This window comes from Chelon labrosus (assembly GCF_963514085.1).
Source record: "Chelon labrosus genome assembly, chromosome: 16".
Classification (NCBI taxonomy): domain Eukaryota; kingdom Metazoa; phylum Chordata; class Actinopteri; order Mugiliformes; family Mugilidae; genus Chelon; species Chelon labrosus.
In genome coordinates, this window is record NC_140349.1 from 12,866,863 (window position 1) to 12,938,951 (window position 72,089).

General features: G+C 42.9%; 2 protein-coding genes across 3 annotated transcripts; one reads left to right on the forward strand and one right to left on the reverse strand.

Annotated features, from left to right (window-relative positions):
• Positions 1–3,536: 3,536 nt before the first annotated feature.
• Positions 3,537–22,217, reverse strand: tpd52 (tumor protein D52). The gene is made up of 6 exons (XM_084562759.1): positions 21,936–22,217; positions 10,374–10,501; positions 9,575–9,723; positions 9,048–9,149; positions 6,188–6,236; positions 3,537–5,316 (listed from the first exon to the last, which is right to left on the reverse strand). Exons 1-6 carry the CDS (start codon positions 21,952–21,954, stop codon positions 5,197–5,199), a joined length of 567 nt encoding a protein of 188 aa, XP_084418885.1. The 5' UTR covers positions 21,955–22,217; the 3' UTR covers positions 3,537–5,196.
• Positions 22,218–24,082: 1,865 nt separating this feature from the next.
• On the forward strand, positions 24,083–44,949 carry zbtb10 (zinc finger and BTB domain containing 10). Of its 2 annotated transcripts, XM_084563149.1 has the most exons (5): positions 24,083–24,971; positions 31,664–32,687; positions 37,179–37,244; positions 39,478–39,653; positions 41,498–44,949. In XM_084563149.1, exons 1-5 carry the CDS (start codon positions 24,303–24,305, stop codon positions 41,777–41,779), a joined length of 2,217 nt encoding a protein of 738 aa, XP_084419275.1. In that variant the 5' UTR covers positions 24,083–24,302; the 3' UTR covers positions 41,780–44,949. The 2 variants fall into 2 exon arrangements, with proteins under 2 accessions (XP_084419275.1, XP_084419276.1); XM_084563150.1 differs by lacking the exon at positions 37,179–37,244.
• The last annotated feature ends 27,140 nt before the right edge of the window (positions 44,950–72,089 follow it).

The window sequence follows — 72,089 nt, forward strand, 5'->3', positions numbered from 1 at the left end:
TCCAAATTGGCTCTCTTCTTTGCCAATCCGCCTTTCAAGCCACTGCAACATTCATATCAGTCTGCATCGGATATCAAGCGTGATTCATTAGGAAATAATATGCAACTAAACATCTCCGCTTTGTCACCCCGTCTTCTTTCACTGCACTCATGCGTGCGCTGATGTTGCCGGACCTTTCAGCACATACACTAACACATCATGAGTGAAAGAGGTGTGAAAGCTGACCGTGTTAGATGGTGTCGGCGGGGCAATATGTGCCCTTGCTGCTCAGCATATGTCCCTGTGGCTTCGGGTCTCATCCTGCGATGATGTGAGCCGCTCACTGATGGAAGCACGTCCAGAAAGGAGTTTTTAGCATCAATGTGTGTGTGTGTCTTTGCAGTGAACGATGATGGCGTGTGTTTCCAATGACCGCCCGAGGTATGTCCCATCTGCTCAATGTAGCATTTACACCTCCTCCTGGTTGTCTGTGTGTTAGTGTTGGGAAAGTGAACACACCATCTTGGTGTATGTGTGTGGGTGTGTGCACACCTCTACTCTCTACAAAGCCTGATCAAGCCATTCCTGCAGCCATAAATGCACATTTCAGTGTGCAACCTGTCATACCTCAAGCATTATTAACTAGGAACATTGACATAGCATTATAAACCCCCCTCCTCGTCTCCTGCTGCTTTTCACGCCGGCCAAAAAGCATGTGTGATTCATTATCATAAACACTGGCATCTGCAGCATCGCCCTCCGTCAGATCAACAGAATGATCCGTAAACTAAAGTTTATGACGCTAAACATAAGGTCAAGTAGCCTCTGCTGTGAGCCCGGTGACATTTTACACAATGACTGTTGCTGTAGAGGCTCTGAGAAAGGAAGCGCTAGGGCAGCAGGTTGAGTTGCAGAGGAATCAAGGCCTCAGTGAGTCACAGAAGATGTTTGGCACATTAGCGGGAGCTGCTTATGTGTACGGGTGTGCTTGTCCAGGCCTTTGAATACTTGATGAGGACGGTGAGTCTCGCACACGTACACAGGCTCCATCTGTGACCTCAGTTGATAACGCTCGACGCTGTCCGTGAAATCGGTAGCTTCCCGTTGCTGCGAGGGCGCAGGAGGTTCAAAGCAAGAGGGGGAGGGCAGGGTAAGAAGGGAGAGACGCATACGGATCAGTTTTACACAAGCAATGCGGCTCACCTGAAAACTCGACACAAAGAGATTTCTTTAGCTGCGATTCTGCATGTTCGCATCGGAGTAGAAATGTCTCCGTGCTAGTGGTCACCAGGTTTTTCCACAAGGTCCACGAGAAGAACTGATCGTGGTAAAATGCACTGTTGCATGATCCTTGTTTTTATAGTAGAAGACAATGGACTCGTCTGCTGAGTTTAATTGTTCAGTGTTCTACACTATTCACTCCTTTTCAGAGAGACAGGCGAGAAGATTAATACCACTAACTATGAAGCTACAGTAGCCGGTTAGTTTAGCTTAGCATAAATAACCAGAAGGAAACAGTTAAAACAGTTACCCCCATTTGAAGATGACAAACAAGGTCTGTTTGCATCTCTAAACGTGTTTAATTTTGTTGATGAGAGTTGGCTGAAAAGAAATATAAGAACACTCATGTTTTAAGCTACATATATTAGCCAGTTAGCTCAATGTAGCATTTTACAGTGAAAATCATAGTAAATTTGGAGACAATGCAATGTAAACAAATGTCAAATTAATAGGCCTGCCACTAGGCTAAAAGATTTCTCTTGACATTTTTTTTTTCTTTTTGAGTTAGCTTTGTTTGCTGGTTAGCCTAGCCTCGCCTAAAAATGGGGAACTGGGACCAGCAGCTAGCACTCTCTGTAAATATGCTAGCAGGTTAGCTTAGCAAAAAAAGACGTTAGTAGCTTCAACCACAAGGAGTCTGGCACATCAGCCCTATCAACAACTATTGTTTGTACGGTTTGAGTTAAAGAGGAGCTTGTGGAACGGAGACAAACTCTTTTTTTGACAGTTTACACTCATATGCTAAGCTAGCTAGCTCCAAGTTTTACTGTACAGATATGATTGTGGTATCAGTCTTCTCATCAATTCTCAAATCTATGAGTATTTTCCAAAATATCACAGTATTTATCCCAAATTGTCATTTTAGGGTCTTTAAAGTTTTCTTTTTCTTTTTTGCCTGTTGGACCTTAACACACACCAAGCCATGTCTGAACTGAATGTTCTCTTTCTGCACATTTAAAAACAGCCTGCTTCTCCATATTACACACACAAGCAGCCGTCTATATGGGACTTTTTATCAACACAACCCACCACACAAAGCACTCGCAATATGTATCTGCTCTATCACAAAGCGTATACCTGCACCAGTGATGTTTTCTTGTATTTCTTTTTTTTTTTTCCACGATGCGATGAAATGAATTCTATCAATATATGGTGATTCTCCTCAGACGAGGTGAATCGATGCACACCGACTGTTAACTCCTGTACCATTTATTTACACTTTTTTTTATCTCCTTGTGTAGAAACTGCCATTGTTCTTGTTGTAAATGGTGTTTACTGACAAATTGCGTTCTGGTGCTGTTGTTGTTTGACAGTTGTGTACAGCTGAGACCCTCTGCAGAGTGATCTGTGTGACTGGAAGACTCTGCAGACGTCTGGTTATAACTAAATAAAGATTTTTGGCAGCTGTTTGTAAGCTGATGTCAGTGTCTTTTTTTTTTTTTTTTTTTTCCATCTGTGCTCAGTTGAAGCCGAACATAATATATTTTATGTATACATGTTATATTTATTTGACAGCTGTATGAAACAAGTTGAGCCAAAATGCATCAGTGTTAGCAATCCATTATTACAATAAACTCTAAATTTGTGCTTCTAGCTTTGCCACCATTTAAAATTTGGGCTCATACCTGCATTATTTTGTATTTTTAGAAGTATTTTTCTATCATAACTATATATGACTAAATGAGGAACAACCAAACAGCTGCCTGGCAATGTAAGACTCATCAGCTGGTTTAAATCCTGACTGGTGCACCTTAGACCAGCATGACCAGTCAGTTGTTGGTAAAAATGTTTATTTAAGGTCCCTGTTGCTCATCGTACATTTTTGGGACTTTTGTCCGTTTTGGCTTATAGAGCTTTATTTAACATAACAGCTACTGGTTATGACTGTGAGTCAGTCCAGCAGCAGCAGCAGAAGTCAGACTTGGCTCCAGGCAGTCTGGTCTGGACTGAGAAAAATAAAGCAATACGGTGGAGATTCTGTTCTTGGCTGCCCTCTTGTGTTCAACGGAGGTACTGCATCTGAAATGGGAGCTTAAGTTAAATAACAGCCACACAGTGTTCTTTGGTATTTTATATTTAATTTAATGTATATATTCTCTACTATCTTCCTTTTATCTGGCACAAGCCACAAGACACGTTTCTTCTCTTTTAATTTTCTGAACTGTATGACAATAATCTTGAACCAAATTCAAAACTAGACATCTGAGAAGTGTTTCTTCACACACATCATGCACATGCTCGACGCACTCCTGCCACATAAACCCAACTACGCAGGATACTTCAAAAGTATTTTAATTCGAGTACAATTCTCTTCCGTGTGTTGAATGTATGACGACTACAAGTATAATCCTGGCATAAAAGGCTGTAAAGACTTCTCTGAGTCAAGTGGGTCATGGCCACAAAGAAATGTAACACGAGGACATGAGATACTGTAAAAAAAAAAAATAATAATAATAATAATAATAATATCCAGCAACATTCATGTTTGTCATCCACCAGCAGGGGAAGATGTGTACCAGGCTGGTACGGTATCCTCCACTTAATTTTGTTTGTTAAACTTGGGTGTCATAGAAGACCTTGGCTGTGATCAGATTGGCTCCGTTTGTCCTTCAGATGTTATTTAAATTCCATGAGCGGCCTTTTGAGTCAATTAGAAAAGTGGTGCGAGCCCTGCAATCCATCTATCGCTTATCAAGGGAAAGATGGTGATCCCACCTCGGTCAAACACTCAGAAAACATGTTTTTATGTGAAAGCAGCATTTTCAGAAAACACTGTAGTTTGCTAAGATGATCAAAACAAACATTTAGCGCAACTTCCTAAAACGTCTCAGAGAAAAAAGGCAGTTACGTTTTATTATATTATTATTACCCTGTACCCTCCAGTGTATTCTCTTCCCATGCTTTTTTTTTTTTCCTATTACACACAGCCAGTGTGGAGAGACTAGGTGTTACCTCCCTTCTCGAAACAATGGACAAGTGTTTAAATATTGACTCTGGCTCTGGAAGAGACACATTTATTTCAATCTCACCTCGGGTCAAGGCTGAACCTTGACGCACTGTTTGCTCTGTCTCTGTTCTGCTGATCCTGGATGTTTTCCTCCAACTATCTGAGCGTGGAGATCATTTTCTGACAGGCTGTCTGGGGGCTGCATTCGTGACACACTGTATAAATTAACCCGCAGCACTGAGCCGGGGACACAAAGTGCTGTAACTCTATGACACGAAAAGGCATACATTCATTCTTTCAGACTGCGTGGTGTACTAAAATTAAAATGATGAAGCAAACAGGAATTAGATTGGCCCCAAAAAATGTAACTCACAGTAAACCAAGAACGGCCTCAAAACGAAGGCAGAACAAACAAGTGTTTATAATAATACCAACTCTAACATATAACTAGGGCCACGCAGAAGCTACACGCCAGCAACTGCCTGGTTCAAATACAAATGAAGTGTTAATTCTTCTCTAATCAAGTGTAAGTTTTCTGCATTTGTGCAATATACTCTCAAATAAACATTAAAGTGTTAAGTTCATAAACTGGAGTATGTTTGGCAACTGAACTTCGCCAGTTAGACAAAGGCAGGGAGACGAGGAGTGCGGGAGGAAAAGGAAAGACGCACAGCAGGAAGGGTTTCTCCCACAGAGAGCCTGAACAGACTCTGAAATATATATATATATCTATATATACGATCGGCACAAGACCACATGCCTGCACCCGTCCCAAGCTTTCCACGCAAGTTAACAAGCGAGAGCACGTGTCAGGAGAAAAGATCACACAATTAGATCACAGGGGTAGGTTAATTTTTTTTTTTTTTTCTTTTTCCAATAAAGGGAGACTGGCACACACAAGAGTTTGGGGAGGGGGTTGAGAGTGCTGATGGCCCCGGGGTCAAGTGAGAAGAGGCGGTGTGGAGAGGTCAGGAGGGGTCGGGCTGGGCTTATTTCATCGGTGTCTCCTGGGTGGGCGAGTCCTCTGGCGGTGAAGGCTCAGCGTCCAGAGTGCTGCTGTTGTCCTGGCTGACAGGTTCGCTGGTGGAGCCTGCGGGAGTCATCTTGGTCTGAGGAAGTGGGAGGGGGGGGGGAAGAAAAAGAACAAAGGTATGAGAAGATTTATACACCTGAAAAATGTGACAAATAAGAGATGATCTCAAACATGCGCACACTACAAGATTTAAAAACAGACACAGAATATTGTTGTGATTATCATGCATCGTTGTTCTCATTGCCATTAAGCTACTGCTCCACACTCCAGTCCAATAGGTGGCAGTAATGCACCTGCAGCTGGTTTGCCAAATGCCAGTCAAACCAAGGGAAGTGGAACATTAAATGAGTGTGGGTACTGGGACATAGTCAACACAGGGTGTCTAGAGTAAAATAAAATCTGTAATATTTGTCTGGAGAATTTTACTGCTTCATCTTTGGTCTGGTATAACCAATATTTTATAATAGCTAACTTCAGCTGTGCTTGCTATATATCTGCAGGACTTTAGGTATAAAACTACAAAGGAAAAATCCAATATGGCGTCTGTAATCAATGATCGTGGCCTACATTAGGAGATAAAGTTACATTCTCTCACTTTAAAAGAAGCAACTTAAGGTGAATCCCTCTTTTAACTAACACTGAAAAAATGTCGAACTCCGCGCGACCTCGGGGTGCCTTCAATTAAGTTATGAAAACTAATATGACACACTGATTGAAAGGGTGATGTACACAATTGAGTGAAACTCGGAGCCATCTGACCACGTCAGCAGATTTACTGAAGGCCGACGTCAGTGGAAAGAACACAGAGTGAAAGAACATCTGTGGGCTTCTTTCTTGTACGGAATAACAGTGCGCGTTGAGTCATAACGGTTATACATTCAGGGTCACAGGCACGTTTGTTACACTATCTAGAGAGGCGCACGCACGAGTGTTGGCAGCGATCTTACCTTCAGCGTCTCTACTTTCTCCTCGAATGACTTGAAAGTCGGCGCGTTCCTGTTAAAGGAAATAAAGGACAAGAGTCTGTGACGAGATCACAGATGAGGCTACGCTAATTCAATTTATCTGACTTGATCACGCACTGAAATGTTTACAAATGTTTTGGAAAGCAGACATAAAGACCACATGTCTCCCCTTCGAAAGGGAGAAAACAAGGAGCGGTACCTCCATGTCCCTTTAGAGGTCACGTTATCTGATACTCAGTACGCACAATGCAGGATTTTCTAAAGTGACCCCATTCTATTCTCTGAAAAAGGTGCAAAGAGGTGTTGTTTTTCGTGAAAGCAAAATCCAGTGAAAATACAGAATGAAAAGGAGAGAACACAGTAGCATAATCCCTATAAAGAGCCTCTTAAACTTTGATATTTTCCAGTTTTCTAATTTTCTAGGACTGTAAAATTAGATTAGATAGACATTTAGATTCCAAAATATTATTTCTTTTCGCAAGACTAATTCCACACAACCAGTTTCATAAAGCTGATGAGAAACTGAGCACAAAATGTGGTCACAAGTGAATCTAGAAACAGCTGTCGCACACACACACACACACACACACTGTAAAGCAGTTGTGTATTAAGGGCAGGACTTTCTTCTCGTAGCAGAAACCTGACGCAGTGGAGCGGTTTCTAAAGCTGGGTGTTTCCCAACGCGCGGTCCAATCGATGCCGCCGCGGCTTTTATCTCTACATTTCTGACACGATTTCTGCCAGGCCTGTGTGATCTTGACGAAATGGCAGCCCTGCCCAAGAGAGATTATTAGCGCCACAGCTTCACTGACAGCTGATAAAGAGGCTTTCAGCAGCGGCCGATCTTGGTCTCCACACTGTAATCTGTAACACGCTGCAGCTCTTTTCTAATGTCGCAGAAAAAACATTGTGCGGCCTTTACCTCTTTTATGTTTAGTTGGGTTCCCTTACCTCATGACAGGCATACTAGCAGAGTGATGTAATGAGTGTATGCTATCCGACAGCATTAAGGAGAAGAAAGGGGGCGTTAGTGGTCGTCTTAGCAGAGTAGCATAGCACACAGTTTAACACAGACAGAACAAGGGGACAATAAAAGAAAGACGGGCTTACATATGCAGGCACAACATACAGCACAATACAGACCCTCGTTTATTCCACCAAGTGAATAAATCCTATAAATCCTGCTTTATGTCATTAAGATCGATTGTGTATTAACACACTGGGTTTGTGCTAATCCCTCGCATTATGGGAGAATATCTCGTCATCAAACAACGCCCGCAAAGCACACACACGCGAGCGCCCACGAGCACGCACGCAGCCCCTCTGACCCCTGTCAGGTCGCTCTTCAATACCCCACCCCGCCCCCCAGACCGACCCCGAGTTCAGGCTCATCTGTGAGGCTGCATTTCTCAGCACGCTGCGGCTTTGAGGGGGCTAATAATCTTGTTTGCAGCTCAGTAATCCAGAGAGAAGAGGGATGACAAAGGAGAAGACGGATTAGGACCTGGGGGGGGGGATCAACAAGAGATAGATCTCAAATGGAACAATCTGCTGTTGGTTTATTACTGAAGCCATGATTAATTAGGAAATATCAAGAAAGTAGTGACTGGCCCTTTGAAAGCAGAATGTTGACCTTTTTCTTTTTTGCAAAGATAATCTAAACTATTAGATATAAAACTAGTACCATAATGAATCCCTTGGGACAAGGTGGAATACAGCTGGTAGCTGGGAACATTAATGTAATTAGAAACAGGGCTGGGTTAAAACTAAATAAATAAATGCATTTTTCGATTCAAAACGATTTTCATTTGAAAGATTCAATATCAATTCTTCAGAATCAGTTTGTAAATATATGCCACTTCCTGCATCCTCTCGTTGGAAACCTCCGCAGTCGCCGTATGCGACGGTTTCGCGAGACTAGTCTTGCGTGATGAGATTAGTTCACGTGTGAGGGAGGTCCAAAACATGCAGAAACTGAGAGCAACCATCGGGCCTGAAAGCTGAGGCGTGGCAACATTTTGGATTTGAAAAGGATGACGGCGGAAGAGTTGAACAAAAGTATGAAAAAATAATTCTGTCGTAACTAAGCAAAATTGTTTTGAAACCAAAATACCTCTAAATGAACGGATATTGAATTAAATTAAATTGGGGAATCTGAAATATTCAACTGATGCACAAACCAGAGCAGGCAGACATTTAGAGGAACAGTTAAGAAAAAACAACGAAAAAAAAAAACATTCTCTGCCAAAAGGGTTTAACAGCTCCTCAGTACAGGCTAAATGTTTTTACTGTCCTACCCAAACATGCAAGAGAGAGAGACTGCTACCTTCAAAAGCTGACTGTTTGTCATCTAAATGTATTCTCATTTGTTTAACACATACGAAAGGAGTTATGAAGTCCCTACTCCGGTTTTTAAACAAATGAGATATGTTAATCAGGGAGTTTCATAAGGCTTCTGTGGGTTTTGAACAGAATCCACAGAAGCCCTTAGCCTTAGCTTAGCCTACAGACTGGGAGCAGTCTGTAGGCTAAGCTAACTGAACTTCATGAGTGTATTTCCCAAAGTTTTAACTTAAACATCTTATTAGCACCGTTTATTGTTAGCAAATAAGAACTAAGTTGAACATTTTACTAGGAACAGTGAACATACATTTCAAGATCTCCCAACTAGACCTAAAAAGATCCCCAAGAACAGATTTAAGGGACATAACAACACCAGGGTGCTTTCCAGGTTAGCAGCACATTGATTGACAGGTACAGAACAGTTTTAAAGATTTCCCAAAATATAATTTGCTGTTAAAGCTACTAGATACGTGGTCACATCTCCCCTCTCACGCCTCACCTCACATCCTCAAGCTTCCGGCTGATTGCTGAGCCCATGTTGGAGAAAGCTGCTGTGGCCTTCAGACCTGCCTGAGACAGAGTTTCAGATGTCCTTCTGTAGCTAAAACAGAGAGAAAGACACCAGTAGAGGAGTGGCAGTCAGCAAAGAGAGTGTGATAAAACTCTCAGTGCCTTTCATTTTTTAAAAAAGCGTGCGAGCATCAGAATGCTGCTCATTTCCTGTAATATAAAACCAATCAAACCATTTCACACAGGCCACAGGCGGCCTGTCAAAAACACTGATATCTTTTTCTTCATTCAGCGGAGAAAGAACATTTTCTCAACAGTTCTGACAGTTAACCACTTTTCCAGGACATTCAGTTAGAGCAAAAGAACAGAGCCATGCTGCATATGGTAAAGAAAGTATCATAAAACCTTTGCATGTGTCTGCAAATACTACAGATGTAAAGTGACAAAATAAATGTGCAACTGGCAAAAATCAGGTCGGGTCAAACACCTGCGTACTGCGGCAGGTGAGTTACTTACGCTGTGGAGGTAGTGACCTCCTGCCAGGTTTTGGTGAGGTTCTGCTTCAGCTCATTGAGAGGTGTGATGCCCAGCTTCCTCTTTATGTCCGCCATCTCCTTCTCTTTGGCTGCCAGCACCTGGGACAGAGTCTGGATCTCATCTTCAACCTGAGCGTGCACACAAACACAAATGTATTTCCATAGTTATCGTCCTTAACTCTACATTGAAATGAATTTTGTTAAACGTTTTTTTTATCTATTAGATGGAGAACCACATCTGAACGTCTGAACTTTGTGCTTAATGTTTAAATTTAATGTCAGCTTCTTGTTGTCTTAGTTAAAATACATGTCTGGTCATATGTAATGGTTTTATTATGAAAAGACCAGATTCTACTATACACAGCGCTGCTTTTCTGTATCCGTATGTAGCCGTTTCCCTGTGCCATAAATATCCACTGTTGAGAGACACAGGAAGTGAAAATTGGTAAATAATAGACTAACACCAGTCTAACGACATTTTATATTTCCCACTTGAAACGATCACAGCAAAAGAACTGATGGAAATATTGTCTGTCATATGAATTATAAATCCAAACCCTGTACTAACTTAAAGAAACTCAAAGACTACATTCCACATAGTTGAAGTAGAGCCACGAAGAAAGAAGTGTGATTTAATAATAACGAAAAGCAGGCACACATAATCTGTCCCAGCCGTTCTCTGCCATTTTAAAGGACCTCTGTCTTTAACGTGGCCGTGTCCGACACCTGATCTTGACTCCCCCGAACCACAGCCTCTCTAATCCCCGATCCCTCCTGACCTTGGCCAGTTCCTCTTGCAGCTCCTGACGCTCTTCCTCCGTCATGGCGGGTGGCGCTGGAGTGGGACTGACAGACGTCACGGCATCTTCTCCCACCTCTGGGCCGAAGTCAAGATGTTCCTGGGGACCTTGGAGGCAAAGAAAAGAAAATACATGAGAGTGCCTGACAGAAAACTGACAGAAGGGATATCTGTTTTTGAAGACGTGAAGATGTCCATGTTTGCTGTGTGACAGTGAACCGTTCCAACGATTAAAAGCTGCTGCTGGTTTCTCTTGAGGATAAGAGAGGATGAAGAGAAGAAGAGGGAAAGGTGGCGAACGAATATGTAAAAGATATTAAAGAATTAAAGATGCTAACAATGCTGTTTAATGAATTTTACAAGCTAAGAGGGAGAAGCATTCCACTATCAAACACACAAGTTTGAATCCCTACAGAAGCACAACACCCTCTCTCATTCACACACACACACACACACACTCCTATTTCAATTCCACTCAAATACAGCGTACAGTGATGTCTTTGATGTTACAGTCTCCGGCAGAGGAGCAGCAGCGCATCAATAATACAAAGAAATTTCTAGATGGAGACATCCTGGGCTCAGACAGTGTGATAGAACACAAGAGGCAGGGGCTGTAGGATCTGTGACTTATAAGAAGAGGTTGCTTTCAGACAGAAAGGAGACACAAATCTGTCACTGAGGTCATTTTTTCGTCGTATCTGGTCTTTTCAGTTATTCCAAGGAAGTAAAAAATACAGATACAATGACCAAAATAGGACAGTGGTAATAAAAGAGGAAACCTGAGAGATGAATAAATCTGTGCGAGGGGAAGAGGACAAAAAGGAACTGCCGGGAGATTACGTGTACTGTTCCATCAGCGGGAAAGGGACGGGTTTATTATATAAATTAAGAAAAGTAACACTCCTGTCATGGTTTATTCATCTGGCATGGCCCTAATCAGTTAACTGGCTAAACATGCATAAAATAAAGAAAGAATATTGTGTACAGCGTTTGATTGGTAGTTGTCACTATTAAAAACAAGAATTCAGCCGGCAGCCAATAACGTTAGCATTAAGATTTTAAACAATGGGCAACAGGTAGCCTAAAGCCAGCCAAAGACAATTAGTCAAAGTGTAAAAACTGTGAGGCTGCCTGGCAACGAGAGGAGACAGGAGTCACTGCCCCTGCCAAAAATAAAATAGGGAAAAACCCTCTACAGACAAGACACAACACGTTATAATTACTGAGCTTCAGCGGTGCTAGATTTCTTCAAAACAAGCTATGCTAGGTGTGTCTTTTTTTTTTAGTGTTTATGCTAAGCTAGGCTAATTTTGCTAAAAAAAAATTTTAAAAAATGTGACCATGAACTTCCTACAAAATGTGTTTGTACTGTTTATACTATATGTACAAAACTGTGGCTTCACAGGTTCCTATTAGTGGCACTTCTTCTAACAGACTTTCACATTTGTTGGACCTGGAACAACAGCTGCCGGGCAAACAAGTAACGGACGGAGCAGACATATCTAAACACCAGTGTGTTCTCGTTTGCACCTGTAACTACACCTGATATTGATGTTTATGATGTACCGACACCCTGCAGTACAATTCAACCTGCAGAAAAAAAAAAATAGGCAAAGTACAAACGGAGGTCTACAAAAAAACATCGAGACTGATAAATGAGGAAAGACGTAATACATCGTGCCACAAAGACTGCAGTTTCCTATATAACTGTCAGGAGAGCTGTTAACACCTTATTATAATAAGCTGAGAGCTGGTCTGGGCCATTACTTGTTTTTTTTTTGCCCCCCTACATTTAATTAACACCAAGGGAATAAGAAGAGCTGAACGGACATCTCTCAAGTGCAAATATTTATATGTCAAAACATGCAAGAAGCGGAAATCAGTGCCTAATCGTTTTCGCAGAGGAAACAGAGGCGGGCACTGCAGTAATTATGTCGGACAGAAACACAGAGGAAACTGTCTTTCAGCCTTCAGTGACCACCGGTCCTCTGAAGTGTTGCTCTTTTCATCTGTCCACAAACCCCTTCCCACTCATATCTCTCTATCTCGCTCTAATGTGTTGCAGTTAACCTTTCTTTCTATAAAGTGTCACACAAAATACACAGATTACACACCTGCTTAAAAAGACAGCATTGTGTAACAGACACTTCCCCTTAAAATGGCTATGCTCCAGCCACTACAGCGACATGCGCCTTACTCTGTTCTGTGATAACCTACACGGTGCCGCTCAAGAACTAGATCTGTTCTTTTTTTTTTCCTGGTCTGGTCTGGTAGCTCTGCATGAGTGAAAATATGCCTTGGAGTTGCGTCTTCATCCGTGCGGAGAAAGAAAAAAAAAACAAGGGAGAGATAAATGGAGAAGTTTGCGACGCGAGTGTAGGCAGAAGTTTGGCTCGCTACAGCGAACTGCATACCCACCCACATCGCTGCCCAGCCCCTCTGGCTGAGCTCATTTCCTCCTGACGAGCTCTGCCTTATGACCACCTAACCCTGTGTGGCTGTCAAATCTGTAACGACTCATTAGAAAACCACGGCTATAAACTGACGTGTGCCTGAAAAGAGCAACATTTTAACAGACCTGCCAGACTGCAAGCATGTAATTATCTATTTTTTTTGTGTGTGTGTGTGTGTGATAACTAGCCAAAATAAAACCAGTGCTAATGTAGCCTAATCATTCGATAACTGCATCCTTGTTCTCTTTTAAGACGGCGCTCCACACAAACAGAAAGTGACACTGGAATTTTTTATGAGATCAAACTCTGCTGATGATAGTAAGCGTGATTGTTACTTCCCAGTAACTATGACGACACACTGTGCCGTTTCTTCATTGTCCTATTCAACAGTTACAATTGCTAAATTTCCACAAAACTCAAAGAAGTCACGCTGAAACACAGAACACGAGTCATTTGAACAACACACCTCTATATGTGGACGTAAAATAGCTAAACCACTCAGACGTGGATGGTCAAAACTCAAGTTTGAACACCTCAACGAAGTGTTGAGGGAATGAAGCAAGACTCAACAATAACAAACGTATATAGAAGTCTGAATTCTCTGGTTTCTTAAATGTGTCTGAAAAGTTAAAGGGAAATTGTGAAAGGCTGCTGTCACACACACACACACACACACACACACACACACACCACCAACAATTAGCATTTGTTCCCTCCCCCTTCCAGTTTGCGTTCCCCCAAATACTTCCCGTTCAGTGAACCAAACCCATGTTTCATCTATGTGCCCACCACACACAGACACACACACACACACACACTCTCCACTCGGCCTCCCCCTTTACTCCTTGTGTACCTCTGTCCTTGACAGCCGGTGAGCTGGGTGGTGTGTCGCCGTAGGCTGGGGAGAGGTACAGGTAGCTGGCATTGACTCCTTGTTCAAAGTCGAACGGAGAGTGGTACTCCTCCAGAGGTTCCATATTTACAGCTTGTAGCGTGTTCTTGCTCTCAGCGACGACTACCACCACCTCCTCGCCGCCACCGCTACCTAAGCAGAGCCAGCCAAGTGCTGATTGTCTGCATGTGATCCGGGCGCGTGCTGGTTGTCTGTGTCTCCTTGTTCACAGCGCCCTGGACGCTTGTGGTGTACGTGGTGGAGGGAGACACTCGCTGTGTACAAGTCTATGTAGAAGGGCGAAGGTTTCCCAGTGACTTTAAGGTAGTCAGTGGGTCACTATAGATATGTGAGATGTTCATTTTCCCATTTCTACGGCATTCCAAGTTTAAGTGAATGCTCCGCTCCTTTCTCGCTGTTAATAAGTTACCTGTGCCCTCAAGCAGCTGTTGCAGCAGGCACACACACACTCTGCACACACGTGCCCTCCTGCTTCCTCTCCACGATAATCCCAAAGGTCAACTCTCAGTCCATCCTTGAAACATCCTTTTGCGCAATCAGCCTGGTGTTTTTAGATGCTAGCCTCTGCTAGCACACGGCACGACTGCATGACACCCTGGTTTCAACACTCTCCTGCCTCTCTGCCAGTTCCCTTCCTCCATCCACCCTGTCATCCAAGGAGGGAAATAAGAGAGGTCCCATTTGTGCGGGCTGGTCATGTGACGTGTGTGTGTGTGTGTGTGTGTAGGGGCGCATTAGATGAAAAGCATAATCTGCAGTGTCCCAGATTACGAGCGAAGCGCTAATCCGTGGTGGCCGGTCCGGCTTGAAGCAGCAGTAATGCCAGTCGGCTACAAAAGAGAGGAGAGGGGGCCCGAGGCTACACTGGGTATTGTGTGTGTGTACTTAAAGGAAAGTGCTCCGTGTGGGGAAGGGGACGCACGCCACCGTCAGTGTTTTCATTTCAAGACAGTACACTCATCACTGCGGGGGTCACGCGGACGTTTTCCCCGAACTAGCTTCCGTAATGTGAAACACTCATCATATAAAACTATCCTTTCAATGAAATAGCTTTTCTTAAATCCAGTAAACGCCATCTTTGTCAGACCCAAAAAAAAAGATCAAAGCTATTTTATGAGGCAAGAACTGCTCAGCGTAGTTCATGTCATATTTAATTCAGACACATTAACAGAATGACAACAGACAGCAATGTAATCATACACCTACCTGAGATAAGACTGTAATATCATGGAAAAGCAATCGAGCATCCTAAGCTGCAGCCAGAATCATGAATAAGAGTAGTAAGGACATAAAAACCATCAAATGTAATAATGGCACAGATATATAAAATATAAAACGAATAAACACATCTGTGAAGAAATGTTTGAGGAGCGACCTGGCTTCTTCATGAGGAGCCAGATGGGAATGTTTGAACGATCAGCTCCAGGAAATACCTCGCGTTAAGCCAGAAAGGCTGGTACTTTCCTGGAGGTATTGAAGTTGGGGGGACAAATTCCAATTAGCTATGTCAAAGTGGAAAAAAAACCTTTTGACTTAAAGGAACCGTATGTAGGATTGTGGCCAAAACTGGTACTGCAATCACTTTCAAAATACTGTAGAACGGTGTATCCCCTCAGCCTCCCCCCTGACTCCAGGTTGCCAGCTAAGCTGCAGGATCCAGCAGGAACGTAGGCTGCTACAAGGAGCTTCCAACGGCAAGTGACGAGTCCTACACAGTAAGTTTTTTTTTCTGTTAATAAAGTTTATGCGTCATGAGAGATGTTTTGCGAAGTAATTATGTATCGCAAAAATTTACTAATGGCGATTGGCCAAATATTTCGTAAAGATGTACTGTAATACCACATTTCAGTCGGAACATAGATTGTTTTCATACCCTGCTAGTGGTGCGATATAAAGCTTTTTATGAACGCATTTAGCACGGGCGACCATGGAAAATCCACTGTCTATATGTACGGAAGCACGGGGCTTTTAGCCTATACCAACAAACATGGTAGAATATAGCATCCAAAAGGGTCAATTGACCTTTGGCTAAGCCCCGCCCCCCTTAGTTACTGTTGCTACGTCCGACATTCTCTTCTGGGCTGTGGTTTTCTGGTTATCTATAAGGCTCTGGTATCAATATCAAGGAGCAACACTGTTCATGCAAAGCTGGGTACGTCTCTATTCACTTCTATAATCGTTATTACGAAGCAAACGGACTAACGTTACGCACGTATAACGTTGTATTTCTTCAGCGTGTGCTAGCGTATCAACAACTATGCAACTTAAGCTGTAACGGTGATGTTTTGGTTAGCTCCACAGGGTTTTGCGCGGACATCATTGGGCTTATCCATACCCTGGATGCTGGATATATACCGACAGTATAGCCTGCCGAGACCGAAAATATGAGACGCCTGCGTTAAAGTCAATGGAGCGCTGTGAAAAAGTGTCGGACCCCTGTGGGAGCTCTCTTGGCTGTGATTGGTCAATCTACATTCTAGGGCGGGGCTTAGCCAAAGGTCAATTCCACGCCATTCCGGACTTTGTCACGACGTATTTCGGATTCATAACGAGGTCTTTTAGCTTTAGCAACGTTATACATGTTTTATCCGACACGTTCGTAGCTGTAGCTGTGGTAACTAGAGCAGAGCTGGCAACCCGGAAGACGAAACTCTACTGACGTCGTGATTGGTAGATAGGTGGAGGGTGGCGCCTCAGACCAAAACACAACATGACAACATCAACATCAGTTGAGGGCTGCAACTCTCACTTTTAAATGACAATATCCTGGCCGGACCACTGTTGTCACTGATATAAGTATTTGAAATGAACATGATTTCTTCATGTCTAGTGACATATCAGGGCCATTTTATGATTAATTGAAATACATTTCTTACATACTGTTCCTTTAAGCGGGACAAAAAAAAAAGTCCTGAACCCCTTTTATTTAAACTGTTACACATACTTGACTCTGTAATAATGAATTAAAATACACTAAATCAGCTGGACTGTCCTGTATTTCCACTGGAGGAAAACACCTGACTATGTTATTACTTTTTAGTTTTAATGTATGAGACAAAACTGAGCAAGGCCCACAACACAACAGTAGACAGGAAAGACAGGAGGACACATTTCTCATGCGTGACAGGCTCGTACAGTGAACATTAGAGGCTGTGGGTCATACAAGGATAACTAATGTAACTGTGCCGTTCCCTGATCGGAGTCAGGCTCCACTGCACCGCTGTTCCACTCAGCAAGGTCAGTCCAGAAGTGACACGCGCTTATAGTACGGTCAGTCATCACAAGCTATCAAGTGTCAACATGCACCGTAATAATCCCATGTCAAGGGCAGTGAATCCTTGACAGCAACATTTGTCCTCTTGCTCCTCAGATGTTTGGTCTTTTAACCGAGACTTAAACCAATATTATTGATACTGAGAGCATAATACTATGACTGAGCATCTTCAGAGCAAAAGGGATAAAACTGTTTGTCTTACTAGAGCCATCTATCACAAACATTTTTTAATGCCGAGATAAATTAAATGTCGGTTTTTAACAACTTAGTTAGCATTTAGACTGGCCTGCCCCCCTTCTCCCCCCCTCACAGGATGACTTCCACAATACTTCCCCCTCTGCTGCCCTCCTGACCAGTGGAGCCACTGATTCATGAGGCGCTTCATGTGACACTTGTTAAGAAAATGACTATCATCCTCGAATTGGATTAATTATAAAACGTTACGAAAATCAAAGTCACAAATCCGACAATTTCGGAAAACAATTTCAGTGTCCTTAGATTGGACTGTCTGATACGTGATATTTGATTTATAAACTAAACAGACGGAAATACAAAAAAACAGATACCACCCCCTCCCCCTCCCCTTCGACTGTAAACGAGAACAAACGGCCATCTTTTAGCGGCTAACGCAGCACGGCATGAGATCAATTACCTTACTATTCAAGGCATAGCCCGTCACATGATTAGCCTAAAACGAGAATCATGAGACATGGATGGCTGTGGACGCATCGACCGGGCCCCAAAGCTCTCATGAGATGTTCATCATGGGAAAACAGTAAGAAGAGCAGGGTGTGGTTTCACCTCAGATGGAGCGCAGATACCGCACATGTGTATCCTAACCGGGAGCTCAGCAGCATTATTACAGATAAACATCTTGATAAAGCCGTTTGCAGTAGTAGTTTTGGAAATGCTCCTTTATTGCCAGGGCTACTCGAGCCTGTAGATAAGATGCAAAGCTACCTCTGGGAACAAGTGGTAAATGCTAGTCGGGGCGCCTCGGAAGCTAACAACAAATTACTGCCACGACCTCTAAAGTTCGCAAATCAACAAAATGTAATGTGTCTGTCTAATTCTAGGCTAGTCTGCAGTTAGTTTTCTACTATATCTATCATGTAGACGTGCAGAGTGTTATTCATCTCATCATCTAAAGCTCAAACAAATGTTTAACCATTTATTTACAACACACTCCATTTTGTTTAATTTCCCACATCTGACTCTGTTTTGCCTGTAAACACGGAGCATATGCTGCAGAGTTTAGCGGCACAGTAACAAACACTGTCTGCCATTTTAACACCTCAGGCCCTGCTTTGTTTTATTTCCAGTCAGTCAAGTTCAAGACACTGAAACCAGATATTATTATTTCATAAAAATTTCCAAGCACCCAGTTTACCCAGTTCTGTTCAAAACTGGAACAACAGAGTTAATAGAGAAATAGGAAATAGTTCACAAGACGAGAAGTTCTGTACAATAACAATAGAGAGGTGCCGAATACAGGTCCAGAAATTCAAGTTTCTCTGGAATCAGTGACGAGGCACAAATACAAGTCTGTCACAGTGTTTCTGGGTCTCATTTATCATTTTAGAGCTTCTCTTAAAAAGCTGAGAATTTTCAAAATGAGACTGAATAACATAATAAACATTAGACTATTTAAGACTAATCATTTCTACGCACGCTGTTCTCCATTTGACAGCACAACCCGAAGTTTTTCTCAACAGTGTCACGTTGGAAGATAACTCTGTGTGATGCCAGAGGCACCAGACAGGTGAGAGCACTGCTTGGCCAAATCTCACAGGTTAATGCAAAATTCTTTATAATGCTGCACTGAAAGCAGAGCTATTGAAGGGACAAGCTTTGTAGCAAAGACTACATTTTAAGGTTGCATTTTCGTGCAGTATCAAGCAATTACAAAAACATTAAACATGTTGTACTACTGTGCATATTCAAATTAACAGAGTAGCCTGAACTAGTCACAGATGCTGGGATTTCTATGACTCTCTGACAATGCTCTGCAGCAAACGGAGCAGAATATCCAGAGGGTCCTATCCATCGTATCAAATTCAATCATATAGCACATTTGCAAACTTTCATGCAGCTACCGCCTCAAAGAAAAAACTTTTCAAATGCACAGCAGGGGCTCCCTTTAATCTGCGAGATGAAACGATGAAACGTGCACATCGGCGGAGGCCAGTGTTTGAAGCTGCAGGTTTTTTCAAAAAGGCTAAAGATTGTGGGTAGTGTGCTTTTAGTTAAATAATAGCTGCTGACATCAAGCTCATTTTAAAGCTAACTAACTGCTGACGTGCATTTGTAGGAGAAGACATTTGCAGGTAGATGTTTGCCTAGCGGTACATGTGCAGCAAACATCACAGAAATGATAATTACCAAATGAAACTGGATGTTGCCTTTCATTTACATTTTCTTATTTTGACAGGATTATGGCAAAATTCTCGTGTTATCACATTCAATCTTACCCAAATCTGCCATGAAATCTTTAATACACAAGAACGTATTTTAAAAGTATCCTTTTGTTCTACTGAATAAAATTTCTAGCTTGAGCAAATCAGCTGTACATCGCCGGGAGGATGTTTTCTGTCAGAGACTTCCTTTGACAGATGAAAGCAGACAGTTGTGCCTCATAGAAATCTAATAAGGCAAAAATGTTGGCCGGTGCTCATGATCAATCTCATAAGACAAGTGAGTCGAAAAAACAAGATGGACTGATGGGACGACTATCATTTCTGAACGGTCGATTTGAGTCAAAACCACGCGTTTTTTTGAGGCAAGCAGAAAATAGCAAAAATAATTGCAAAATCAATATTTCAGCTGAAGAACCTCTAAATCCTTCAGTCGGAGGATTTCATTAGAGGACTACAAATACCACGAATGCCGACGTATCAGTGGAGTTCTCCACAAAGTCTCAAAAGACAGCTTCAAATTTCAACTTCAGCAAAAAACTACAGAATACAAAAATCAAATCACACTGAAGCAAAAATAAATAAATAAATAAATAAAAAGAATGCACATAATACTTCACCTGAAATACTGACAAAATACCATGGAAGCACGCCTAGACAATACGTGAAACAAAGTCATAAAACATAAAAAAAAAAAAAAAAAAAAACAAAACTGACCAACTGATCTGTGATGATATAATTCAATGTGCCCTTCTAGTCTCAAATAGTGCTGACTGAGCTGGCTGACATCCAACAGGTGACGGTGACAATGAGAAGCATTAGGAAGGCCGCAGGTACAGATGGTGGCAGGATATGGTTACCATAGATACCGGCATGTAAGTGTGGCAATGAAATGAACTTTGCTGTCTGTTGCCATGACAGCGTGGCTACAAAGAAAGAGAACACAACAGTTCCTACTATGATAACTAAAGTGGTACAACGACAGCCACAAAACATTTTTCTGTGAAGTTAACAGTTTCAGTACGGGGTTTCCTTCGTCTGATTATTTAATTTATTTTGCATGTAACAATTATTACATTATATCGCCATGTTTATTTACTTACAGGTTAAGTCACGCTGGGATTCAGAATCGGACATTCGCTGTTTTTCTGTGTATTGTCAAAGTCATGTAAGTTAACTTAAAAAATGCATTTGTTGTTTGGTAAACAGGCTGCATGAAGACAAAGGAAAAGACGTCCAAGGAGAAAACCTTAAAGGCACATTGTATGAAAGCAGTTCACGAGCAAACAGGAATATAAAGTCAGAAGATAAACACTTTCTCACAAACAGTGACTAAGAGACGTTAACAAACAGATAAGATCTCCATCTGTCAGCAAAATGAAACCCAGCACTGTGACTGACAGATCTGTCTGTATAATACAGACCTGATTTGATACGGGGGGAGCATAAACTCTCAACCAGTAACAGGTTGGAACATTTGCTGTTCCAGCATCAGTACATGAAATATGTTGTGCCTTTCCCTTCTGTAATATTAAAAGAAAATACAGCAATATGGAGATATCAGGAAATTACATTTGAGGAACCATGGAGGTTCAGGAAATTAGGTCAAAACTTATTTACCTAGAATCCCCTTGAGGTGAACAAATAAGCCTATGGCACTTTTGGTATGTGCAAATAAAATGCAATTCAACAATGTTCTCAATAAATGTATACCAGTACATATGATTGTATGTATTTGGAACAATATAAGGAAATATATATATATAAGAAAAATGTATAAGAGGAAGCTGCTAGGCCAGTCTAAAACAAATAGAAGAATAAGGCAGCAGGAATGGCAGGTAGAACAAATACCCAGCATACCTGTGGGTTCATAGGCTCAACTGTGCTTCCTTTGGCACTGTGAAATCACAACACTATCACTATGATTTAGAAAACGAGTGTGCGACTTTAAGATAAAACATGTGGATCCCCTTTTCTCAGTGCAAGAAATAATAAATAATAAAGGACAGTGTGACCTGACTAAAGCAGACGTTAAGGGTGACATTAGGGCAAAGTGCAAATAGTTGTCAAACTGCCGGCTGTAAACTAGTTGTATAGGTCTCTGTCACATAACGTATAATCAACGTTTCACTGCCTGTCAATGTTTTTTTTTGGAGCATTTTTCAATCTTAAACAGAAACGCCAACTTCCTCGTTTAAGATTTTACTGAAGTACAAATGCTGCTCAATATTGTACTTCCTAGTTGTCTTTTGTGAACGTTAGCTCCATATTGTATTGATGTAACCGAAATATTTTTTGGTCTAAGTCCCAAAACTGACTTAACTGACAATATTCGAATCAGAACATTAGCATATGTTCCCAACGGACAAACTTAAGTAAGCCACGGCGCAAAGTTAGCCAGATTGCTAACTTTCACGAGTTTGAAAGTAGTTTCAAAACATCGGTTACGACGCTGACAGGCGGACACACTGCTCAATAAACGAATTACCTTTCTCTGCATCCTCCATTGTAGAGCCGAGCCTTGTTTCTAGCTGTTTACTGACCAGGGTGTGCAGGTTGTTCACTTGGCTGCTGCAGGTCTTCCTGTTCTCTCTCTCATGTTGCCAAGGAGCTCGCCGCGCGGGGAGGGGTTCTCCGTGACGTCATCACGCAGCAGTGTAAACAGAAGCGAGCACGTGGATCAACTTTTACACCGTCAACAATACACAACCGCACCACAAGGACACGTCAGTATTTTTACTGTACAACATAAATTATATCAGTTGCACAATAACAACTGCTCTATAATTATGTTTAATTACTTGATTATTTCCCTAATGATATCACTGACATATAATATTATTATATATAGTACTTTTATATGCTACTTCCATATTGCTACTTTATTATGCGTGAATGATCCATTTCCATGCTTTACTTGGAATATAATTTACTTTTGATATTTGACTATTTGTCCACTTTTCCTTCTCACATTTGGTATTTTAATACATTTTTGTTTACTGTCTAATTGTATTGATATTGTGTGAATGTTCCCTTGACAAATAGATGGCCTCTATTGCCAAATGCAACATGCTGTATCCAACTTCTACAAATATCAACACGAGTTAAAACGTTATATTTTACACACATTAATTGTGTGAACCTAAACCTAAATAAATAAATAAACATAACATATTCAAAGGTTTTTCCGAAGTTACAGTAACAATGATGTTGCTGTTCAAATCTGTTTCCCTCTGTTGTTTTTGTTTTGGCTGTCACTGACCTACGAGTTGTGGAAATTGTGAACCTTGAACATATTTCTGGAAATGTTCATTTCACTGAAAAAGCTGTGAAATGAGCACATGATTTATTTAAATGGTACAAGAAGCAATGTGGAACCCATTCACTAACAGGGGCATGGCTTCCTCACTTATTTCATACCTAAGAGAATATACTGTTAGTATGACATTGGTTGCCATATTCATTGCAAGGAATCTAAATTTGTCACCTCTATTCCATTTGCAATATCAAGTCGATAGCCAATGTTGTACAAGTTGGAGATAAGACCCACTAAGTGTACACTGGACGCCTAATCGTCCCATTGGGAACAAGTGGGATATACAGTCTTACACCTCATTGTAATAAAAACCTGGGTTAAATCCCACTCTTGTTCACACGCTGTGTGCAAAGCCCTTAATTGGACAGCACTGAAACTATACACCCAACAATGTGAAGCATCACACACACAAACACAGAGAGAGAGAGTGAGTGGGACGCGCACATGAAAGAGTGCCATCTGCTGGAACTAATTATGATGACAAGGAACAGAAACAAACTCAAGAAACATGCTCATTAATAAAAATAAATAAATAAATAAAAACTTTACTCCAGGCTATGACAAGTGACTGAATGACAGTTTCACACCCACGTGACTTCCTTAGGGTCACAAATATCTTATTATTATTTTTTATTTTTTTTACAACTGTTTAATTCATAATGAACACATCAAATCCTAGGATGACAGACTATACTATATACTATAAACAATAATAATGTTGTTACTTTATATTATTCTCATACGGTGTCGACAAAGAACATATTATATTACTGTAATGGAACGCAATTACTTCATAATATTATGTAATAGACTTTTAATAAGTAGTTTTGATTAAATATCACAATTAATTCATGTACATACGTATTTCCACACATATGGGACACGTTTGTTCATGTTTTAATGCATATTTATAATATATTGTATATTTGTCTATCGTCGTATGTTATGAACAAAAAGTGTTTCTAGTGTTTCATACAAATAAAAAATCAATAAAGTACCTTAGACACACTTAGAGGGGTTTTTGCAGAATTCCTATAGAAATATCTTATGAATATTATGGTCACCCCGGCTTAGCAGAAGGGCTAAAGTGGGACAAGGTGGGTCGCGCAATTTGGCATCTATGGGTTGAGAAAACAAGAAAAGCCGAAAGATGAAAAGCATGCGGAAAATGGGTGCAGCCGTCAAACACAAAAGACCCCTTGCTGATCAACAGCACCCCCATCTTCCTTTAAAAGCCGCCCCCCTCTGTCTCCAACCCCCCCTTTCGCTGGTCGAGGTGCATTGTGGGGAGGAAAGTCGTTGCCATTCGACCTCTGCGGGGCCTGCGCGGACGCAGCGAGAACCCTGAAATTCATTATGCGTTTAAAACCTTTATTTATTTCCGCATAACCTACATACTCTCACCGGGAGGGCCAAGCGGAGAAAAGAAACGACGACGGTCCATCTCTTTCGGAAAAGAACATCGTTTACAAATTACATTATTATAACCGGAGGAGCATACTGTTGAGAAAGTGAAGATTCTAATATATATTAAGAAAAATGTCCGGTGAGAGAAACCGCAGGTCGCTGGCTTTCCGAGGAGGTGGATTAGCTGGGTTAACGGGTTCCAGCGGTATCGGTGGGGGGAACTGTAACAGCTGGGAGGCCCCGGCCTGTCAAGACCGACATTTTAACGGGAATAGGCCGGATCAAGAGGAGGACAGGGATCTGGGGGCAAAAGGACCGTCGCAGAAGAGAGTGGAGGGCGCTGGGTCTGTCAGCGATAGCACGGAACCCGAGGCGGAGGAAGAAGAGGACCCGGAAGGGGGTAGCTGGGCAGCGGGAGACGGCGACGATCGTGTGGGCTCGGTTGAAGCGGAGGACGCGTCCAGGGAGGGTGGTAGCTGGACAACGGGGAACGGTCCCAGCAACACTGACAGCCAGGAGTCGGGAAGCGGTGCGAGGGGAGCCGAGACCAGGAAATCTGGGGTAGAGATGAGACCGCAGACGCTGCTTCAGAAACACTCACTATTCCACGCTTCGTGGTTGCAAGAGTTTCCATGGCTCAAATTTTGCCAGGAGACGGGACTCATGTCCTGCTCCTGGTGTCACAACATTGCCACTAAAAACAACGACGAGCTTGTCAAAGGCAGTCGCAACTACAAACGGGCCTTGCTGCTGAGACATCACCTGTCTTCTGAGCACGGGAGGAATGACCCCACCAAACAGGTAACGTTAGCCCCATTCGCTTTCGTTTAGTCGATTCTTTAACAGGACGTACCTGTCAAACAAGTGTTATACCGTATTATGACTTTCTGTTTAATTTGTCGATTACACCGACAGTTTCTGCAACTTTTAAAGCACAGCGAGGACGAAAAACGGGTTATTCCCTAAGCTTCACAATCCCTTCTCCTGGCTAATTAGTTAGCATCCGTCTGCTAACCTGAGCTAACAGCTAGCCTAGCTTTTACTAGCCGCTTGTAGCTCTGCTGTGTACCCGGAGGTAGATGGCCAGTGGCGGCAGTGGAAAGCCCCTACTGAGGGCAGGGAGTTACTGAGTGGCAACACTCAACTTCTTACAGGCGTGGGAGACACGGGTCTTTCGTTTAGTTAACGTGTAAAACGTGTGTTTCTATTCACTGACTGTTGAAGTTACACGTCCCTGCTCCAGTATGACACCTGCTAGCCACTGTCACTCCAGAATGAACGCGCATCAATCAACGCCGGTGCTGTGGAATACTTTATCAGGCACACACTGTACGTCTAACCCCTTTTGTTGCATCAGCAGAGGTCTTGATTGCTAGCTTGCTAGAGGTCACACAATGGCAAGGGCTCGACCCCGGCAGCCTTTGGGGAACCGCACCCCTACCCAACCCCCCCGCCTCTCATACACTTCTGCTGCCTCGCAGTCCCGGGTGACCTCTGTGCGCATTTCTTCCTCCTCCACCACCTCCTCCTCCTTTGCTTTAGGGAGCTAAATTAGAGGCATTGTGCTAGAATGACCCCCCAAAATCCATAGATGGTGTCACTTGCGGGGCTGGACAAGAGGAGGAGAGTAAATCATGTTGGCCGGTGCCTGACAGGTTGCTTGCCCAGAGGCAACATTTGAATAGGTTTGAATGAGTGAAATGGATGTGGTGACAGAATGACACGGCATCACCTTAACCTGTAATACGTATTTTGGGATAAATGGTCTCCTGTATTATACGTTTGGGGCAAATCTTGTGATCCTGTATGCACAAGACTGAAACCATGTCATACTCATTACAGATTACCCCTCTATATTTCATTTCCATGTAAACACTATATGTTAGTGTTAGCCTAGGCTGGAGGTAAAGTTATGTGCTGTATGAGTGCGCTGAATGTTTTAATCCACTTAGGCCAGTGTTATTTGGGGAGCATATCTTTATTGATGTGCATGTGATCTTTTTATTGGTTCATTATTTTTTATTGCAGTGTTGATGACACTTCTACAGTGCTCTTTCAGTGACCCCATAAAAAACAGGGAGGGCAGATTTGCTCGTGCAATCTCGTGTCAAAGGGCATTTCTCCCAATCAGGCCTATATTAGAAAATAGACTCTCTCTCACTGAGTGTTCCTTGTTCATTACCACATCCTGCCTCGTATCCTGACAATGGTCTGAGCTGTCATGAGAATTAAGAGCGGGGTGCTATTTGACTCTAATTTGTGACCGCAGAGGATTTCACTACTACATTTAGTTCCTTGCCTTGAACACGCAATCACTAATCAGAATGACTTAAAGTGATCCACTAACATGTACACATCTCTAATTGGTAAGGAGAGCAGTAGGAGTGGATTAGGGGCTTGGTGTGGCTTTTCCCTAGCAACAAAGACCCCAGACGCTCTATTGAGAGGTTATCCAGGCCGTTTCCTTGTACGAGGATAGAGCTTGGAGGATAAAGTCCCTTAGCTGCATTAGTGGAAATAATTTAGCGCTATTCTCGCTTAAATCCTTTTTTTTTTGTTTTTCGCTATTCTGTTAACTTACATTTTTATCTTTTAACGCTGCCTTTTCGTATAAGTAAAACAAATATATACAGTACTTTGGAACAGTGTGCAGCGGTATAAGCAAGGCTGCATTGTGAAGCAGTACATTAAAAGGGAATTATGCCGTTATGAGGCAACGTCTTGTTCCCTTCACCCATTCCTGATGTTAGTCAGGCCTCTGCTGCATTTGTTAAAGCTAACTCAATTAGCCCTAGCACACCAAGTCAGCTGCGGTAAATGTGGGTATCCTTGGAGAAGGGGGCCGTTGTCCTTAATTCTCTAGATGCTGTCCTGAGCTCAGATTGTGCCCTATGCTCACTGGAAAAAAAGCTTTTGATAAAGCAACTGTGAACCATTGGTTTTCTGATCATATATGAAGGACTATTCCTTTTATTTCATGTTTTTCTTTCTTATATGGTAAAAAAAATAGACTTTAAATTGACATTTTACATACAGATACATGTATTAGTTATGCAGAAGTTGTCACAGAATAGTGCACACCTACAGAAACTATTCTATAACAGGAATTCTATTTACATCATAACACGTAAATACGTTGTATTGTCACATAAAACTGGTTTCAGTTCTCCACAGCTTGACTCTCACTCTCCATTCACTCCATGTTTCTCTTTCACCACTCCTGCGCTTTCTTCGCTCTCTCTTCAATCTTTGTTGATAACACATTTAATTACCTTCTCTAATAAACACATTTTAACCAAAGCCCAACAAATTATGAGCAACCCAGGTGAGGATAAGGATCACGTAGATCATGTCGGATGATCAGTGTCGGTCTAAATGGGGCGATCGCCACTCTTCAGAAATTCAGACATATTCAGGCGTTGTTACAAGTGATTTGCAACCCCTTATTTTAGCTGAGACAAACACCACCACTCATTGTTAGGAAGTCTCCCCAAACGGGGAAGGGGACCCACCCATTGCGGCCTGATGCCTGGCAGATAGATGGGATGTTTATTGGGGGCCACAGGTCAGGGGGAATGGGTGGGGTGGAGCCAGAGGGAAAATTCTTCTCGCTGAATCCGTCAGTGACCCCCCTTCCAGCTCTTTAGCATTGTTACGAGGCAGGGAGACACTCAGCACAGCCCTCCCACACCTTGGGCCAAATGCACACTGCAGTATTGTTCAAGCATCTGGGGACAGACGGGTTGGGTGAGGAGGAAGGGGGGCTGAGTGAAGGATACAGTAGATGTAGGGAACAACTGGTGGGGATGGCCTCGGGGCTGGGCTGGTCATGGGACTGGCTTGGTGGTTGATTGGGGGGGGGGGGGCGGTAGGCGTTAGGGGATACATGCAAACATGTGTGCGTATAAGGTAAACAAAAACTGACTCCAGTGGGTCATTATGTTGCATGGGGACAGTGTTGTATCACATGATCTGTTAAAGGTGTGTCTGGGTGTTTGTCATGGATCTACTGGCCTTGGGGGTTTGTGGTTTGTTTGGGTTTGTGGTTAATTTTGTTGTAGTCCTCCAAGTTGGCAGCATTTCCTGACCCTGTAGTCAGTGCACCAATAAGCTCAGAGTTATGGCCATCTTTGCTTGTTTAATCCACCTGTAAATCAGCAGCTATTGGCAATTCGCTGTTGATTTTGAAACATGTTTGACCTCGATCAAAAGGATTCTTCTTCCCCGGCGCCGTCTTGGATTCAGTGCTCTCCTTCTCTTCCATACTTCCACCCCTGCCATCTCTGGCTCAAATAAAAAACCTAGCCACGTCATGACTGGTGGAGGTGGATATTGTCCCCACATTCTCCCTTGGCTCTGGCTGGTTTTGCCTCCAGCATCTGCTGTGCAGGGTTGATCTGCTCCCAGCTCACACGTGGCACATCTGGAGAAAGGATGATGCTGCTGTTGAGGGCCAGTGTGGAGCAGCTTATCCAGTACCAGGCCGTCCTAACCCGACTTCAATAGGTGCACACAAAACTCACGTTGCTAAGTTTTAGCCCGGATAAAAGCTGTGTGGTTGCATGTTTTTTTGAGGGTAGGGCGTAGTGACATTCCCACATTATAACAGTGCAAACCTTTATTTTTTTTTCTGGCATCTCTTGCATATAGACTTTTTTTTTAGGGCAGTTTTGTTTTATGATGCTGAAAAACAAATAGGGGCTAAATTCATCTAGCGCGTAGAGCAAAGCTGAGAAAATTGTACGAGCACTGTCGGTCTAACTTGGAAGTACATCCCACTCGTCTTGCTGTGAGAGCTCTCTTGCCCTTCACCACACCAATGTACTTCACCATAGTACTCGACGTGATGACCATGTCCCCCCAGAGGCTTTGATGTGTATATCATGGAATAATTTTTCTCCCCCTCTCCTCATCCTCTTAGCCTCACCCACATGCACCACGGCTCCTTTCTGTGCTTGAGAGTGGGAGCTGCTGTGTAATAAGAGAGTGAGTGCCGAGCCTTTTCACAAAGGCCCACAGTGAGTGGACAATAAGCCTCGGGGAGAACATGGGCTATTGTGAAGGCTAAAATGGGGTGACCCAACTCCTTCTCTCTCGCTGTTCCGTGCCCCTCTGCTCCACATTTTCTCCTCCGCCCTTTTCCCTCAGTGCTCAAGGTTTCTCTCTCTCAGTCTCTCCCTCTTGTTCCTTTTTAGTGCGTGTTATCCAGCTGAGCGCCAACCAACTCTCCTTTTCTTTTCACACTTGTCGGATTATTTTTTTTTTTATTCAGAACTCCACAGTGCACTTCTCTTGTCTCTTAATATTTTCTGTCTTTGCATCCTCGATTTATTTCTTGTGCTGTGCAAAGCATGTCCACCCCCGTCTCTCTCTCTAACGCTCTCTCTCTCTCTCTCCCTCCCTCCCTCATTCTGCCTCTCATTTGATTCCAACCCATCTCCCTCCATCTCTCCCCCTCCAGCTGTGGCAGAGGACGATAAGCCCCCCTATACTGTCCTGTGTGCCCAGGCTGCCCTGGACAAGAGCTGCAGTGATGAGGGAGTAGGGGTGGTGTGGGTGGGGGTTGGGTGGGGACCTCTGAGAAATGGATTTAATCTGAATTACTCAAGCTGAAACCCCAGCTGTGTGTATGTGTAGGCAGCTTGGTTTGTGTGTGTGTGTGTGTGTGTGTGTGTGTGTGTGTGTGTGTGTGTGTGTACACGGCTGTGTGCGTGGAAGAGATGGTGGTGGGTGGGGGCAAAAATGCAGGGCTGGAGCAATGTGAATTATTCTGGATTAGGACATCTGCTGTGCAATTCTAAAATGAGCCAGACATGTATGCCCTGTTTGTGTGTAGTATGTGGAAGAACTATAGTATTGATATTTATATATTCTGGGTGTACATTCATTTATTTGCTTTACTGGCCCGTCTACTTTGACTGTGAGAACGTATGCATACTTTAACCCAGCTTCTGTGGGTTGTGTGTGATGCCATGTATTTAGTAAGCATATGCGTGGACATGTGTGTGTGTATACTCCCCTCTCTTCTGCTCCGTACCAGGCTGGCCCTTTGCCCTCCCACTCCCCCTCCCCTGCTCCCCCATAACAGGGGGGAGTGAGGTATGTTACAGGGTAGTTCAATGCGTTTGCCAGTTTCCCTCCGATCCAACAGCCAGCTTGTGTCCTGCTTTGGACACTTGGCAGCCCTCCTCCAAGTCCAATTATGGCCTGTTTCACATCTAGCTTCCACATTAAGAGTGGGGTAGCTTTAGAAGTGAGACATGTACAAAATATTTTATCTTCCAAATCTCTTTTACAGGCTAATCAAAGGAAAAAAGGTCTCCTGGCAAAATGGTGAAACTAGTTCTTTAGTGTTGCTTCAAAGGATGTTTTTCGATAAAACAGACTTTGAGGAGGATCCTGATGGATCGTAGTCTTAAGCAAGAATTGCTCTTATCCAGGTGGTACGTTGGCGAGTGTGCAGGGGGGGGTGTTCTCCTCTCGGTTTGTAGTCCAACTCCTGACTGGTCCTTACAAAGTGTTTTAAGATTTAGGAGGTGTGCAAACCACACTTATCCACTGCATAGACACTTTTTTTGTTGTTTTAGAAACCATTAAATGCACTGAAGTTTGGTATCTGCTTTGTGTTGGATTTTTTGATTCAATTCAGTTCAATTCAATTTTATTTATATAGCGTCAATAACAATACAAATCGTCTCAAGACGGTTTACAAAAACCCGGCCTGAAACCCCCAGAGCAAGCCTGAAGGCAACGGTGGCAAGGAAAAACTCCCTTGATTGCCATGAATATTCAGGATCATGCAGTGCAGCATACATTGAACTTAAAATATGTTGGCATTTGCAACGTCCTATCGCTACAGACTATGTGTGTCCTCTGGCATTGGATTTTGGAAAATGTGTGAATTTTATTTACAGCAACACTATGTTATGCAACTTAAAGTGTAAACTTTCATCTCTCCTGGCGTTGTACTTTTGTTCAATTGGAGCTAGTGAAGTTTTAAGACAAACACCACATTCACTGTTGGCGAGTCTCCCCAAACAGGGAAGGGGACGTGCATGACTACGCTGCTTTTACTCTTCTATCTATCGCTACTTAAAGTCTGGGGCATTATCACTTCCCAACGGTGCAAATCTAGACAAACGTTCCCCCACAAAAATGTTGTGGGCGGGGGACGTTGGGGCTGGTTTCTAGGTTGGTTTAATACTACCCAGCCTTAGAATAATACGCCTTGCCTTCCCTCGTCCCCATCTCCCCCCTCCCTCCTAACAGGAGCCTGTCAAACCTGTTCCACCCCTAGGGCAGGTGCAACGGTGTAACGCCTGGAACTCGCAGGGTGTATGCGTGTGTGTTTTTGTAAGGACAGGAAGTTAATGGAAGGAAAATAGATTAGTTTACAATAACATTTGCTTTTGCAAGATACTTATATAATCACAAACATTTTCTGCAATCATAATTTTTTTTTTTTTCCTTTCTTCTTCCCTTTCACCTAAAAGGAGACAGTGAGGCCCTCAGACAACACCAGCCCCTCCACTAACTGCTCAGAGGAAGACTATCGCAACAAGCCCCATGAAAACTCCTACTGTTACCAGCTTCTTCAGGAGCTGGACAAGCAACGCAAAAGTGGCATCCTGTGTGACGTCAACATAGTCGTCTCAGGCCAGGTGTTCCGCGCACACAAGAACATCCTGGTAGCAGGCAGCCGCTACTTCAAAACCCTCTACTGTCTGACCAAGGGTGAGGCCCAGGACCAGGCCACAGTCACGCACCTGGATGTTGCTGCTGTGCAGGGCTTCTCAGTCATCCTGGACTTTCTCTACTCCGGGAATCTGCTGCTCACAAGCCAAAATGCCATTGAGGTGATGTCTGTTGCTAGTTACCTCCAGATGACAGAGGTTGTACAGTCATGTAGAGCTTTTATAAAAGATGCCCTTAATATCAGCATCAAGCAAGAGGCTCCAGATTCAGTGGTGGTGGACTACAACAAGAGGCAGATGGTGTCCAAAGAGGGGCAGAGAGGGCTGGACCGGAAACCGAGCAACTTCTGGGCCACAAGCATCCTATCAAAGCTATCAATCAAAGCCAGCAACAACCAAGGAAAGGACGCAATGGAAGAAGATGACGAAACTGGCAGGGTGAAGGAGGAGTCCAGTGATATAGAGGTGACAGTGGTTGGGGGCGAGGGCTGTGCCCTGATGACCCCCGGAGCCTCCGGTAACTGGACCCACCACAACGACAACTCGTCTGATTCAGCAGAGACCAATGAACCCCGCGCGGGGAGCGGCCAGGCGCAGGTCTTCGTCTGGAACGAGCCAGCTCCAGGCGGCACTGCTGCAGCAATAAAGCGAGAGGCACCGGATCCTGTGGCTGGAAGCGGGCGGAGGAAAAAACAGACCACCACACGGCGTTTTGTCTACAACATCCCACCGGAACCTGAGGAGGGATTTGACGAGGGGATGTTCATCCAGCCTTCGGCCTCATACCCCAGAGAGGACTTCTCCTCCCTCTCTGAAAACGCTGGTAAGACATATTGACTCTTCCAACTTTTTTCTTCTAGTAGCTGTATAATATAATTAAATCATAAATATTCCTGTTTGTCATACTCTAACTTATCAATACACAGGGGTTCTGGGTAGAGATGTGCATGCAGATACTGTGTGACGTATAATCAACACATTTGAATGGAACATCCGTATGAATGATGACATAAAATGCATATTTTCCAACATGTGTGCTGTGTGCGTCCCCAAGTTACCTTTGAGAGGCATTGTGAGTAAGTGTGCAAACTTTTTCTACAGCTACAGCTATTAAAGCAAGTATGGACCAGTTATTTTAAACGGCTGCCGAGCTGCCATCCACTAGTTTAACTTCAAGTTCTTGGTGTACGGCCACACTACAATATAGGTGTGAAATAAAGTACTAAATTCTAGTTGTACACAGCAGTTACGTGTTATAAGTGGTTTGTTAAGGCTGCATAGCGACCGTGTTGTGCAAATTGACTTCCACAAAAGGTTATGTGAAGTTCAGAAGTAACCTAGATGACAAGTGGCTATATGATCTGTGTTGAGCCATGGAAGTCTTGTAAGCCGTTGCTGCAAGCTGAATAGCTGCCGTCTATGTCTACCGCAGCTCGGATAGTTATCTGAGGTCTGTTTGTGTTTGTTGACAGGACGTTATTTCTGTCTGAGATATGAGTTTGTTGAAGTCCAATGACAAATGTGTAGATTTTGCTTTGTGCAGTCTTTTTGTGTCGGTGTAGCCAACGCTAGCTAGCCACTGTAATGCGCAGGAAGAAGATGTTGAAGATTCAGGGTAGATTCTCAGAAGTTACTTATGCAGCATTGATATTTATTTATATAAAATTCCGTAGATTTGAAAAATTATTAACTACACGTGTATAATTTGTATTGATTGTAATATAGGGCTGAGTAGGGTAACTCCATTAGCTCACACAGCTTCAGTGTTTAAACTATTGGGCACCAGCATTTGCACATTTATATGATCTGTCTCCTTATTGTGACATATCATCGCGCCAAACAGGCTGCCCACAGGAGCGTGACAGGCTTTCGCAATCAAATTAAATAAAGGATGGATTTTAAGCTTCCGACCGACACCCCGCTGGGATATCATGATTCGAACCTGCCGTGCGTAGCCAACAAGTGAGTCACTGCTAGCCGTGATCTCCGCTAATCGCTCCAGAGCAGGGGGACTTATAAAAAGTAGACGCCCACCTGCAGAGGTGAGAGGTGTGCGTTTGAGAAACGTGTTGCCACATCACTGCAGGGACGTGTTCTCAAGAAAGGAGATGTTTCTCCCATTTTCTTAACTTCTGTTTTAGTTTAGTGACTCAGGCTGTTGTTTTGTTTTTTTTTATAGTAAGAAATGATGAAATGATGTCCTTGCTTAAACAGCGGTAGTGCAGTTTATAAATTGTCATGCCTTTCGTTTAGTTTTAAGCTAGTCCTGTGGTTTGCAGAAACATTGGATCCCTTTGAACTTTTATTTAAGTGGCTTTCACATATTGATTCAATTTTCCAATCCTCTTTTTATTGCTTTTATAAACTGTCCATCTTTTTCTTGTTCGATTTACCCTTTGATATCTTCGCTCTATCTCTTAATCTGTCTCTTAACTCTGTGCATCCTTTCCTATCCACACATACAGTGTAGTGCCCTTGGTAATCTCTACTCTTTGCTCCATCCTTCTGTTGGTGCCATTAAGCACGAACTATAATAATATCACATATTAAGCGGCGCGGTATGGACAGGGGGAGGGGAGATGCCCTCCCTGATGCCGGATAATGAAGAAAGCGGGGGAAACATTTCTTCCTCCATGCCTCCCTAAATGCGCTTGAATGCTCTTAGTGCCTCCGACTCCTCCTGTGACTCTTTAATGTGTGCATCTATTGAGGCAGGGTGTTGGAAGAGCCTAGGGAGACGCTCGCTGCAAGACTGCAAGCTTCATTTCTTCACGTCTTCACTGTTTAGCTCCACGGCTCTATTTAATATATACTTCGTTTCCAAATAAAGATATAGAGTAAGGTGCTCGTCGAGGCAGCTGTTTACCCCTAAAATTAATTTAATTCTTGCAGTGTATGTTAACAGTTTAAATATCGATTGTGAAAAAGCCTCTTAACTTGTGAAGGTTTTCTCTTTTTCCTGCCGTAGTCTGTAACTAATGCACGCCCTATTGTCAAACATCTGAGAGCGGTGGTGTCCAGAGAATTTAGGGCTGAAATGTGCAACAAATTATCCCAGTGCTGTTTGATGTTGGGGTTAAAGTAGGACCATTTTTAAGCCGCAAGAAATGAACAAGTAGCCTGGTTTTGTCAAACATGTGACGTTGCTTTTTTTTGGTTAGATCATTAGCTATGTCATATACATGTCTTGTTTTTCTGGTTCCTTTTGTGAACGGATTGTCTTCTGAGTATGTTCTCAGTTCCCTTAAAACGATTACCCATAGTAGTGACTGAACAGTGGCTGTGTTTTTCCACAGGTAAAGTTGAGGAGTGTTGTGGCGGAGAATCTCAACTGTTTGCTAATGTTTTTTTGCGTCATGATCGAGTCATGATCGCAGATACTGGCCACTTTTGACCAGATTTCCGTTCACTCATTCGGTTTGTGTTTCGCCCTTCTATTAGGACAAGAGAGGACAAAGAGAGAGGAGTTCCTGTGACAAATATGGGCTGTCATTTGTTTATAGTAATGTGGTGTGAAGTCATATATTTCGGCGCTTCGTAGAACCTCCCTTGCCTTCTGTTCATTCAGAGGAGCGAATGAATTCACCAGTCTGTGACGTGACCTTTACGAGCTCGAGATCGGATGAATTAACACAAAATGTCAAAGAAAAATAGTATAAATTATGTTCTGCATCTGTACTTCTGGCTGCCGTATTGCGGAGTGAGCTGCGCAATGTCTCTCGCCTGAACCATATCAATGTCATTTTTCATCCCAATTGTCCAGTGCCATTTATGGACAGAAAGTCATTTGTTTCTGACCGTGTTTCCCACAGTCTCGCTCGACTGTCTAGCCTCGATTAGCCTGGTGTCGCGTACAGTGCTCATTTGTTGTTGCCCGCTCTGGATATGTGTGCGCCACACATCCAATCTCCTTTTTAAATGTTAGTGGCACTTGACTCAGATATCACAAATGAGATAAAGGCGTGGGGCTCGACCCTAAAAACTCATCTTTTGGTGATGAGACAATCTCTAAAACTAGTCGCCGTTTGCTTGCATGTTTCCCTTTGAGCCTGTGAATAGCCATCCAGTGATATTAGCTGTCCCAGTTTCCCACAGTGATGTCACGCGTTTGGCTTTCATTTTGTCTCGACTTGATCTGCGTGGTCATTTTTCAAGGATGGAAGCATAGTTGCCCAAATAGTCAGATTTTATTTTCTAGAGCGTTTTTATCCCTTATATGTACTTTGTTTGTTTTAAAGAGGCCTTTTCTCCTAAAATCTAATATATTAGGGCTGCGAACAACTCTTATTTTTATGTTCTCAATTTCTCTTGTCTTTGAAATATTGCGAAAAACATCTGTCACATAATTCAGTTTAAGGTGGTGTTGACATATCCTGTTTTCGTCTGAATCGGGAGATTTTAATTATTCATTTCGATTCAGGAAGCTGCTGTTTTTGGAGGTAGACGCTCCACACAGCCACAATAGTGTTGTGGAAAATGTGTAACTGTTGAAAGTGGGGAGTGACTTAAAGGGTATAAGTGCTCGCCGTCTGCTCTTACTACTCGCCAGTAAATTCTTGAGTCTTCTCCAAACAAGACTGTTGGATTGTTTAAAGGGAGGGTGCTGCACAGACGCAGGGAGCAGGTGAAACGCATTTGCATGAGCGCTCGTCTCTTTTGAAGTGCGCACACACACAACACACCCACGCGCTTCTAACTCCCCAACCCCCCCTGTCCTGAGAGGTGCAAAGCCACCAGGGGCAGTCCCTGCCCTCTGTAATCCACTCTAATGCACTGGGGCTGTCCTCACTACTCCAAATATTGACCCAGCGAGAATGGAGACGCGCACACACACACACACTCGCACACTCGACCACACATGGGCGTGTCTTTAATGGGCTCTAAGCGCTGATGCTTTAGGAACCGGACACGAACGCACACATACGCACACACACACACACACACGCACACACACACACACACAGGTGCTTACAAAAGCTGAGTGTAAGATGAGCCGGTGTGAGGGCTCGACTCTCGTTCTCTAATTAACCCCCCTCCTCCTCCTCCTCCTTCTCCTCCCCCCTCCTTTGCCGGAGTTAACTCTGGCTTTGGGAACTCACTGCTTTACATATAGTAGAGGCCTGTGTATGTATGTGTGTGTGTGTTTGTGTATGTTTGCCTTTGTTGTTCACTGAAACTCCCATTGTTTCATGTGGGGGCGGTTGGTTGTGTACACAGGACATTGTGAGGTTTGCACCCCCCCCCCAGGCTCTCAACCACCTCTCATCTCTCTTTCTCCCTCTCGCTCCTCTCTTGTCCCCTCCCCCTTTCCCAGAGCTGGCCAATCAGATCCAGTATAGCATCATCCAAGACTTACAGCAAGGGGAGTCCTGGGAGAATGGTAAGATGCCACACTCTCCAGAGTGCAACTAAAACTGATTCCTGCACAGGCTAATTTAGTGAAATCTGTTGGTGATATTCATCTTGTCAGATGAGCGTGGGTGGTCCATTTAAACAAGGGAGCAAACAAGCGCCCTGTTTCTGTGTAAGGAGTCATGTTCAGCCGGTTTTTAAAGGTGTGGCTGACCTGCTTGAGGGACCCTCCACGTGCTTTTCCTCAGAAATGTCCAGGAATTTCGCCGTTACTAATGTCTAGACACTTGCGCAGGGGTAAGTTCCTCCATTGCGTAGTGAGTTGCGTTTCCACAGAAGAGTGAAAGCCCCAGGAAGTTTCAAACGACTCAGTCAGCTTACGTATCAACTGTCTCTTGACGTCTATAGAAATGGAGAACAAAGTCTGGACTTTGTGGATTGTCCGTTGGTGTAAAATCAGTTGGATTACAAAACGCAACTGCAAGCACGACAATGTGTCGCTGTTTTTCAAAGTTTATGGACATGTAATGATGCTGCTCAAAGGCCAAACATACAATCCAATCAGCATTATTTATAAAAACACGTTAAAAGTCCAGTGTGTCACGCATTGTGTACATTATACCAGGCTGTAAGCTTTAAACTGTGTCCAGATAATCCATACAACATTATTCTATGTATAACACTATTTTTCTCCAGAGGAGCAGCTCAGCTAAATGTGGGAGGTGGTAGAGAAGAGCAGGAAAGTACAAAATCTTATGGAAAACATTTAGCTTCGTCTTGTTAGTAGAAGATGTAGAAAGTACATTTAAATCGAGAACATTAAAACAGAAAGCAGGTTCTAATCATACGTTAACTGAACTGAAATTATGGTGGAAGAGACATAAACTTGTTTTGTTTTAAAGTTGATACCCAGCAGCTTTGTTCTGGAGCTCCAGGCTGAAAGGGTTAAGACTGCAGCTCATAACACAGTCAATTTAATAATTATTTTATCCAATATTAAATTAGTTCCTGAAAATCCTTGCAAAGAGAAAGTGGGCATTAAATTAAATTAATTAGTCGATAGATGGATAGAGGAAATTACAGTACACACTATATATGAAACACGCACGTCTGATTCGTGCTGCATGGCACGACTGAGACAAAACAGGCCCTAGTTTCATTCAAACATGTAGAATATAAAACTATAAAAACTCTAGATGATAAATGAAACCAAGAGAGATTAGAGATTTAATTCACCTGAGGTAGTTTGCTCTGTTTCTTGTAAATATATACTAAACGTCTGGAGCCGAAATTAACAGCTTGTTGCGCTTCGGCACACACAGGCGCACACGGGGGATACGCAGGTGACCTGCTTCTCATCAGCCCTCCTCCCCCTAGCAACCTGCCTTGACAACGCTGCTGTTGTGTTCTCCGTGGCTCAAACAAAAGGACAGGCCCTGTTACCCACCTCTCTCAATGGAAAAGACTGGCACTCTGCTTGGAGGCTTTTCAAAATCAATACATTGCTTATTTATTTGTACGGCCAGCTGTCCCCTCTCTCTTGTTAGCATAAATATACAATGAGGGCTAATGAGGAAAATTAGAGTGAAAGGGCACCTGGGTTTCCTTGTTTTATACTCTGAAACATACAATGAGCATATAACAAATAGAGGAGAGCTTTGCGAAACATGTACTTTTAGTTGTTTCAGGTACTATGTTGTATGTAAAGGCTGTTGCTCTGTTCATTTTTAGTAGTTGTGTCTTATCTTCAGTGTCGTTTCCATCCCTTTTCCACAAAACTACATTTAATATGTTGATCTAGTACAGATCCACGTTGCTGCTGTACATTCGCTGCCAATATGGCTCTGTATCTTTTCCAACACGTTCTCGACGAGACCTCCAGCATCACTTAGTCGAGGCTGCGGACGAGCACCGGTTACTTGGCAACAGTGACGGAGAAGGGTTAACATGGCTGGCACCAGTAGTAGTTTGTGTCTGTGTAGCTTAACAAACTTTGACAGTTTTTTACTCCGTGATGTTTGACACATTAACGTTTGTGGTTTGTATTCTCAGTAATGCTAAACCGCATCCTAGCTCAGTCATGATAAACAGGATATTGGTTCCTCACACACTTCCCCCTCTCATCGCAGGATCTATACACTGGCTTTTATGATAATTGTCCTCCATCTTATCATTATTATGCGATCATTCTTTGAGGGGGAAATGCGCCTCTTGCTGACCTTTCTCTGCGTCTGCTTGTTTGTGTTTCCTCTCTTCCCCAGGTGAGTCCTCACACCTAGCCCTCAATAAGCTCAAGTGCCCCCACTGTAACTACATCGCCAAGCACCGGCGCACGCTCAAGAGGCACCTGATCATCCACTCGGGCGTGCGCTCCTTCAGCTGTGACATCTGTGGCAAGCTGTTCACCCGCCGTGAGCACGTAAAGAGACATTCCTTGGTGAGTCCACATAACGCTCAGGTCCTCTCTCTCTCTCTCTCACACACGTGATGCGCATCCTTCAACTCTTGCCAAACACTACATCGTTTTGGCCGCCCTCGCATCGTTGCAGTCCACCTCCTGTTTTGTGTTAGCTCTTGCTCAAGGGAGTGAACACCAAATATATCTATTATTTTTAATGTAGGGAGTATTTTAAGGTACGGTTCACAAAGTGGTACAAAACTATTATATCATTTGTAATACTGAAATAGGAAGTAAATGAGTGCAACACACCCCGAAAGAACAAACATTAAATACCAATGTGATCTCATGTATTTTATTATTTTAGTGCTATAGTCCAAAGATTTATATCCCTGTATAAGAAAATGACAGAAATATAACTGTACTCCACTAGTTTTTAAAGCAGCAGCTTGACATTGATGTAGTATTATTAAATTATTTCTTTTTAATGGTTAAATGTGAACATTTAGTCCCATTCTCATGTCTGTAATACAGATACGAAGCTACAGCTAGCAGCTAGTTAGCTTAGCTGGAAATGTGGGCAAGCGGCTAACCTGGCCGAACCTGTTTGTTGAGTGTTTCCCTGTCAGGTAGGTTGGTTGGTCAGGGCTGATGTGAACACAGCAATCACACTCTATCCACCGAGCTTAGACCAGTCGGAGAGGGTGGTCTCAGTCGCTCTCCAGAGTGATTTGTTTGCAGTGAAGGCACTTGTTAACCTACAGGCCTGTACAACCTAGCATTTTAGCTGGTAATTATAAAACCGAGCAGTTTACCCGATGCGGCGTCGGTCATTGTCTCCAGAGTTCCTCTTATCCTTCAGAAGTGTCCTGTGGGAGCAGTGTACCTGCATCTACAAGAAAACTTTAGTTTTGTTTGCATCAACAACATGTTGTTCATGTACAGTCCATAGATACATACACAGGAATACATGCCAGTGTCCAGCCTCGCCGCTGATGCTCCATTTTTTCCATTTGATTATTTCCCGATCGTGGTAATCCACTGGAAATTAAACCAGTAAAATTATGACCAGTCACAAAACAGTTTGCTGAACTTGGTCTCCATTACTCTGCGATCAAGATTGAGTTAAAAAAATAAAATGTTTATAACATACTGCATCAATTACTCCCCAAGTCTGAACAAAATATAGACAAAAAAAGCCTTAAAGCTCACTAATGCTTTTATATGTAGTTACTTTTAGTGTAAAATCTACATTATTTGGTGTAAGGGGTGTATATAGGCCAGACTAGTTCTTGGCTTGTACCAGTGGTACAGAGTAGTGTGTGTAGTTCGGTCTAAACAGAGTGAAGGATTATGGGAATTCAGCCAATATGGAGACTACTGAGACTCATCAGACTAATAACTTATCACCAGTGGGTGATGATGCTATGTGTAGGTTGAATTCTGAGTGGTTACTTGAACAGGAAAGAGATCACTGGGGCGGGGGGAAAAAATAAAAGGGAACAAGGAATCACAGACGATTATGTCGTATTAAAACTCAGCTTCGTCTTTTTCGTGGCAGCGGCAAAGTTAAAGGGTCAACCACAGCACAAACGAGAGTAGCATACACGTCTGGTTGTTCAACATATTTTTGACTCAGCAGCAGACCGATACACCAGATAGACCTTGTTGTAACTGGGTTACCAGGCCACCAGTGAGACACCCGGAAGTTAGTACCTTGCACAAAACCACCCATAACACGACAATGTGTTGTTTTTGTCAGGCTTTAACTTGACAGTGTTGACGACCAGTTACCAGTGAATTCAAACTCATTTCTGGCAACTAACCTGAATCCCTCCATCTCCCTCCTCGACCCTCTCCTTCCATCTCCAAATCCGTTACAGGTGCACAAGAAGGACAAAAAATACAAGTGCATGGTGTGCAAGAAGATCTTCATGCTCGCGGCCAGCGTGGGCATCCGTCACGGCTCGCGGCGCTACGGCGTGTGTGCGGACTGCGCCGACTCGCACCAGGCCACTCAGGAGGGCCTGGACGGCATGGAGTTCCCGCGCGACGAAGACTTTGACGGGGAAGAAGGGGAGGACGTGGAGGGCGAGGAACCCACCGACAACGACCAATCAAATTGGGGCGAGGGCAACGCTGGTGCTGCCCCGGAAGAGGACTAAAGAATTTTAACAAGCTTGAGAAACAAAATTTAAAAAAAAATAAAAATAATAAGTTGATGTTTAATATATATGTATACAAAATCTAGCTGGTAAACAATCAACTCCAAAGTGCTATCAAACCTTGAGGTTACTTAATTGTGCAAGTATATGACAAAGAGATGGATTTGTTTTTTGTTTTTTTTTTAAAAAAGCTTTGTTAGAGTGGGAACTCCAAGATGTACAGATGTTATTATTGTTTAAAATGTGTCCAACTCTGGGCCCAGCGCCCACAAGAGAACGAATCTAAAGACAAATAATATGATGAATCAGGTTTTTGGTGATGTATTTTTATTTGGGCAGGGTGACGTAGTTCTTGAGTTGAGGTAGGCCAATCATCTATCAAACAAATGTTAATTATTTAATTTATGAAGAGAGGATATTTTGGTCTTATCAAATGCTATAATTTTTATTTCTGTTGTGTTTTTGTCTGCGAGCGGAGGCTCGGTCAAAGGCTGCCGCTCTCTGCTCAGTCTGAAAGTTTATTGCTTGGTGCTTGTTAGAGAGCACACAGAAGAAGAGCATTAATGTCCACAGGAAGATTTTTACCTTGCTCTGTAGATGTTGTCTAGACTAAAGACGCGCTAAATATATTATAATATTCTTTTCTATTTTTTTTTTCTATCCCTGCACAAAATCTTGGAACCAAAAAATCTGTTTTGTGACTCTAATGTATCTCAGCCATATTTATGATTAATTTAAGAGGGCTGCGATATTGTGCCAAACAGACCGCACACCAAGATTTAGCAGGAAACATAAAACTACTGAATACGCTTAAAAGAAAAAAAAAAGCAAGAAAAAAAAAATACTTGGGTTTGTTGTTAAGCGGGAAAAAAAGAGATGAATTTAAAAAAAAAAAAGAAAGTACAAGGGGAAATGTTATTGCTAGCTTTATACAAATCACGGCGTCACAGTAACACTTTATTATTATTATTATTAAACAAAAGCATTTGACTTTCACTTAAAGCTTGAATTTTGCCAAATGATGAAACGTTTGGTGCTGTAATGCTTGTTGCAGAATACTGGACCTACAGGCTATATATGATGTTTATAATCATAAAGCTTAAAACTGACTCAGTTATGCATATGTAATCAGCTTAAACTATAGAACACTGTTGTGCTACGGCGACTATCAGGTATGCTTTGCCATCATTTTTAAATCTTTTTATTTTATTTTTTTTTTTATTTAATGCACACACACACATACCATTTTTGTAGAACTACCGGCAGTACTTGTAATTGACATTTTGAGGACCTAAGTGGACATCAATACCTGTATGCGTTTGTCTATATTTGGTACTGAGGTTTAAACTAAATACAGTATATTTTGAAATCACTTGAACGTTAAGGGGGGGGGGGGGGACGTGTGCAGAAATCATGAGTTGTGATGTTTTAAGTCTAAGAACTCCATTTTTCACGTGTAAGAGATATACGGAAATGTCATTGGTTTAATTTGAGTTATATATTTTTTTTTTTATTCTTTTCCTTAGGTCTGCCAGGTAGAAAACACTTTGTTCCACAAAAAGTGAAGCTCTATGGCGCCTCATAGACATGCACTTACTTTTGCGTTCATGAAAAGAGTTTTCTTTTTATGTTTCTGTGTCTCCCCAAAAAGCGGGTCTGAATGGAACTATATAAAAACCGTTGTCTTTCTTCCAAATGCGCAACTTTCTTTCTTTTCTTTTTTTTTTAAAAATATATATATATAGACGTTTTTTTTTGTTTGTTTTTGTTATTTAATATTATATATTGACTCCAAAATGCAATCAAGACTGTTAATTTCTATTTGTCCAACCAAAATTGTCGTTTTTAATTATTGTTGAGCTATAATGTATGAGAGAAGCCAGGTGAATACTTGCATAGTGTAGAAAATCCTTGCTCGTGTCTGTAATTGTTGAGATTTTTTAAATGTTTTTAATGCTACAGAATCATTCACTTTACCCTAGAAACATATACTTTTTTTTTGTCCCTTTTTTATTTTTTTTTCTCCGCGGATGTTTCCTTTTCTCCCTTTTGTTATTTCATTAAGCACATATTTTCTAAAGAAACACGGATTGTTTGCGGGTTAAAACCTTGGGAACAGCAGTATCTGTTCATATGCAGTGGAATATACAGTATGTACTGAAGTGCTAATGATACAGAAGATGTGTAACTTCCCTTTACGCTCAGTGGAAGAAGATATATTTTAAGTCATAGAGATATTCATCCTCTTCGTGTCACTTTTACCTTCAAATCACTGTAGGAGGGGTTATATTAAGGATATATATGTTGAGAATATATGAGATAAATATATATATATGGAAAATTATATTATTTAACTAGTGGATTTACTTAACGGATCACAGTCGGCTACGGACCTCCTGTCGTGGTGGTTTATTTCCGTGAACTTCAACCTTCCGCTTTCTCTCTGTTCACGCCGTGTGCTTGTTCGCCACCATCCTGTTGTCTTGTTTGTTCTTTTTGATACTATTTACCATCCTACTGATTTTACTGTAATGAATGAAAACTCATGATGTATCATTTTAGATTTTATGCTGTATTTGTTATATGGACAAAACAAACACACAAAAAAAATACAAAGCAAAAAACACTACAGATGTAAAAGCAGAGGTTTTTTTTCCCCCAGCTGTATTTTTTTACGCTGTTGCAAAAGGTTGTATTTTTCAATCTCTGTCTCTCTCTCTCTCTCTCTGTGTCTGTCTCTCGAACTTTTAACAGTGATGCAAAACTCGGGCCCCGCCTCAGTGCCCATCCGAACACAAAGCAAATTCAGGTTACTCTTTTTACGTTTTTATCAAAGGGTTTTCCAAGATGGAACTACATTCTCCTTTTTCTGTCTGAATTGTACTACTGTTCCTCTCTATACTACATTTTAAAAATAAAACTTTGATATTGCTTTAACCTTTTGGTCTCTTTATTTCCCTGCTGTGAGACGTCTGATCTTCTGTCATGAGCAGAAGAAATCATATAGTGGTATGAGCCTACACCTATCAGCCACAACATTAAAACCACTGACAGGAGAAGTGAATAACATTAATCATCAATGTTCTCCTTGAAAACCTTTGGACCGGGCATTTGTGTGGATGTTACTTAGACATGTACCACCCACCTAGACCAGACCAGGCACCCCCACCCCATAGCAATGACACTCCTTGATGGTTTACAGCAGCAATCCCCAGCAGGATGCAGCCTGATACGGGCATACACACAAAAACTGTTTAGGAACAACTTAAAAAAAAACAAAACATGAAGAACAGCACAAGGTGTTGACCTGGCCTTCAAATTCACTAGATCCCAAACTGATCAAGTGTCTGTGAAATGATCCACAGAGGCCCCTGCCCTCAACTCATAGGACCCAACTAGATGTTAGGGAGACAGACATGGGACACTGTTTTATATGCTGCAAGAACAAATGTACAGTAAGGTGAATTAAATGATGTCTCTAATATAGATATGAACTTGTTTCACGGTGACTATTTTCATATTTTGACACAGCTCCTTAGACATTTAAACTTTTTTGACCTTAACAAAAAATAGTCCTGAAGTTGCGAAGTGTCCACCAACTGCCTGAACCGCCAACCAAACCAGCAGCTTGCACTGCGAAACATTTCATACGGACGGACGGACACGCCTGTGTTTAAGGGATAACAACAGGTGACGAACGGCAGACGCCCGGCGAGGAGGTGATGTTTTTAGAGATTTGCTGAACCTTGCTCACCTTCAGGTCATGTCAGGTCAGCAGTTTGCCGTGTCTGTGTTCTGACAAATGTTAAAATCTACCAATAGATCTCTAGGGAAATAAACACAACTAGTCCTGTCAGTTGGAAGGGCCCTTTATTGTTTTATCCTCAGTTAATAATCCGATTTTAAAGCTGTTTCAGAAATGTTCAAATTGATTTAGAAGTTAAACACATTGACCAAAAAGCTGAAGTGCTGCCCCCTGCTGTTAGAGCCTGGTTTAGAATCAGTCCTTTTCTCTCTGTTAACACTAGGTGGCAGCATTTGTCTGCACAATTTCAACCCAGCTTTTGCAGCTACTGGTCAAGTTATTCAGTGTGGGTCTGATTCCTGGTGCAGGAACTGATGCTCTTGGTTTTCACAGGTAAATAATGCATGAGGCGGTGCAGTGTAAGTAATGGAGTAATGCACAGTGATGCATAGAGGACAGAGCGGCACTGAATGTGATCGCTGGGTAAAGCTCAGATTAAGGGGTCTCTCTGTCTTACCATGTCATCCTTGGTTTCAGATTTTAACACATAGCATCTTCTTTATCATACTGACACATTTATGGCATAAAATCAAAACAACAGATGCAATCATTTTGTTTTCCAGCGTGCAAAATGAGCAGGCATGCAGATTTTGGTTTGGATGCTAATTTAAACAGTCAGATCAAAGCCTCTGTTGTTTTCTGTGACAATTTATCTAACGTCATCTGAGTAAATTTCACCCCAGCCAGAAAGCCGAAACAAATGCAAAGAATGCAATAAAAGTGCAATCTACAAATGTGCGTTTGTCACATGTTCTGCGGCACATGCTGTACTGAAACCTTGTTATGGTGTGTTTATTTCCTTGTGGGCATGAGCGCTGTGGTGCGTACCAGCATATGTGTACACACACACACAGAAGTAATCATCAAACACTGGCATTGTAGGCAGCCACACACACTGCCCTGTTCTTTTTTTTTTTTTTTTTTTTCTGTGTGTGTTCATGTGCGCGAGTGTGTGCGTAAGCCTCCTTCCCATTCACAGGCCCTTTTGTGTGGGTGTCTGTCAGCGGTGTTGTCTGCAGGCAGGCCTCCATTGTGTTGAACCACTGCTCCTTATTGACACAGGGCCCCCGGCGCTTCGTGTTCCCATGGCCCACCAGCCACGGCGGACGGAAGGCTGAAACCGGAGCCCCGGACCTGGGGAGAGTTTGTTTGCTCTCCCCTTTCTATCCCCTGGTGCTCCTGGAGCTTGTGTCCACAGGGCTAAACGGATGGCAGCGTAGTGCAAGTGTGTGTTGTAGCGAGGCTAGGTTTAGAGTGTGTGTGTGTGCAGTGGGTCGGACATTAAAATAAAGTGGAAGGACTGGTAATCATATGGTCACAGCTGCAGGGGAACCCCGCTGCCACCCATTGTGTGGGTATGAGACGTGTGTATGTGTGTGGATTTGACCTTCACGGTGCATCAGTGCTTTGCTGTCCTCCGTAATGGTTGATGCTTCACAGCGAGGCACTCAAAGGTCATAAAGAGAGCAAACATTAATGGAGAGGATTATTCCCTGATCACTATTATCTCCTCCGTGACCCGCTGTGACCCCGCGCTGGTGTTGAGTCAAATCTGGTTCCCATCCACAAAGCGGTCCCAGCAGGACGGCTTAATACTGTTCTGCACATGGCCTTCATTTGCGCTGCTGCTGCTTTGATACGATACAACAACTGTTGGTACAAATGACTTATTGTCATAGACAATTAAGCTTTTTATATTTCTAAGACTGTTTGACGTGAAGATCTTAGGGGAAGAAATTCTTCTGTGGAGTTTTCCAAGTATGTTGCTTGAGAGAAACATTTGAAAGAAAAGACTCATTGTTAAGGTGAATGTAAAGATGAAGGCATTTAAGGTGTGAGAGGTTAAATGAAAGCTGCAATTTGCATTAGTGTGGCATTATGGGATATGAAGGATCCGGTGCTTTTGGAGTTCATTCCAGGAGTCTGCACAACAAGTGTGTGTTTCATTCATTTATTCGTTTTCTGTAACCTGTAAAGGGTCGCGGGGGGCTGGAGCTTATCCCAGCTGTCATCGGGCGAGAGGCGGGGTACACCCTGGACAGGTCGCCAGTCTATCACAGGGCTAACACAGAGAGACAGACAACCATTCACACTCACATGCACACCTACGGCCAATTTAGAATCACCAGTTAACCTAATGAGCATGTCTTTGGACGGTGGGAGGAAGCCGGAGTACCCAGATAGAACCCACGCAGACACAGGGAGAACATGCAAACTCCACACAGAAAGGACCCAGTCGGTGCGTGGATTCGAACCCGGGACCTTCTTGCTGTGAGGCATCAGTGATAACCACCTTTCCACTGTGCCGCCCCAAGTGCATATTTCTTGTCCAAAATTGTTCCACATTTAAAAGTAAACTGAACCTCACCTGAGTCAGTTTTACACTCGACAACTTTTTTTTTTCACAAAATGGCTTTGTGTAAACTGTCTAGATCCACGGTTCAGGATCCTTAAGATTAGTGGAAATTGGTGATTGTTTTTTGAATGTGTGCTTTTTTTATTATTTTATTGTCTTAAAGTGAGAGGACCTGAGATTCGTCTTCACTGCATTGTTTCTCATTTCAATATATATATATATATATATATTTGCACACTAGCAGTTAGAATAAACTAGTTAGAGTGAGAATGCACAGTTTCACATGCCACAATTTTTACCAGATGACAGATAATAAAAAAAAAAAAAAAACAATACAAACATACAATTAATACAAATTTAATGATGGGTTGTTATATCAGCCTCTGCTCCACTAATCTTCACCACTCTTTTTCTAATCAGTTATTTAATTAGTTAGTTTGCTGTCTCCAGACTTTACAGAAACTGAATGTTACGTTGCACCTTTGGCCTCTAAAGCGTCGGATTTCGTTTCTTTTGTAAACAGGAAGTGAAACAACTCAGGTGTGAATCACTAAAATGTTGAACTATTTTTACAAAATAAAGAAAAAAGGTCACAAATGTAAGAAAAAAAATATGTAATTTCTGTCTTTTTGTAAAAAAAAAAAACAACAACAATTAAACAATGAAATAAATTTTGTGCAGATAAATGTAAATAGAGACCTGATGGTTGAACTTTGTGTCTCGGAAGCAAAAGCACAGGGAGTTAGAAAGACATTCTTCATACAGTAAGTGAGAAAAAAGGCTGCTCAGAAAGGACCTTTACTCACCAAAATGCCAGAACACTTCATGAAGGCTGAGCGGGTGGAGGGGGGGTTGATGGGAAACATTGGCGGATGAAATAAAACGTGTGTACGTGGGGGTGGAAATGCGCCATCCATCCTTCCATCCATCCTTCCATCCGGCTGTGTGCACAATGGGGCTCGGGGCAAGCGGAGTGTGTGCGTGTTTACTGCAGGAGGACACACACACACACACACAAACACAGCGTTGGACTGGCGGGCTTTGCTGTGTGAACCTGGCAGGGGCGCACAAACAAACACACAAGGAAAGACATTACCATGTGAAAACGAAAGGGCAATTAAGATGTGGAGAGTTTACTGGCTTGTGGTGTTGTGGCCTCCCTCCTGTCCTTTTCTTTTCAGCCCGGCTTTATTTAGAGGCCACCATCTCCAAGTCAAGGCCAACACCAGCTACACACACACACACACATTGTTTATGCCGGTGTTTGTGCCAGGTATTAACTTGCCACATCAGGCTTCGCTCTTGTTGTGACATAAATGTGTGTTTGTGTCTTTAATCCGTCACACGTTACAGACGAGCATCTCTGTTTGTGATTACGTGTGTTATTCCAGCCGCACACACGCTTTGTCCCGTCATGTTCATATTTGCTTTTTATTTGTGGGATGTCATAGTGTGTCTTTGATGTCATATGTGTGTGTGTGCGTGTGTGTGTTCCTGAGGGCCTGCCTGCATCTGTTCATGACTGCGTGTTTGTTTATGAGCATCTGTCGGTGCGTGTGTGGGAGAGCATGTGTGTGTGAGAATGTGTATACATACCGTATCATCTCAGCGTGTGTCCCAGCTCGTCTGCGGTGTCAAGAAGTGACAACACGTGTGTGTGTGTGCGTGTGTGTGTGTCTGAGAGAAGGTGCTGGTTCCCACAGCTCAGATCTAATTCAGCTGTAACTCAATCTCCGTGTGAGTGCCGCTCCTCCACTGCTCTCCTCTCCCTCTGGAGTGTGTGTGTGTGTGTGTGTGTGTGAGTGTATATACATATGTGGGTGTGTGTGTGGCGGGGGGAGACGTTTCCCCTCTCAGAACCCCATAGGATCGGTTTACTGTGTCAACGCCAGGAGCTTGACGGCAGTGGCAGCAGCAGCCATATTCACACACGCACATAGATGCAAACTCACTCATATATATATATATATATACACAGCCCACACACCCTACACCTCCCAGTCATCCGGACGGTTATGGGACACTCATGATATATGTGTGTGTGTGCGTGTTTGTTTGTGTACGTGTGGGGGTTTTCCGGTGGATGAGACCCAGTGCGAGTCCTTCCAACAATCTGAGAGCATAAGGCCAACAAAAAATGTTTTCATGTGACCTCACAAATGTCTTGTTAGCAGAGGTCCTTCTGAGGCCGAGCAATTCATACACATGCAGGGATAGTTCAGTTCTCTCAGTGTGTGGCTGTGTGAGGTACTTATATTCAGTCAGTGTATGATGGAGAAGCTGAAGGAAGTGCAAGCACAGACGCCAAATGAAGTGAAAACAAATTTTAGCCACCTTAAAAGATCAGTGTGGGTTTAAGCATATGCTATATTTTCACTGTTTCACCTTGTTGTCAGAAAGCCTTGAGAACTGACGTTGTTATGTTGGTCTATGTTCACTTTAAAGCAACCAGACTCCATTGACAAAAACAGGGATTCTAAGTCGCAGAGGACAGGTGTTGTTGGTGCGTCGACTGGTTCACTTGTTTGTGTTATTGTCTGACTTTGAGCATTACTTCAAATCCAAATGGCAAAAACGTATATATTTAAATACCAAAGTCACACAGCAGTATAACAGCATCTTCTGTGTTCCTCGGTACAATTACAGTCTTTATTAACAACTTGTGAAGGGAGCAGCCAATATACCAATCACAAAACTTCACAAAATTATACTTCAGAAACACAATGGCTTCTTTCATCGTGTCTTTGCTCATTCTTTGATTTTTAGAATAAAACAGTAAAAGGCATGCAACTTATACACTGTTAATGTATGAGATTTTTTAAAATTAAAATATAGATAGGTATCAGAACACTACAGGATGCATTCTTGACTTTTTGTTTAAAACTACAACACGTGATATTCTTTTTATATATGTGCAGAAAAGAATATAGGGGAAAAAGCATATTTACATCATGACCAAAAGAAAAATATATGTATTTTTTCATTTCTAAATTTGGACACCTAAACTGTCAGTAACCTTTCCAACAATTTTTATGCTTCTTGTAATATCACATGTTAATATGCTGCAGTACCGTCGAGTCCATTGGTTCAATTAACTACAAAATGAGTTCTAAATTAAATAAATCTTTTCCTGTTGCAGCCACGATAAAAGTGTGGAACACAATCAGGGTAGAAAACATAATTTCACCTCCATTTCTCACAATGTTTTCATGCATCATCAACACAACTGCATCTTTATTAGATTTAAAAGAATTAATTAAATGTTTGACATTGGAATTATAAGAAAATTGCTTCTAAATCTGTCCTAAAATAACACTTTGAGGTCACTTTACTTGTCTCTCCCGTGCGACAAATAACTTTTACACATGAACACTATTTGGAAAACATGTGAGGCTGTTTTAATTGAATTTACTGAAGGAAGAAAGGGCAAACAGTCAGTCTGAGAGGTAGGTTATTGGTGCGAGATGAACTTGCGTCTGTGCTTGGAACAGCTGAGAGCTGTGTAAAGTTTCTTTTGGCCTGCTGTGGCCTCGGAGCGAAGAAAGTAAAGGAGCCAGCAGAGAAGAGGGGAGGGAGTGAAGGATGGACGGGGGGGACGCTTCAGACAGAAAACAAATCCAAACAGATGTGAGCGAGTGTGGGAGCGCTATGTGTGTGTGTGTGAGAGAGAGTGTGTCTGTGTTTGTGCTCGCTGGGAGGACGAAAAAACAAAACATCATGAGGGATCAGGCTGGCCGGTAGGGTGTGTGTGTCTGCGTGTGTGGGAGCGGTTGAAGGCATGTGGGAGTGTTTGCGTGAAAATAAAAGTGTGCGTATGTTTGTGTGTGCGAGCCATTGTTCATGCAAATGCTGGTGCCCCGAGAGTTTTAATGTTGGAGTGTTTATACAGTAACTGGTGTGCATTCAGCTCTTTGTTATTGTTGTATTCATGCGAGTGTGTGTGCATGTTGTGTGTATTGACTTAACAGCATTCGGTAGAGCAGGCCTGAGGAATGCTTGTTAAGTGTGTGTGCGTGAATGCTCATCCCTGGAAGGTGGGATCCAACTGTGGCTAAAGGTGTTGCTGATGTCATGTTAATACCTCGTCTGTCCGCCTCTCACACACACACACACACACGCACGCTGCTCCATTCGTTATGTAAGACGATTGCTCTCCGTTCCAAACACAACAAAATGCCTGCTGACACATTTACACAAGCTCACACAGACCAGTGAACTGTGACATCAGCTATTCAGACTTTGCCCCGTTGGCCTTAATTCACTTCATTTTCACCCCTGGATGAAGCTTGTTAGCAACAAATATTCATTAGTTCCAACAAACACGTCAAAGGTTAAAACACCTACACAAGAAAATATTTATTTCACAATATGAGGCATTATTTCCTTAAATGTTTTCTGGAAAGAACGACAGTAATTGGGACAAATTTTAGGGAGATATAAGAGTGGGACTAAATATTAATTTATTACAGGGAACTTTATCATTCAGATTCTTAATTGGCTGTAGGTGTGAGTGTGAATGGTTGTCTGTCTCTCTGTGTTAGTCCTGCGATAGACTGGTGACCTGTCCAGGGTGTACCCCTGCCTCTCGCCCAATGACAGCTGGGATAGGCTCCAGCAGACCCCCACGACCCTCAACAGGAATAAGCGGGTACAGAAGATAAATGAATGAATCATATATTCAAAAAATGTTGTTCCTGCTAACAAGTGGGGCTGTACTGAGGCACAAATTCATCATTTTTTCTATTTCTCCTTTAATTAAAACTGAACTTCATTTGTTCCTTCCAAGAAACTTCTTGACAGTTTGGAAGTCATGGACACATAAGTGTTACAAATGCAAGAGTATATATCTTCTGTATATAGATTCTTCTTGTTGCCAGTGCATACAGAGGTTTTGCTGCCTCAGCCTTATTTTATCTGGTATGACCATTATCTTTTTTCATTCATTCATCTTCTGTAACCACTTGTCCTGTGAAGGGTCGCGGGGAGCTTGAGCACCGCCTCTGGAGCCTATCCCAGCTGTCAGAGGCGGGGTACACTCTGGACAGGTCTCCAGTCTATCGCAGGGCTAACACAGAGAGACAGACAACCATTCACACTCACATGCACACCTACGGCCAATTTAGAATCATCAATGAACCTGACGAGCATGTCTTAGGACAGTGGTAGGTAATGTAACTTGCAAAATGCTGTAGCAGGTTCGCTAGTGATGTGTTTTATGTAAATCAGCTGTGTTTGCCAGAGCTAAACAGCGGAGCAACCAGAGCGACTGAGATGGAGGCGTGGTGGAATTTATGGAGGAGAGATGGGAGTTACCAAAGTAACCTGGGTTCTGTGAATTCACCGTGTCTGGTATTTAGGGAGAGTGAAACAGAAAGCTCCTAGAGATGTTTCTGATGTTTCAGATAAACAGAAACTCAATTTTCTGAAGAAGAATTAAGTAAATACAAGAGTTTTATAATAAAAACATATTTCCACAGAAACAATAATCCATTGTCTACTGGATTTAGTTGAGTAAATGTAATAGATACGTTGCTATTATATATTTTGCAATGACCAACCTATCCAAGAGCAGTAAGATGACATCTGTGTCTACCCTTGGTGCCTTCTTTTCTTTCAACGGTGTCCAGTGACGAGAATCCGTGGCGATCCGTGTTAGCAAGCTAGCTAGCATCAATCATCATTAGTCAGGTGGACAGTCCCTGTGTCACTCCGTATTCTGTGACCCATCACAGACAAGATCACGTTCAGACATCACATGCATGTTGACAGTGTGTGTGTGTCATTGCGGGAAGACAAAAGCTATGCACTATAAAGTTAAGGGAAGACACACGAGAGGTTTTATTACCAATCATGGCTGTTTTTCAAAGCACATTTTTTGTGTTGGAAGTCTGTGAACGCAAGGCAAGATGACTCACTGCTCTATATGCACGACTTTGACACAACACCCTACATCCTGTGATACACACAAGCTGTGTTACTTGTATCTGGTAACAAAGGCGGCAGTACTGTAGCGGCCAACAATGACAAGAGCCAAGATGTCTGCTTGATTGGTTTTTAAAAGACCCACCAAAGAGACTGTTGTCCAGCCTTATTGGCTCCCAATTGTGTGTTTATGTGTGTGCGAGTCGCCAGGCTCAGTATCCCCTGGGTCACCAAGCCCTCCATTCAGGCCAGTGTTATCCTGTATGGCACTGCTTCCTGCTGAGGCTGTTCACTATAGTACAGCAGCCACTTTTTTTCAGCTATTGAATAGAACAATCAAAGAAATGAAAGGCCGACAACATGCACGCACGGGGCTGAGTCACACACGCACATAAGAAGCATGTGTAAACAATAATAAGCTGTGATCGTGGCCTCATAGTCAGAGAGACAACTTTCCCTGAAACACAAAGATATATACGGACACACGCGTTCGCCATGACTGCCACTATTCTGAAAATTTTTAAGCTAATATGACAAAAATATAGCAGTTCACAATAATGCTCACAATAATCAGAAAAATACCACTCCAATCACAACACTAATACTGGGTTCACATTACAAATCCACTAATGGGGAACTTGCATGTGACTGGCAAGTGCAGTGGCTTGTTTAATAAGGTTGATAATGAGTTGCATTGCTGCAGCCGAGTCCGGTGACCGTGGCACCTCAATTGCACCGAAGGTCCGGCTCCAGTCCAGTGAATGAGAAGGCTGTGTTTTTTCATGCGTAGCTACTGCCAAGTTAAAAGATGGCCCGAGGCCCAGATGGCTGTAAGCTGGAGCAGAAAACCCGAGGAGCTGATTGCACGGATCTGAGATGTAGCAAATCGTCTGGTTATGTTAAATGTCGAAGCTGGAGAAGTAGAGGCTAGTCATGGTAGTTGCACATCAGCTAATATTCTGAGTGCAGACACACGGTTGGATAACAGACAGGCTGAAATAAACGAGGGGAGAAAACAACTGACTGAGCTTGAAGTGAAAAAAATGAGTCCTCCTGATTTAACTTCAGCTCAGCTTAATTCGTCCAGAGCAGAACAGAACAGAAGAGAAAGTAATTGCTGTTAGGTTTATGTTATGTACAACTTAAAGGTAATTAAAGGTAGGTGTAAAATTGAAAGAGATAGGTGTCAAATAGCGTCATGTAACCTCTGACCTGTTGTCCAGTGTTATATATCCTTCCATCTATCTGAGAAGAATCAATGGGCTTATTAGACAGATCCATCTTATAAGATGTCCTGGGAAGGTACAAATACTTGGCAGATGATTGGATGAACCACCTGCTTATCTGAGGCTAACTCCAGTTACTTCTCGCTGTCCTCACACCTAAAAAAAACAAACAAAACGGTGCATAAGCTGCATAAGTTCCTCACTGGATGTTGATCGGGCCCATTGACGAGGTCTGGCAAAATGGACTCAGGCTAGATCTCATGCAGCTGCAGTGATAACATGGGCTGTAGGAGTGCATGGTTATTTGTCTACCTGTGTTTGTCCTGTGCCAGAATGGGGACTTTTCCAGGGTGTATCAAGCCTCTCGCCCGATGCCAGATGGGACAAGCTCAAGGCCCCTTCACCTCCTACACTATAAACAGTCATAGATAAAGGCTGGAAGTACGGGTGGAATGGTCAATATCTATGTATTAGCATCTCCCTGTACCAAGTACTGATATATATCCAAGAGGAAGAGAGAGAGAAAGAGAGAGACTGAAAAAAAGTGTTTGTCAGAGAGAGCACTTGTCACGGTCCAAAAATGTCCTCATAAGCATAATCTGTGTTTTCTCCGACTAATTCTCCCATTTTTGTTGGAATGTGTGGTTTTGGAGCGCACCCTGACGCCCATCTGTAACTTCATGCGTTTCACTCGGTCTGGAGGATTTATGCAGTGAAGTGTTGGGTGAAATCAAAAGCCACGTGTAATAAAGTTAGTCTTTTTTTTTTCTCTCTCTCCCTTTGGGAGGGACAAAGGAGGGATTGTGCCGAACACTGAGTCACTCGTTTATACAGAAAGTCAACTTGTTTCCCTTCTCAAGGCCCGCCGGCTTCTTTCCCATGTGTCTGCGCCACGCCAGCTGTTGTCCTCACACACGCAAGTCCGCGTCTGTGAGACTTATTTCTAACCTCACCTGTGAAATTAAATCATCGAGGAGAATCTGTCAGAGTCTCCTCACGGTGCAGAAATGCTGTCGCAGCGGCGTGTTTTGAACCGTTTATCATTAAAAGATAGGAAAAGGCACAGGTACACAAACACACACGCATGCATGCACATACACACACACCAGCACACACACACATTATGTGCTGTTGCAACTCCTGTTTTCAACAGCTCAATCTTGTGGGAAAATCCTTACTGGTCAGTAATTGATTCCGCCCTGCCAGCTTCATTAGATAGGAGCTCTCTCTCTCTCTCTCTCTCTCTGTCACACACACACACACACACACACACACACACACATATGCGCACACACATGGGGCAAGATAAAAGCTGTCCAGACGTGCTCTCTCCTGCCGCTGCTCCCTTTTTTTAAACTTCTTTTTGATTTTGACAGTTTCTTTCTCACTTTCTCTGGTTGTCTTATCCTTTACTGAAAGTTTTATTTTTCATTTCCAACTTTAGCTTGCTTCATAGGGCTTTACAGTCTTATCACATACGCCTCTCTGCTCCTCGGACTCTCTATGGAAGAATTATGCATTTTAGAGGACACAGGAGTTAAAACAAAATATCTTGCACACCCGACCTCAACCACTCTTGCAACGTATAAATACAATCAAAACCTGAAAAGTCTTGTGCAAAAGATCCAAAACAACGTATGCTTGTAGTTAAATGACTAAACAGAACTATGAGTTTATATTTCTGAGCCACAAAGTCAACCAAGGGGAGAGACCACTGTTCTTAAGAGATGTTGGAAAGGCAGAATTTTAAATCATCAATTTTTGGCTTGTTTGAGGCATTTAAGGCCATCTTATTTGTTTTTCTCTTCTTCCCTCAGTTTCTTTTCTTGGCAGTGCCCTCTCTTAATCAGAGTGACAGCGTGTGTTGGTTTTGTAGCACTCCACCACCTGCTACAACACACACTTTGACCTTTACACCCACTTAAACAACAACCACAGGCGAGCACCACGCTCACCAAACACAGACACGCTCACCGAGGCGCGCATCACGTTCCTGGAAGTGTACACCCTCATGCTTTTCAGCACATAAACAGACACAGATATAGCGACACGAAAACAAGCCCGCTCACACACACACACACACACACATTTGCCACTTTTTCTTATCGCCGCCGTTCCAACCCCTCCCTTCTATTATCACACAGCCCGGGGCTGAGCGGTATCGAGTCTGGCTTGCATTCAGCACTTCCTATCCCCAATGAACGGCCATTTACCATTCAGCTCACCGTTATCAATTACCATCATCGTCATTATTACCGCGACTCCTCCACTTCAAAGGCCTCATCAAAGCCGTCTCATCGGGGAGAACTTTCACATGGGATAGAGATTTTAGTTCTGAAGGTTTCATGTACAAAAACAGCAAACAACAGAGATAGCTGTTTTAACTTTGGCATTAATTTTCATTCCAAAATGAGTTATCTGCCGTTTGAAACGTGTGACGCCCTTGTCTCTGAAGCACTTGAGAAGAAAGGGACTGACAGAAGTAGCTCAAAGGTTTGTTATTCATCACGTAGAAGTTTTGTTGAATGCATTAGCTTTGTGAATTTAAGCCCATGTTTACCATGACCTTATTTGGGGGGGATCTCCAATATGAGTTTGGAAAAAAGGCAAAAATGTATCACATACCGCTGGCAGCAAATATTATAAGATTATAAGCATCTTCACTTATTCCTTAATCAAAAACAATAGATTTAAATCATAATTTGACACATTTGAAACTGTTCTTTAAAGAAATCTTCTTGTCTTACAGTGTCTGTTCAAAAAAAATAAATAAATCTAAGGGATTTCAGCTAGAACAACACATGTCAAGACAATGATTTGGATAAATGCAAATTAGCTATCCAGTCTCTCATTTTCCGAACATCAAGTTTGAAGGGGAACTACCATTTTTTACAACCTGGACCTTATTTCTGGCATAAAATAAGAGCATTTACTCACCCATATAACTTTGGTGTCATTTGTAGTCGTTCGGGAGATATTTAGATCCGCGTATATCCATATAGTGGGAGTGACTGGGGCACCGAAACGCAGCCTCTAGATAACGCATTATCTACCGTGAAACTCATTCATTTCACCAATATTTTGTTATGATACCCTAGTGCTATTCCCCGTTGAGTCCGGAGTTACCTGTTATCGTCATCTGGGGTCTGTAGATTGACCTACTAACTTCTGACCTGGACGATGTCATCTCTGAGTGCCGCACGCACCCACGATGGTTGGCTTGTTTACCTGTAATTTGCTACTGCTAGTTTTTTGCAACATGGCTGAATATTTTTCCGATTCTGAGGTTGTGGACGACGACTTTGCTTGTGATGGATGTCCTTACCATTTTGAGCCAGATTGTATGGATGAGGAGCTTGTTGAAAGGAGGATGCGGAGGCAGAGAGAGGAACAGCTGGCCAAAGAACAACAAACCACTGCACACCAAGGTTAGTTTTGCATTATTTAGAGGCTGCGTTTCGGTGCCCCAGTCACTGCCACTATACGGATATACGCGGATCTAAATAATTCCTGAACGTCTACAAATGACACCAAAGTTATATGGGTGAGTAAACAATTGTATTTTATGCCAGAAATAAGGTCCAGGTTGTAAAAAACAGTAGTTCCCCTTTACGTGGCGTTAAATGTGTCTGGGGAAAAAAACAGGTTTTTATTTAAATAAATGTTAAGGCACTTAATGAGGTAACACATGGTACCTATGGATGACTGATGAAAGTAAATTTACAAATTTGCATTATTATTACCTGGCTGTTTGTGGTAATATTGCAGGAAAAAAATCGCCAATTACCGCCAGTGTCATTTCTATAAACGGATTTCTGAGTGTCACCGGATATATCATGTGTCTGAAAGTGAGCTCAGCTTAAAAAATGCAAAACAATGGTCATTTTTGTCGTTTTTTCACAGCTGCGGTATCTCTGAGTCTCCACTGCAGCTCTCAAGAGCATGTTTGTACCGTTAAGTTGCCGTCATTTTAAAAGTGAACTGGTGAACCACAAATGACTGGTTCACGCTTCATTGTGTGAACGGAAAAATAAAAGTTGAGGTCGGCTTGCTTTTGATTTGTCAAGTCACGCCCGTCATGCGGCGTTAGTTTATGGCTTCATAATTGCAGCTTTCTTTGAAAATGCCTTCTTTCTTTCTTTTTTTTCCAGCTTCTATTGTGAACACACCATTATATGAAGAGCTGCAGGCGACAGGGTGCACACCTGTAACCAAGTCTTTTCACCGACTCCTGCTCACGGGCTCGTCATTATGATTATCATCATTATGTGTGCAACAGAAAATCAGGACGCTCACATAATGATGGGAAAAGGACAATAGTTCCCCGACTTCTTTATTAAAAGGGCAACAGTTTGTTTTGCTGGCCTCGGAGTTATGTGATCGGGTCAAATCAACCAAGACCAAGACTCAGATGTTTAACTCATCAAGACATTGCAGATATAAAATACACCAGAAGCGTGTATTATTACACAGCAAATTACTGCATTTCACTATATGAGAGATGCGTTTGAAATGGTGTTATAATGGGGCTAAGTCTGCATGTGACTGTCACACATCTGTCACTTTAAGCGTTTGAACATACGCAGTGAAAGGTGGCGAGAGCTGTTCGTGTGTGTGTGTGTGTGTGTGTGTGTGTGTGTTACGGCGCCTGTCGGGGTGTGTGTGTGTGTGTATGTGATGTTTAGGGAGGGTTGGGTAATTATGTCAATTATACTGCTGTCACACACACACACGCACGCACGCACGCACACACACGCACACTGTCCTGCCTGTGCTCTCCATTTGTTCGCTGTGAAATATTAATCACAGTCAGCTGCCAACCTGACAAGGAGAGGATGCAGAGCACGAACCCTTACACACACACACGGTCGCTCCCACAAAATGAACTTGCATCACACAGACATGTGCACGTTTACGTACTAACAGGTTCTTCATCACACACACACACACACACACAAACACACACCGCCCCCTCTACAGTCTTAACTCTGTCGTCAACCTCTCTCGCATGAGCATCTGTGAGCCCGAGGGTCCCAGCTGTCTGAGGGATTATAACAATCGAAGGATGATCCTTGAGGTCGGCGTGTTTGTTGACCCGTTCTAACCACCCTAATAAGACAAAAGACATATTTATTTCTTCACATTCACTGTACCCGGACACCGTCGAGCCTTCTTAAATCCAGAAAAACCCCTCTCCTTTCAGAGAAGAGGCCCGACAGCGGAGGTTCGTGCTTTCTCAATGAGATACAGAACTTACGCTTACATGAATGGTTGATACAGGATGTGTTTTGAACCGCAACTGTGGTTTTGCCTTTTGTCTTTTTCTTGTTAACCGCGAATTGCATACTACTTACATTAGTGCCATTTTACAAAGCCCGCACTTTTAAAGTCACGAACGGTGGTCTGGATCTGTGCTTGCTCTGTTGATTGTTGCTGAACGCTGCAGTTATGAGTGAAAGCTTGCAGGAAAAAAACCCAAAACAAACCTCAATAGTGGCTTCATGTCTATTAATGCTAATCTTCAGTCTTGTTGATGTTGAATAGAAGATAGAAGACAAACATTAGCAACGTGTAAAGAAAGGGTGTTAACATTAACCATACTGTAGATGCCTTGTGTCTATATTGTTGTAAGACAGCACTGATTTTCTTTTTAACAATGACTATTTTCTGAGGATATTCAGCATCAAAATCCTTCTCTTGGACTTTGACATTTGCTGCTTTCAACTGCTTTACTGCAAAAGTGAAACATCTGCAACCCAACTTTTAAAAGGTGCAGGGGCAAACTGAAATCTTCAGCTGCCTCAAAGGTAGGGAAGATTCATTTGTCACTCCAAATGGTCAGAGGTATAATGGTCGCAATTAGCAGTTAATGGTCTCAAAAGTGAACACACAGAAATCATCGTAATACTGCAGCTCCGCGAAGGGGCGTGGAGCTGCTGCATGTGGACGTCTCTGTGCTTCTCTGCTCCACCTAGAAAAACACTCCAAGTATGTGCAGCCGCACGGAGTGCTGACTGCTGAGGGCTGTGGCGTAGATTGTACCTCCAAATGCCCCCTGTCACAGCTTGTGACATGGGAACGACCAGAGTTGTTTTAAATCATGGGCCTAACCACTGGCCTGCTCAGCCGGGTGGGGGTGGGGGGTGGAGGGTTCCTGGATACTTAGCATTCCTGCAGCGACTGAGGACTGTGAGAACCAAAAGACATGGGCAGAAATATTCTTAGGTCTTAAGTGGCAGGGAGGAAAAAAAATAATCCATCGTGTGTGTGTGTGTGTGTGTGTAGATGCAAGCAAATGTAAGGTGGCTCTGAAAGCTCTTGTGTATTGCTGACATATAAAGAAAATTTGGTCATCGTCTATCACTTTGTAGCTGACGGTTGGTCACCAGTGGACGCTCCAAGGTCTGGTCGCCCAGGCAACTATCTCGCTCTGCATATATTTACCACCTGCGGTGTACAGTGCGGGTTTGCTGGAGACCACAATGATGTGCTGCACCAATAGGAACCAAAGAAGGAGACCATGTTTCTTTGCAGTAAATGCTTGGAGAACGATTGTGTTTGCATCATATGTTAATCAACCATACGATTTCTCCAACTGGTCATTACCTCAATTGGGTCGCCTCACAGTTGAGAAACCACTTTACATTGACAAAAGTTTACGTCGTGTCGTTGCTGCAACTCTCGTCTCCAAAGCCAATAAAGTGCTTTACATTTAGCATTAGCCTACACGTTCACAGTTTCCAGAACTAACTTCCTCAAAAAATTGTAAAATAATACCCTGTGACTGAACTCGTACTGAACTAAACCTTCCAATCTCTTACTACAGAATCATGTTCACTCTTTAAGCAACTGGAGAAAGCTTTGAAGAGCTTCTGTGTGCGCTATGCACCTATTATGCAACCTCTGTTTAGTGGGAGGAGCTTATGAAGCAGTTAATTAGACTAATGAGAGGGGTCTTTTGCCCTTTTGTCATATCCAACATTAACTCATCATTACAGCAGAGGTCAGGACACTGATCTCATGTGATGAATGTGTGTGTGCTCAGATGTTTCTTTAATATGTGTTTGTGTACACGTCCTCCATTGATGTGCGTTCACGGCATTCCTCCCTGAGCGTTGTGGGACTCTTCCCATTGAAGTCTAATCATCATTTAACTATTACTGCGGGGGTAACTGGCCTACTGGGGTCCTGACAGCTGAGTGCACCCACTTTCCCATGCTGCCGGGGGCTAAAGGTCGCAATGCAGCTACTGCCGCAGTTGTTACGACCCCTCGCACACAAGGTCTCTCCTGTGTTGGCGCGCACATTACGCATGTGCATGTGGCTTGTAGGGGACAGGCAGCGAGGGGGCCTTGTGCATGACGGACTGAGTGTGTGTGTGTGTATGTGGATGTAATACAACAATGCTCAAAGTGAGTTGTATGTTTGAACGTGAATGTGTGCGTGCAAACCAACTGGTAGCCACAGTAACGATGAACAAGGCCTTGTAAAGGTCCATGGGGCCTCCTGTTTATTTAAACTGAATAACTATGAGTATGTGTATGCATGTGCGTGTGCGTGCGCCCTACAAACCTTCACTGCAGCTCTTTGAACTGTTGGCATTCGGAATTCAAAGCTTCCTCCTTTTCTTCCAAATGAAAATACGCCGGCCTTCATTTGTTTTTCTTACCAGCCTTGTTTAGGTGTCCACATCTCCCACTCCCGGGGCGAAAGAATAATCTCAAACCGCCGAAGTTCAAAAACACATGTCAAACGTTGTCTTGACACGGAGCCCTTGAACTCCTTTCACGTCTCCTTCCGCTCGGCTGGGGAAGAGTTTGATACGTTGAAGGTGGATCACGAACGCAGGTGCAGGTGAGGCTACTGCCACCGTTTCCTGCCAGGTGGACGGCAGTGTGCTGCTGCTGTGTAAGATGAGTTTTAAGATCATCTGTGTACTTTGTTAAGCTCTTTTGGCACCCAGGAAAGCCGTGTCTGTGGAGCTTTTGATGTTGCTGCTCCACCCAAAGGGCAAACCATCGAGCCTCGGCAACGCTCCCCTCGACTCCATTGTAGCTGCGTGTAGGATCTTGAAAGAGGCTGAAACTGTTTTCTTTGTCAACCGTCAGAATGAACCTCTAATAAAAACTTATGTATAGCTGCAGGCTGGATCATTATATAAAATTTGCTTTATAAGTCTAGGACAGAACTCCTTTTGATAAAATAAAAAACCTCGGGTGTGAATGGTAAAATGGAATCTTTATCACATTATCAAAAGCGGACTTTGAAAGACAGGTGGCTGTTGGCGGCTAAGCCACACCGCACGTCAAATCAGACAGTTGATTGTTAACGTGTTGGAAGGCGGCTGCGGAGAGGCATTCAGGCGTAAGTCTCAATTCTTCAGCGCTAAACTGCGTTGTAATCCCACGGTGTTTAACTCTGATCCAGCTGGATTTAGCCTGCTAAGGCTGAGCAGCGGCGCAGGTGCCGACTGATAAGACCTGGGATTCACGCAGATAATCTGAGCTGATGGGAGGTTGGTGTGGTTAAATGGAAGGTTTCCAATAAAATGAAACTTTCTTTTTAAAAGGAAAACACTTCACTCTTCATTCTAAGTAAATCATTTTGTTGATCTTTGGCGAAAGTTGCTTTTTAGATTACGTGAACAGTAGTAAAACTTTAATACCTCACATTTTGTGTTACCATAACCATATTTTCATAATCAGGATCTTTTCCTACTCTTGAGAGCTTTGTGCCTTTGTAGTTTGAAGTAAGCAAAAATGTTGCTGACTCTCTAAATTACTCTTAGTTTGATTACTACCAGCTCAGGTATAATTAAATCAAACGCCACCCGGTTATTCGCTAAACAGCCGCTCAACATCCAGTCAGTTTCTTTTTCCTGTATCAGCGGCGTCCACCAATTTTCTCAGAAGCTAAACGTCCAGACAAAAACCCCTGGGAAGGAGAAACCCAGGCCGGGGTCGTGAGGGAGGGAGATTTTGGAACGGCAGTGTGCGCAAAGTTCATCGTTATGCATCGTGAAGTAACAACACGTAATACGCCATGGCCGAGTCCCTGCCGAGAACATAGAGATGATGTGATCTTCAGATATGATGGTTTTAACTAGTTTAAAGCCTTTGATGCAAGGTAACAGAAGTAAGAGAGCATGTTTGGGATTAAACTTAAATAAATCTTAATGAGTAAAACTTGATCAAGTTGTCAGTTGTGTTATATTGCTGGCTTTCGTAGAACAAAGCTCAGTTATATTATGTCTAGTTGAGAATATGAATGTAAATCATTAGAGAAGACGCAGGTGGAAGAACCGGAAAGAGCGATAATGGCCGCAATCCGAGAAAGTGAAAGGACAAAGACTGAGGAGAGGACAGAGACTCCCATCCCTTTGAGAAAGTGTACTGTAGGCAATAATCCCATGTTATGACAGTGACACAGTCCATCCCGCCCTCCTTCCCACAGCTCGGAGGGATGAGTCAGACAGCAGGGAAAACAAAGCAGCAGGCAGGAACCTGCAAGGATTACACTCTCATCATGTGGAAACTAGACACTGCAACCGGAGCTACTGCAGCCTGCACACTGACAGCATGCACTGAACTACTGTCTGACTCAATCTCCGTGTGTGTGTAACTGAGAGGCACAGATAGTCTGACTGGCAGTGATTTTTTTTTTTCTTCCTCCTTTTCATGTGCTAAAGGCAACTGTGCTTTAGTAGAAGCTAGCATGTCTGTGCCACTGACCCCGGAGGGGTTTTTTTTTATATCATGAATGTGAATACTACAGTTTATTTGGAGTCTAATAGAGGAAATATCTTGCTGCCAAACTGCCATAAATACTCAGTAGAGCCTCGAGTGTATTAATAGCTGAACTTATTCCCTGACAAACACGGCACTCTTTAAAAAGAAAACCAAAATTTCTTGCACTCTGTCCTGATCCTGTGGACTTTAAACACGAGAAAGGAGACAAACGTGGTGAAACATTTGATCGTCTGTCCGAGCGGGTCGTCTCAGGCCTCGCTCCGAGACGCGTCGGCTCGTGTCAGTGTCAGAATTTTAGGCTAAACTTCTCGCAGTGTGACTCAGATTCGCGTCCGCAAACATCACAAGAAACCGAGCCGAATACACACAGAGACAGTTATTTTTGGATGAAGTTTAAGAAAAACAAAAACACATTTTTTTCTCCCTTCTCTATGCACGGTTGTGTCTGATGAAGCGTGTTTATTGTTTTTCTGTCTGATCTTTTTCAAGACTACAAGATTCTCTCTCGCTCTCATCTCTCCGTGAATACTTCATCAGGCTAAAAGTAACATTTCTCTCTCCAGATCTTGGCTTTCTGACCATATTCCCCAGCTACATAGCTGAGAACAATACCAAAAACACCAACATCCAATTTTCCTGAACCTCCCCGCGAGAGAATAAACGTCCACACAATCTCTCTCAGGTTTCCCCTTCTTTCTTAAGCGCTGAAATACTCTTATGTTCCCAGAAATAACTGAACAAACTATGAGACAGCAGCGCTGCAGGATTTGTGGACCCACATGGCTTTTAAGGAGCGGGGCTTTCCAAGGTGGTTTTCAAAGTGGACACACACACAGTCTCTCTGTACACGGTGCATCGGGGTCACGCTTGTCACATGTAAAACACAGTTACCCACAGAGAACGTATGGCCCCGGGCCAACCTGCTCTGATGTTCACATGTGCCTTAGTGGAGTGTTTTTTCTTTGTGTGTACGTGTGTGTGTGTGTGTGTGTTTTCAGAGGTATTGCAACAGCTAGACAGTGTGTGTTGCGAGTGATTGTATGCAAGTGTTTTGTTTTGGTGTAATGTGCTTTCCAGGGAAGGAGCCGTGGCGACAGTAATTAGACGGTGATGGTTTATCGAGATTTCCACATCACCTCAGTCCCAAACTCTTGTGTCTTCCTGGAGTCGTCCACAGTTTGGACTGTCTTTGCGGTCTGTCTGTGTGTGTGTGTGTGCGCGCGTGGGTGTGTAGCGGAGAGAGACTACACACACTCCTCTGTCCCCCTGTCTCCTCCTCTCAGCCAGTGAGTCTGGGACCCGAAGGAAAAGGCCAATTATAAAAAACCCCTCTCTCCATCTTTGTTCTGCGGGCATAAACCACTTCTTTGCTTTTTTGTTTTCATTCTTTCCCCTTCTTTGGCTTTCTGACATTCCTCGTCCATTCCCACCGTCCCCGAAAACCCCCCACTCCACCCCCGTTACTCACGCTCACACACACGCAAGTTCACTCTTTTGGCTCACTTTTTTCTTTTTTCTTTTTTTTTTTTAACTTTGCAAGCGACAGTTCCCAAAGTCTTAAAATAGCCGCCATGCTTCCTGGTCCTTCATCAGCACCATATCTTATCATATTTGAAAGAAAAGCTGGGTGGGGCTGCTTGTCAGGCTGGCTGTTGTTATGGCAACGGCTTTATCCCAGGGTTAATTTGATGCTGACGTGATCTTGATTCTGTTTGAAAATGCACATTGTTATTTCCAATTATCAGATTTCATTTTTAACGTTAATTTAACATGTTTACCTGGGAAGCTTAGTGTTTCTTAAATTTCCTTTGAAAAAGCTGTGATAGCGTCTTTTACATTCATGGAATTTATGTTCAGAGATGAATGTTTAAGCAACAAACCAAATTTTCACACTGACTTTTCTCAGCTTCAGTATCTTTGCAAATCCTGATGTAGAAATCTAGAAGGTGTTTCCTTCTGAGGAAACAGGCCAAAAGACAGGAAGTAAACGTGATGTATGTTGACGAATTCTCCATCTCCTCTGTCAGAAAAAACAGTGATGTCATGCTGATATCTATAAGACAGGAGATGATGCTACAGATGTGTCTTTTGATCTTTCCGTTAGCTACCAAGCTAACGCTCGCCCTTAGCTGCTCTGCCGTCGTCTCTGCCTGATAAAGCTGAGCTCACTCTGATGAGACCGACCCCAAAGAGGAAAATAGTAGTCGTCTCTGATGTTGTCCTTCCAGCTGCTCTCTCACCTTCTCTGACAGACTTTCACACACACCCACACTGCACCCTTCTCTCTGTGTGAGGACGCACTTTTTCTCCCTCTCTCCCACACTCACACTCAATCCTTGTCTCTCCCTCTCCCATAAACACACACACACACACATACACAGACAGCTAGAATCGCCGCTCAGTGTCCAGCTCTGGGCGGTGTTCCCATCCCCACGGCCTTTCCCAGCACAGACAATGCTTTGTGTCCCACAAAGGAAGCTCTCATCCAGGCTCTGGGGCCCTGTTTGGCCCTCAGCGGCCCCGCAGACCCCAGAACGGCCCCCCGAACCGCCCCACCACAACCTGCTGAGGTGCCAAGAGGAACATCTGTGTGACTCGGGTGAAGAGACCTCGCCGTCGTTCTCACACTGAGAGGATGAGTGCTGCTTATATTCCTGTGTGTGTGAGTTTTTGTCTCGTCTTGTATAAGTCCCTCGGTCCTGAGAGTCTCCCAGAACAGATAATAAATGGTGTGAGAGGAAAGACAGGGTGCGTTGCCAGACCTTTCCAGTCAATGAACCACGTGTCCCGGCAGCAGGGCTGCCAACCAGATAGACGTAGAAATGGGGTCACACTGACAACAACGAATAGACGAGGAGAGAAGTGGAGGGAAGATGCATGAGAAGAGCCATCGGATGGATGGATGGATGGATGGATGGATGGATGGATGGATGGATAGTTTACTTGCAGAGTTGAAGATATTTTAAATTTCTGGGCTCTCCACGGCCGAACATGTGACTAACCATAAAGCTATCACAGGAAGTACATGAATGAAGTAGAGCGTCACGTGTGCATGGTGCAACATGAAGCATATATAATGTGTGCGTTTGCAGGCCCTGTTTGGAGGTTTTCTCTCAGAAGTCTTATATTTTAGAGTATTTCATTAAATGTATTTAATTACACTGTACAAGCAATTTGTTGGAGATTCTCTAAGAATTCCTGTGACACATGTTTGGTCAAATTTTGAGCCTTATTTCGTTTTCATCATGCTGACCATGCAACCTAAAGAAATTACTTGCTAGAAGAGATTAACTCTGATGGTTTACTGTTATTCTAAGAATGTTTTGGTCCACAGAGCAGAGCAGGAAATAGTTTTAGTTTGCTAGACACAGTATTATTGTTGTTATGAATAACCAACTTCATATTCAGCGACATGCATGTTACAGACACATCATATCTTCAGCTCAACTCAAACGACTTTAAAAATGAAAGGACAAATTTAAAATATGATTTTCAAAATGTAATTTTCCAAGACCATTTGAGATAAAGCTGCATACAAGCTATTTCCTGAGTGTGAAGAGCCAGTGACGTATTCATTTACCTGCCTTTATTCAGATTCCTGTAATGATGCTGATGATTTATTTTTTATTTTTTCCTGCATGAGTGTGTCAGATAAATTCCTCTGGGACAGACAAGACAGTCCGCTGCAGCTGGGTCCCTGCATGGTCCACGCCCTCAGACACACAAACACATACGTGATCCAGCACAGGAAGTGACATCATGCACCGCTGGCCAAATTACAGGAAGCATGACGGCAGCTTCATGAGGGACATGAGGGACACATCAGCTCTGTATAATTGACCAGCTGCTGCTGCAGATCCCACACCCATAAACACACACACACATGTTCACACACTTGGAAGAATGGCTGTAAATCAGTGTGAGAACTCGGTCCACTTTGTTAAAATAACATATTTTATAAATCAAGCATAATTTCTTTCAATAGCTCAAATGGTCATTTAGGGCCAAGTGTCAGTGTGAGAACAGGATTGTTTGTTTTATATCATCTGCGATGTGGGAAAGGTTTGTGATTCATGCTGCTTCATTATGTCACCATGGACAGATTATTAATTTCAATATTTCCCTTAATTTATAGACCAATTTTCCAATTGAGAAATAATCAGGTTCTCCGTGCGTCCAAAGTCATGACTGGATTCTGCAAATTTCCTGCACATGACGTGACACGTTTCCAGGGGCAGAAACGTGGCAGTAGCAAAGAAACGAGTTTCCGAAGCCAAAACTGCACAATTAAAAACACGAGTCACTCTCAACCGCTCCCAGTCATATTTTCTATTGAATAAATTCATTATTCTTCTGTATGTTTCTGGCAGAAACGCACTTGGCGCATGTCATGTGTTGATTTGAATGCAGATTCTCGATGCAACGGGTTGGCACGGCTTATCTCAATAAATGCATCACTTCACGTAAACACCAGATTGTATAAAATCACATCAGATCTTTAGACTGCTGCTATATATGTGGTACTTTAACGGTACAGTGAATGTACACTATTATACAGCTACACAAATACACAGGATAACTGTAAGTACAAACTATACAATGAATGAATACTGGTTTCTACTAACAGTATGTAAAAAAAAAACGTCTAATTACAGAATGCATTGTTACAGATATATACAACTGTATGGAGAATGAGGACAGAGTTCACGCCACCGCAGCTAGTGTTAGTTTTACACAATAGCAAGCGGTGGTCATGAAAACTAATGCATGTAAACACTGTATGCATGTTGCCTGTTAGTTCTGCTTGTCTATGTGTTTTCTTGATTGCAGCCACGGATTCTTGTTGTATGTTTATATCTCTGCGCAGCCACGTTCACCCCACGTTCCCATTAGATCATGTTGCCACTGTATCGCACACACACACACACACACACACACACACATGCTTTTCTCGCTTTTATCCTCGCTTCCACAAATATGTCAAGACTCCACATCCCCCTCAATCACGCACATGCTTTCGTTATGTTTAGGCCTGAGCGTCTTTCTCTTTATCGTTCTCTGTTCCCCTTTAATTTCGCTCTGTGTACGTCTTGCTTCCTTATTTTTCCTTGTGTGTCAGTGTCTTTGTCTCTCGGCTCTGTCTCGCTCCCACACTCTCGACGCACACAACAAACACACCACCACCCTCTTAACTTCTCCCCAGCTCATGATGTCGTGCCTCATAAGAAGTATGCGTCAATAACCACAACAGTGCTCACGCACACCACACACACCCAAACATACACAGAGCGGAGCCCACTGTCGCCGAAACGACATGCTGCCAAATATTCATGAGAACTGCTAAAAAGCTACAAAGCAAATATGTGTGGTGAACACCAAGCTTTAAATCTGGGGTCTGGAATCACTGTGGCGATGTCACAACTTTGATTCTCCTCATCCTGTCAAGTCAGTTTAATTCGTTTGCTCTGTCGTTCTTTTCGCTTTGTTTCTTACAGTAGTCTTTCATTAAAAACCCACTGAATATGTAGAATATCTCCTCAATGAGCTTGATCGCCATCAAGGACTTTTGACTGCAGCGTATCGGTGCAGATTTCCAGAGACTAACGCCTGCAGTGGCAGCGTTGGGGGCTCCGGTTGCCGACAAAGCCTTTCCTGTGCCTGTGAAACTCCGACTTCTGTCTATTTCCATCTGCAGGGATAACAAACACAGCGTAAAGCGCCTGATAAAAACATAAACACGGGGGAATATTCCTGAGTCCCCTGCGTGTTTTCACATGGCATGTCCAAAATACCTCGAAGCCCTCAACAAATAACTAAAATAGCACAGTTTCTTCAATCAAAACATTTCCATGAGTGCAACCTACGCTCTCCGAAAGGATGTGATCATGTAAGAAAAACAAAAAACTGTTGTGCATGACAATAACACAAACATAATGTGGCTGCTTGACACTGCTTTATGTCGGTAGAAAAGAAGATGCGTAAAAGTGACCCAGCTTTTGTACCTTTCTCCCATGAGCACATGAGTTTGGTTTCACCATGTGGCTGCCCATTGCTTCCTGTTGAGACTGTGGTACTGTTTCCTGTTAACTATGTACAATTTCCTAGTGACAGAATGGAGAGCCCAATCACTCTGCCCTGACATTTATTTAGCTGATGAGTGTGACTGAAGTCTTATGGTATTTTATGAGGAAATGTTTTCCTTTAAAGTCTCACCTGTTGAAGAGTATTAATACCGATGAGTCCCAGTGGAGAAGCCTCACACACGAACCTCTCTGAGCTTAAGGCAATGTTTAATTCAGTCCTCTACAATCGGAAGCAGGAATAGACTACATAAAGACCGCCATTAAGAAATGACAACAACAACCCAGTCTCGTTCGTGTGCCTAACCATTCACCTCATCCTGTTTCCTGAGACTATTTACAGCAGTACACAGACATCACACTAATTCTGCCAACACCATGATCTCAGTCATTTTAAAATGGGAGATACATCATGGTATTTGTATACCTGTAGCAACCGAACAAGAAGAGCCTTGGTCAAAGAGGTGACCAGCTGCCACAAAGCTTCAGAAGTCCTCTTGAGACATGAGACAACCTTCTGCAAGGAAGCTGGGTAATACGTCAAGCACTGTTCATCACCTGGATGATATGTCGCTACAGTGAAGCATGGTGGTGGCAGCATCATGCTATACCAGAATTGATAGAAGGATGAATGCAGCACAATACAGACAAGTCTTTCAGGAAAATCTGCTCCAGAGTGCAGCAACCAGAGAGTCAAGACGAGGACCAACCTTAGCCCAGACTTAAATCCCAGAGAACATCTGTGGGGAGAGCTAAATATTCACAGACGCTTCCTACTTCTTTTCCGAAAGAGCTTGAGAGGACCTACCAGGAAGAATTGGATAAATGCCTCAGATCTAATTCTTCTATCGAAAATGTTTTCAGTTTATCATTATGAGTTATCAAATGTACTGATATGGAGAAATTACAGTTTTATCTGTTGGGAGATGTTTAGAAAAGAAGAGTGTTGATCGGTGGAGGTGACCAAGAACCCGACTCTTACAGAGCTTCAGATGTCTTCTGGAGAGATGGGAAAACCTGCTGGAAGGAAGTTGGACTCTGAAAGACCTCTGAATACCATAATAAGAAACTAGTTCCCCTTTGCTCTGATATGCCACACAGATGTTCCTATTTAAAACCCAACTCCCCATCCATCTTTTAGAACTGAAGAAGCTACGTATATGAGTGGCAAA

What these genes read in the sequence shown, in the direction of transcription:
- tpd52 (XM_084562759.1), bottom strand. An exon ending in GAGGTCACTACCTCCACAGC is followed by an intron (nt 9,150 to 9,574) that starts GTAAGTAACTCA and finishes TCTCTGTTTTAG; the next exon opens with CTACAGAAGGACATCTGAAA. An exon ending in AGAAAGTAGAGACGCTGAAG is followed by an intron (nt 5,317 to 6,187) that starts GTAAGATCGCTG and finishes CCACTTCCTCAG; the next exon opens with ACCAAGATGACTCCCGCAGG.
- zbtb10 (XM_084563149.1), top strand. Translation starts at nt 24,303, where the DNA reads ATGTCCGGTGAGAGAAACCGCAGGTCGCTGGCTTTCCGAGGAGGTGGA. An exon ending in CTCCCTCTCTGAAAACGCTG is followed by an intron (nt 32,688 to 37,178) that starts GTAAGACATATT and finishes CCCCTTTCCCAG; the next exon opens with AGCTGGCCAATCAGATCCAG. An exon ending in AGGGGAGTCCTGGGAGAATG is followed by an intron (nt 37,245 to 39,477) that starts GTAAGATGCCAC and finishes TCTCTTCCCCAG; the next exon opens with GTGAGTCCTCACACCTAGCC.